The sequence below is a fragment of the Medicago sativa genome, chromosome 6, assembly GCF_051527215.1.
Source record: "Medicago sativa cultivar Bolivia chromosome 6, Bolivia_mono, whole genome shotgun sequence".
NCBI lineage: Eukaryota > Viridiplantae > Streptophyta > Magnoliopsida > Fabales > Fabaceae > Medicago > Medicago sativa.
The window spans coordinates 996,505-1,068,593 of NC_140754.1; the positions used below are offsets into that span (position 1 = coordinate 996,505).

Below are 72,089 nucleotides of genomic sequence, written 5' to 3' on the forward strand. Positions count from 1 at the left end.
ACCTTCGTACATGTATTGGAAGAGACAACTGATGTTGCAAACATAGAGCAAGTTTCCAATGCTGCAACGTCCGAGCATTCTGTACCACAAATTCAGCACACAACTCATAAAAATAATGCAGAGGTAAATTTACCCGTACAGCAACATGTTAGCAGGAACATTCAAAATGGTCATGATTTATGGGCCAGAATCCGTGAATATGATCAACGAATGGCTGATGAAGGCTTCACTCAAGTTCTTACTAAGGCGCAGAAGCAAAATCGTAAAAAGCAAATCATTGGCACGCCCTATCAAACCCGGGCAAAGGGTGGTCTTCCTCCAAATGATTCTGTTATTGGCGAATATGGGTCATGGGATTCAAAGTTCTATTTGGTTAGAAACTCTTCCGGCTGATTGTCAGTTGCATATGGATTTCTTCGTGATGGAGTTGGTTTGTTTAACTACAGATTTTCTTAGTCTGTAGTAGTTTATTTCAGCATTTTTTTTGTTCGTTTTTCTTCTGGGGGTTTTGGCCTAGTCCCCCCTCTTCTTGTATGTTTTCTTCCTTTTTTAATAAAATTTTAGAGTTTGGCGGCATAGGACGGAGGTTTCCCAGATGCCAACCTAGTTGATATGTCCACTACTACAGAAATCATTTTTCACATCAGTTGAAAATGATTTTTCACATCAGTTGGCAACTGATGTAAGGTGTCATGATGTGGTAAGTCCGCATCCTTTCACATCAGGTTTGAACTGATGTGAAATATTGATTTCTACATCAGGTCTCTATCCACTGATGTAATAGGCACCCTTTAAAATTTGACAATATGGTTTTCGCATCAGTTATAAGATAGACATTGAAGTTAAATGGGTATATTTCACATCAGCTCTCAAAACCACTGTTGTGAAATATATTTTTTTTAAAAAAAAAAACTGCTTTACAAATAAGCTTGACACCTGTTCTTTTCTTTCATATTAAAAATATAAAAACAAATATGGACAATTTTAATGCTTAAAAGGAAGTTATATTATCTAATTTTGATATTACATAATCAATCCTTAACTTTCTACATCAATATTCCATATATATACAATTTAGCTAGGCAGTTATATTAGAGCATGCAATATCGACATTCAGCCATACATTATCTTTGGGCAGAATCATCATTGTATATTCCGCCATAAAGCATAGCCACAACATCTCTGCCATAAGCACCGGCAATATCATCTCATCTCATGAGCCACATCATAATCAATTTTCGGCTGCAAAAAAGAAAAAAATCAATTAAAAAAGTTATCTCAAATGCAGAATTTGGCTTATAAACTATAATCAAACATAAGCACCAGCAATTTCAATAACAAGTTCATTCTTAATTAAGCAAAATAGATTATCTTCAAATAACACTCTAGTTTTCATGACACTTAACACAAAAAAAAAAACACTAACACATTCATGAGATATTTTTTTGGATTTATTAAGAGATATACATGACACTGCCAACACAAACACACAAAAGAAAATATTTCTTAGATTTATTAATCATTCGTGCGACTTTAGAAATAATCCTTCTGGAATTTGCAGAGAGGTCCCCGGATATGAACAGTGTACTTTTAGAAATATGTCGTTGTACAAGACTGCTCGCTTGGTGGGCATTCGCTCGCCTGGCGAGCCAACAATTGGGAGGTTCACTCGGCGAGCTAGCACCTCGCCACAGTGAGCTAAGTCAGAAGCTAACTCGTCCTACTCGCTCTGGCAAGCTCCAGCTCGCCTCGGCGAGCATGACAGTAAAACAACCTGCAAAAAACCTGTTTTGATTCAATCTGTTCATACCCAGGCACACCCATATGCATATAATGATTCCAAGAGACACATCAGTTCTACTAATCATTATGTAAGTGAGTATTGACATTAACACAAAGGGGTAACTAAATTCACATGAACAACATACAAAATATTGATTTTCTCACACAATCACATAAACCCCATAGGTGGGAGTAACTATCTAAGGAACTCACCATGACTTATTGGACCACTTTCAACAACTTGCTCCAACTTTTTCTTAAGCCTCCGCCAATGCTTTTGCTTCTATCTTCTCCAGTCCTCTAAATCCAATTACTAATAGTTCTTGACAGCCCAATATACATGAACATCATAGAGACCTTGCATGTACTAGCATATCTCCAAACTTTAAGTCTCAAGCTCCTACATTCTTGCTTAAACTTATGCTTATTCCTCAATTTCTTTCCAAGTTTCCTACATCAAACCAAATCTTAAAAAATCAGTTTCAACGCTGTTAAGCCTCCAAGGAATCAGAACAACATGAAAAGACGATCCTCATGTTCCGAACATCTCACTTACCAGTTCATATGGCTCACATATGCCAAACTCGTAGGGTCCACCCTGCAATTTCCAGCATCAGTACCTTGACTTTCACAATTTAATTAAAATACCAAACGATATCTGTTTTGAGCAAACGAACACTCGTTAGAAAGCTTAGAGTGTCAAGATTACATATATAATTTTTGTTTTGAGGGTTAACCATCCAATTGGTACAGTTTAACACAAGAGTGGGTATTGGTACACAAACACGACTGAAACTTTTCTCAAACTTGTAGGTAGCTTTTCTCCTACTATACTTAGTAGAATTTAACAATTCGTGTGTCTAAACATATATAGTTCACATAAGCATTCCTTTTTTTATATGAACTTGCAAACCAAACATATATAGTTCAATAACAGCCAAAACCAGACCATTTAACTTATAAAATCCCTTTATTTTCCATGTTCTTCTCAGTTTCTAACATAACCCATGATTTTTCATGTTCTTTCCCAAATCTCATTAAGCTCTTAATTAAATCCATGAAATTCATTCTCAATTCCTAAACCCTAAGCAAATCAACACTTAAATAAGAAACTCACATGCTTTTGAGTTGGTATCTGTCAAGAGCTCCAAGCTGCAATTCAACACCCCAAGCTTCTACTTCAATTAAAATTCCTTTCTCTTGCATCTAAGACCAAAACCGATTATGAATAGCTCCAATTAACACCCTTGCAATTTCCATTGTTGAGCTTAAAAGAACACTACCAAAACAGATTATGACTAGAGATCCTAATATTAACATAAATACATTTTTTAACTTTTAAAATTATTTAAAATATGTTTAGACTACATATCAAATGAATCAGCAACAAGCATAACTATAACTTTACCTTGAAAGCTAAGTGTAAATGTTATCTTAGCAACAAGCATAGCTAATTGTATTGTGATTCAATTACTTACTCTATAGTAAAAACAAGCCCATCCAATGCACTTGATTCTTAATATTGGTCAAGGATAGAGGTAGAACAAGATCTTAGTAGTGCAGAAAAAATACAAATATAAACAGAACACACATTTCAAAGAAAACAAAATGACTGGTGAGAACTAGATGAAAGCAAAGTCAGAAACCAAAAATAACAGAATACGAACAATCATTTTGATAAAAAATACACTTTAAAACTGAAACGAAACACATTGTGATTCCTAACATACACTTATTATTCATTTGGATTTGAATTGACATGTGAACATTGCATGTATCCATCACCAAAATCAATGTTGTTTTTATTAGCATCTAGTTTAATTGGATCATGCAATAAGAGACTAGCTAGCACTACGTAACATTAACAGTAAAAGATACAAATACAAAAGACCAATTCAATCAAAGGAGTTAAAATACAACTCAATAATTCAGAATCTAGCTAGCTCGTGTCACCCCTTCCCAACATAGTCATAAAACTTCATTTCACATTTGGGAGATTGAAGTTGATTTTCTTCCAGAAAATCTATTTGAAATTCTAAAGCTAGATTCAGTTTCACCAATACATTACACAAAAATGAAAATCCATGGTCACCATTTAAGTATAACAATAGGAATCTGTATATTTTCCAGATGCTTGTGGCTAAGTAAGTATTGCTCAATTAAGATGGAATAGAATATATGTCAATCCCGCCACCAAAGCTACCAAACTTTTAAAACGTTTTCTAAAACAAAACAGGTCTAAGCTTCTAAACAATTTAAGCTTTATGAATACAACTCATTTTGATACCTCTATTTTTTTTTAATTCAACTCATTTTTATGTCCAATCACTTCACTCAAAATCAATTTTTATCATCACAAAACCAAACACACTAAAAATCAATTCCCTTTAAATTATTAAACATAAAAAATCCTCTTTTTATAATCCCTAATAAACAGGCCTAGAATTAATCAAATAGAGTTTAGTAGTTTTATAATTATAGGACTCTGGATAAAGCAATGGTACTATATCCTTAATAAGATGCTAAATTAAGTATCAATTTGAAATACATATATAATCATTCTACAAATCGCGTACCTCTTCTTGATGATACTGATACTTTGTAGTTCTATATACAATGAACAACATTACTGTACACACAACTACCATAAAAGGCAATTGTTTCATCCTGAAACTTGATTTACCCTGCTGAAATAAAACCGATGTCAAAATAGTGAAGTTGCAAACAAATATTCAGAATAAAGATAAACTAGCTATATACAAATTCACCTAAAAAAACACTAAGACTAGAAGAAGAAGAAAGGACAGACCCCATCAGACAAGCCACTCTTTTTTCTCATCAGCCATCTCAACGATTTCATCGACGTCATTCAATCTTTTATTCAGTGTTCATCAAAAACTGCAACACAAAACATATTGGTAAATAAAATGACCATACCCTCAAAAACATACTATAGTTCTTAAAAGAAAAGGGTTGTCCTTTATCTAAATTAATGAACACTAACTAAGCTAAGGTCCAAAACATGACATTCTTTCATACAAATTCACATTCTAAGCTAAACCTAACCTTCATAACCCTACTATATAAAACTTTTTAGGAGGGACTAAGGTGATATTCATATACATGCAATGTGACAAGTGACAAAGAAACATGAATTTCACGCCCTAGATTGCTGAATCAACACATAAAATACAAAAAACCAATAAATAACCAACACACAAGCAAAACAAAACAAAACCAAATTCAAATTGCTTAAAACATAAGCACCTAGGAACACGGAAACAGAACTTCAAGCATTGGATTTTCCACTAAACAACATGAATCACGTGAATATTTCAAAATAAACACACACAAACGTTTTCTCACAGCTGTCCAAAACACTAAACTGCACCTGAAACTGAAATCAAAGACTCTTTCCTATATGTTTTTCAAACCAGAAAAATAAAATAAAATAAATAAGGAATAGAAAAAAAACTTGTATAGATAATAAAATAGGAAAAAAACAATAACCCTTCACTGACCGTTTCAATCAGATCTAAACCCTTTCGTGACACTCTTTCCTAACATTCAAAGAAGAGTAAAGTTTCATTTTCACACCAAAAACACAACTTCAAAAAAAAATTTAAAAGGTAGGAGGCGCTGATTGAATTTTGATAAAGCTAGCAATGAATCTTCTAGTTTCAACTTTGAGTACTCGATCTACACAATAACGTGTAAATTAGTAAACTCGCAATAAACCAAATCAAAATCAAAATATAACCTATTTTCCCAAAATTAGATTCAAATTTGACTAAATCAAAATCAACAAAAACAGATCTGTACACCATTGGAGGTAGAAGAACGTGAACAGTAGCGCGAACAGTACGAGGTAGAAGAAACGTGAACAGTAGCCGTGAACAGTAATGGAGGTAGAAGATTGATTCTGAAATCCATGAACCGTACGGTCGTGAAGAGTCGCGGTGTGCATCTCTTGAAACAGATGAGAGAAAAGTGAAAAGGGATCTCTATGTTATTGGAAGAGTCTAGGGTTTGTGAGAGAGGGAAAATGGGATACGCATTTTCGGAGAAGAGGAAAAGGAAAATGTTGTACAAAAGACTTTACTCTACAGGTACCATATAGCTAATGTTCTGAAATAGAATTTACCAAAATAACAAAATTGCCACCGCGTTTTTTTCTCTACAGATGTTATACCCACTGATGTGAAAACTCTTTATCAGTTATTTTTCCCCTCAGACATTCCTCTCCGCTGATGTGAAAACCATGCTATAAAGTTCAGAGTTGCCTTTGACATCTGGTATGTAATCGACTGATGTGAAACTCTTTTAACCCATGATGTAAAATGTATATTTTTTAGTAGTGGTCGGTGTTTCCTCCCGATGTCTGCCATTACTCCTTGCTTAGAAAAAAAAAAATATAATATGTGTATCTTACCGACAACAGATTCATCCAAGTGATAGAGAATTGGACTCTTTGCGCATGTGGGCGGGAATTCAATTAACATTTAGTTAATGGAGATGGAGATTAAATGAGTGAAGTATTTACTATTTAGAATTTACCTTACAAATAATAGAACTCTGATAAATTTACAAATATTTAAACACACAACATTTTGATCATGCACGTAACAATAAATTTCATGCGTGATAACCAACCCAAATTATGTATGTTATCTTGTGGAAACATAGAACAAAGTTATATGAAAATTTACGTGACTCGAATGCATTCCAAGTCCGAGTAAAAAGGGATTGATAATAATGCGGTGTGCAAGAATGGAACGTAACTCTAATTGAAGGTGCTACAAATTACTGAAAATTTAACATCAACTTCCTTTTGAACATTAACATCAACTTCATCATCGATCATCAACTCTCACACCTTCAAAGAAATATAACACTTCGTTTATGACGTCTCATCTCATATTTAAGAGTTTGATGGTCTAACCTTAAGAAACGAAGTTTAAATAATTTTATCCAGAACAATTTTAAAATGATTATTAATATCACTTTAATTAATAATTTTCTTCTCCCCAATTTATATTAAATAAATAAGGGAAATGCTAACCGGTGCCCCCGGGGCACTGGTTTATCGTACTAAAAAAGGAAATTATATAATAATTAATGAAGTGAAAATTGTATAATTAATCCATAAAAAGTTTAAAAAGTTTCCTTTTTTAGTATTGCTTTCCTTTTATGGTGTGCTTAAACAGTGACCCGGGGGCACCGGTTAGCATGACCCAATAAATAAAAATAAGATGATACTAGTTGATAATCAAACAAAAGTAAATAGTTTTTTGTTTAACCTTTGACAAAGATATCAATACGATCTAAAATGCACATTACGTTACCATTTTTTTATATGATACTTTCAAATAGTTCTCAATTAATCTGTCCTCAGTTAGATTAGAATTTGTTTTTGTATCTATATATCTAACTTAACATCATATTCAACTTCAATAGAGGTTAAACATAGACCTTGTTGATAACTAGTGTGTTGCCCGTGCGATGCACGGGTAGAATTAACGTTGGTTACAGACGGTGGGTGGAATTACAATCAGTCACAGATTACACGATGACGAACAGGTAGAATTACAGTTGGCCACATACGGATGGGTGGAATTACAATCGATCATTGACCACACGATGACGCACGAGTGGAATTACAGACGACACGACACCACCACAACACATGAACAAAAACTAAAGCTATAAAAGTTATAATTTTCTTCAATAAATTTCTGGAGTAATTCTTTTGGAATAACAATTACATTCTCTTAAATATATGAAAATTATCAACTTCTCTAATAATTTCTATTCCCTATTCTTATGGAAATAAATAACAATCGGTGGGGTGTAAATATCGTCTCTTTAATTAGTTTATTGTGGAAAATTATTTAATTATTATTTTAGAAAAATTATTTAATTATTTTTTTAGAAAAATCATTTGGCGCTCTAATTTTGTTGAAAATAAATTATACTATTCTTATTTAAAAATAATTTTTTTTGAAGAAGTTAAATTAGCTCACCTAAATTGACACCGAGGAGAATCGAACCAGAGACCTTAAAAATATAATATTATTTTGATTTTTGTCATGTAGCTTAGGGCTAGAATTTCACTTATTAAATGAATAGGTAAGGTTCTTTCAAAAAAAAATAAAATGAATAGGTAAGGTGTCAGAGGTTCGAATTTCAATTAATATAGATAGATGAAGAAAATTGATGTTGACACATTAGAGAAGGCTGGGACACACATGTAAAATACGTTTTTGCCCCCTCGGCAGTTAACTGCCGAGGAATTTAAAATCCGGCTGCAGTTAACTGCCGAGGAATTCCTTGGTAGTTAACTGCCGAGGTTTTCTGAACATAAACAGAACGAACAGAAGCAGTTTCCAGTTTCAATATTTTGTTTCAAACACATCCAAATTCTCTCCAAAATCACATTTTCACGAATTGCAAGCAAATCATCACCACATTATCACAAGTAAGTACCCTTAATCATTGCAATGTTAATGTTAGTTTGTTAGGTTTATTTTTTTTAAAAATTAGAGTAGTTTGCATGTGGTTAGGTTAATGATGATTTGATGATTAAAATAGACAATTTGATGATTGCATGTGTAGTTTTTGAATTGATAAATGAATGTAGATGTTGCATATGCTGTTTAAATGGTAATGTGGCTTTGAATGGTGGCAAATGAACACAATTTGAATATGTTTTATACTTTGCACACAAAGTGTTTGATCAAATGCCTCAATGAAAATTATTTTGATTATTTAGTTAGTTTAGGTTATGGAAATGATAGAAGTGATGTTAATTATACTTTGATTAAGTGTATATTGATTTTTTAGTGTATTTAGGTTATGATGTGAATGATTAAGTGTATAGAAATGATTAAGTTATGATGGAAATGATGGACATAATGATGATTGTATGAATGATTTTATTGTAAGTGTATAGAAATGATTAGTTTAGGTTATTGATTTTAGGGTTAATATGTGTTTACCCCCCTGTAATTTGGGCGAGTTTCGGTTTTCCCCCCTGTAAAAAATTTTGTTTGAATTGCACCCTTGTAAAAAAAAAATTTTCCGGAAAACACCCCTCCCCCCTCCAACTCAGCAGATTCGCTGACGTGGCGCTGACTTGGCTTTTTTTTCATTTTTTATTTTTTTTAAAATGCCACGTCATATTTTTGTTTTAAAAATATTTAAAAATAAATTTTAAAAAACAAAAAAATCCAAAAAATAAGAAAAAAATTTAAGTTTTTTTTCCAAAATTTTAAAAAATCGAAAAATAATTTTAGAAAAATCCAAAAAAACATAAAAATATTCAGTTTTTTTTCCAAAAAATTTTAAAAATCGAAAATTAATTTTGAAAAAATAAAAAAAATCATAAAAATATTCAGTTTTTTTTACAAAATTTTAAAAATCCAAAAAATTCAGAAAAAATATTAAGATTTTTTCCGAAATATAAAAAAGCAGAAAAATAGTGATATTTTTTTTCCAAAAAATTTAAAAATCGAAAAAAATTAGATTTTTTTTCAAAAATTTTAAAAATTAGAAAAATAGTCAGATTTTTTAGTCGAAAATTTTATACCACAATTTTAATAAAATATTGGGAAAAAAATCATTTCATTCCACAAATTTTTTTTGCCTAATGATTCTAACAAAAATCCGTTTTGGGGCTATAATAAGAATTTTTATTCTCAAATAATATCAGAGGGTTTTGTCATCGTCGTGGAAAGATTTTATAAGATTTATGATTTATGAATTCTACCTCCTCTAATGAAGAGCTTAATTATAGGAAAAATGGAATTTCCATGACTTTAATAAAAACCTCTAAATTTGTATTCAGATTTTTAAAAATTAATTTTTTTCCAGAATATTTTTTAAAAAATCTGACCTTTTTTTCTAATTTTGAAAATTTATTTTTTTTGTATTTTGAAAATTAAATTCCAGAATTTTTAAAAATCTTTTTAATTTTAAAAAAATCTGATTATATTTTCTGATTTTTTTCTAATTTTTTAAATTTCCAAAAAAATCTTAATAGTTTTTTTATAATTTTTAAATTATTTAAGAAAATTTAATTTTTTTTCGATTTGACGTGGAAATTTTTTTAAAATTATTTTTCAATTTTTAAATTTTTTGGGAAAAAAAACTGAATTTTTTTATTATTTTTTTATTTTTGAAAATTATTTTTCGATTTTTTACATTTTTGGAAAAAAACTGAATATTTTTATGTTTTTTTTTATTTTTCTAAAATTATTTTTCGATTTTTTAAATTTTTGGAAAAAAACTTAAATTTTTTTATTATTTTTTGGATTTTTTTGTTTTTTAAAATTTATTTTTAAATATTTTTAAAACAAAAATATGACGTGGCATTTTAAAAAAAATAAAAAATGAAAAAAAAAAGCCACGTCAGCGAATCTGCTGAGTTGGAGGGGGGAGGGGTGTTTTCCGGAAAAAATTTTTTTTTACAAGGGTGCAATTCAAACAAAATTTTTTACAGGGGGGAAAACCGAAACTCGCCCAAATTACAGGGGGGTAAACACATATTAACCCTTGATTTTATTGTAATGATGATTGTATGAATGATTTTAGGTTATGGAAATGATGTTGATTGTTGTTAATGTTAATGATTAAGTTATGACTAGTGTGTTTAATGTGTTTGATTATGTTATGGAAAATGATGTTAATTTATTAAAAATTTGTGTAGATATGGCCGATCAGGAGCCCATTGATCCATCTAAGATGATTGGTGGTAGGCGTGCTCAGACACAAAGCTACCGGAAGGAGAAGGAGAGGAGAAACGCACATATCCCAAAGAGGGGAAGAGGTCGGAGGGGGGGGATGGTTCAGGGACTTCTCAGCCTTCTGAGGCTTCTCAGGCACAGCCAGAAGAGTCGCAGGTGGTTGACCCGACCCAGGCGGTGGAGTACCTGAACTATCAGGATCACCATGATGTGACTTATGGTGGGTACGACGAGCCAGAGCAGCCGCATATGCCAGGGGAGCCAGACGATGATGACATTGCTATGGCGGCTGCCCCGGAGGTGTTGCCTACGGACGCTCCCTTTCCTGGAGGACCGCAGGACATATCTTTGCTTCACTCTTATGTCAATCATGTGGCATTGCCGCTTTGGTATAATAAGGATGACGTAAGTATTTTTTTTTTTAAATGTTCTTTCTTTATGTTTAATTACGTGTTTTTTATATGTGTTTTTTTATATGTGTTTTTATATGTGTTTTTTTATATGGATGACGTAAGTAAAAACAATTATGTGTTCTTTCTTTTAGTTAACTTTTATATATGTTTTTTTTAATTCCTTTCTTTATGTTTAATTATTTTCTTTATTTTTCCTTTCTTGATTTAAATTGTTTTATTTATATGTTTAGATTATATGTTTTATTTATATGTTTTATTGATATGTTTTATTTATATGTTTTATTTATATGTGACTTTCTTTAAATATGTTTTATTTATATGTTTTATTTATATGTGATTTTCTTTAAATTGTTTTATTTATATGTTTTCTTTATATGTTTTATTTATATGTTTTCTTTATATGTGATTTTCTTTATATGTTTTCTTTATTTTTATTTTAGCATTTGTTAAGTTTAATATTTATTAGTTAAATGTTTACATTGTTTAAACTATGTTTATTTTTCTATTTTTTCAGTGCCGCAAGAAGCGTTTTGTAAAACCAATTAATCATGGCCCCAAGATTTTGAGTCTCGGACGTCCAAACCCCAATCAGAGATGGTTTTGGGATCCGCTTATGCAGAGTGGCTTACATGATTTGGTATACTTGGGCTACGCCACTGTGCCTCACGCTTTGCTGATGACTCTATGCGAGAGGTGGCATTCCGAGACCAGCACTTTTCACATGCCTATGGGGGAGATGACTGTGACTTTGGATGATGTCGCATGTCTTATGCATGTCCCGATTGAAGGGCGGATGTTGGGCCACCGGAAGAAGATGCTGAGACATGAGGGAGAGGCATGAGGGAGAGGCACTACTGATGACTCACTTGGGTGCGTCGAGGAAAGAGGCAGAGAAAATCTGCAATACTGAGTATGGTGGATACATTAGTTATCCAAAGCTGAGGGAGTTTTATACGACGCACCTTGGTAGAGCCAACCTTTTGGCGGATACACAGGATCCAGAGGAGCTGGAGGAGTTGGAGAGGGTTAGGACTTATTGTGTGAAGTCCTACCTTCTATACTTGGTTGGATGCTTGTTGTTTGGGGATAGAAGCAACAAACGCATCCAGTTGATCTATTTGACGGCTATGGTGGACGGCTACGCGGGGATGCGTGCTTATTCATGGGGAGGGATGGCACTTGCATACCTGTACGATGAGTTAGCTCAGGCCTGTTTGCCCGGAGACAGGCAGCTTGGGGGAAGCGTGACACTGCTCACTGTAAGTAAAAATTTAAATTTAATTTTTTTGTTAACTATTATTATTTTGTTATATTTTGTTATATTTTTTGTTAATTGTAAATTTTATTTTTTTAGTTAACTTTAATTTATTTATATGTGATTTGTATGGTTTATGCAGGCATGGTTTTTGTCGCACTTCCCTAAGTTTTACACTGTTGATCCAAACCCGGACTACATTGAAAATTTACCGGTTGCGGCGAGGTGGACTCTTCAGAAGGGTCATGGAGAGGGGGCCACGTATCGGTCATTGTTTGATCGCATTACGTTTGATGACGTATGCTGGAGGCCGTACGAAGGGCACAGGGAGTTCCAGCCTTTCGAGGAGGTATTTTGGTATTCTAGCTAGATCATGTGCGGCGATCGTAGGGTGTACCGTCACCTGCCGGAGAGGGTATTGAGGCAGTACGGATACGTCCAGTCCGTACCTAGACCTCCGACGGATGTTCCAGCGCTGACACCGGCTGAGATTGTGCAGGCCTTCACGGACTTCCGCACTCACACGCTTAAGGAGGCTAATTGGGGTGAGCAGGCAGGAGAGCAACCATGGCGTATGGCAGAGGGCTATGTACGATGGTACACGGTTGTGTCTCACCCTCAGATTTTGCCACTTCTCCCGGGAGATGTTCCGAGGCCTCCAAACGAGGAGCAGATCGTTGCAGAGCAGTGGGAGCGGTACGAGGCGAGAAGCTCCCCTGACACCTATGACATGGTTAGCGGCGCTGTTGCCCATGCTGATCAGTTTTTGGGTCAGGAGGTGACGAGCATGACCCCTCAGGAGCTATATGCGGCCTTGCAGGATGTTAGGCAGCAGATCGCGCCGATCATTACCAGGAGGAGAGCCCAGAGACCGAGGAGGAGGCAGCAGCAGCATCAGCAGGACCAGGACCAGCAGTAGGATTAGGACTGCTAGTATTCTATGTTTAGGATATATTTTTAGGACTTGGTGTTTATTTTCATGACATTTGGCCGTTTTGTTAGTACTTTTAGTACATTTGTTGTTACTTTGTTTCGATGACATTTTTTTATGACTATTGTTCGTTTCCGTATTATATTTTCAATTTCAATTATGTTGCTAATTTTCTTTGATTAGGTTTTATGGTTTGGCATTCAAACAATGTGTTTACAATGTGCAAAAACACATGTAACAGGTTCTGCCTTCAACAGGTTCTGTCATTTTCTGGCTTCAGGACGACTCGGCAGTTAACTGCCAAGGAAATAATGAAACCGGCGGTAGTTAACTGCCGAGGTTTTCCTCGGTACTAAACTGCCGAGGTTTTCCTCGGTACTTAAGTGCCGAGGTTTTGTTTTATTATTTTTTTTTGAGGGAATGTTTTGTTTTATTTTGTTTAGAATAGAATTGTGTTAGAAAATGTTAGGAATTATTTAGAAATTATTTTATGTTATTTGAAATATTGCGATAGAGTGAATTCCAATAAATATTGCGATAGCGTGAATTCGAATAAATATTGCGATAGTGTGAATTTCAATAAATATTGCGATAGCATGAATTCGAATAAATATTGCGATAGAGGTTTCGTTACATTACATAAACTATCATTACATTACATTCGGAAATGTACCTTCCAACTACAACAATTATCTTACCTTTGAATGGGTTTAATTCAAACTAGCTAAACAGCAGGACTCCAGCATTCGTCCAGAAGTGCTTTTGTTCCATTCCAAATGTTAAATTCTTGTTGGTCTTGGTTTAAAATGATAGTATCTAAGTGCCAACGGAATGAGGTCCAGACCTTGACACTTCGATACCATCATTTAAACGAAGCCAACAAGAAATTAACACTTAAAATGGAACAAAAACACTCCCGGACGAATGCCGGTGTCCTGCCATTTAACTAGTTTGAATGACCCCATCCAAAGGAAGACAATTGTTGCAGTTGGAATGTGCATTCCAACTACAACAACTGTCTTACCTCTGAAATGGGGTAAATTCAAACTTGCCAAACAACAGGACTCAAGCATTTCGCCTCTCGTTCATGCTTTCCTTTGAAAAGAATAAATTTTTGTCAGATTTGATTTAGATGATGGTATTCAAGTGCCAACGAAATGAGGTCCATTCCTTGACACTTAATACCATCATCTAAATCAGTCTAACAAGAATTTAACCTTTTCAAAGGAAAAACATGAACGCGAGGCGAAATGCTTGAGTCCTAGCCGTTTGGCAAGTTTGAATCACCCCATTTCAGAGGTAAGACAATTGTTGTAGTTTGAATGCACCTTACCCTAACTAATGACGATCTTCTCGCGGAATCAAGCTATTGATGATATCTTCAGTTGATCTCAGCAACGTCACCCGCATATCGATCCACTGGAACTTGGTGTGCTCCCAAAACATACTCGTCACGTTTTCGTCGTTCTTTAACTCCACCCAAGTGAATGATATGCTCCCCTCGTCGAGCTTTGGATGTTTATACCGAACATTTTGCACCCTTCTTGTGTCTCTTGGGTTGACTCCTTGGTTGAATTCATTCAGTTGATCCTTGAGATCTCTTAACGTTACATCAAGGCACCGAACCTTCAACCTTTGAGGTTCTCCTCCGTTGAATGTTGCATGAACGTCGATCCATCCGGCCATTGTTTCAAATCTACGCACATAGAAATTTAAAATAATCAATGAAAAACTCATTCAAACATTTCATCAAACACTTAATGTGCAAATTATACATAGACTCTAAAAATCATAAAAATAACCCTAAAATGTAATTGTCTAAAAAAAAAATTAACGTAAAATATAGCAAAATTATTCAAATTATATTTACTCTTAAAATAAATCATATAGTCATACTAAAATAAAATAAAAAATATAAAACACCAAATTAAAAAATAACCCTAAAATTTTTAAATTATAACATAATCATCATGCAAACATTTTAACAAAATTAATCAACTAACATCTAATCTAAAAATGATTTATAACATGTAAATCTAATTAAAAACTAAAATAAAAAATTAATTTAAAACACCAAATTAAAATATAACCAATAAACTTTAAACTATAACATAAACATCATACAAACATTTTACTCTAAAAATGAATTATACTATGTAAATCTACTCAAAAACTAAAATAAAATAAATCTACTCAAAAACTAAAAAATAAAAACATTTATCACAACTAAAATTTAAGTTAATAGCATTATAATTACTTACTTGTGATTTTGTTGAATAAATTTGGTTGGATTTGGTTGGATTTTTTAGAGAGATTTGTGAGAGAGATTTGAGAAAAAAAATTTGAAGATGTGATGAATAATGGAGATGAGAGAGCTTCTGCCAGACTTGTAGCAGAAGATCCTCGGCAGTTAACTACCGAGGAATTCCTCGGCAGTTAACTGCAGCCGGATTTTAAATTCCTCGGCAGTTAACTGCCGAGGGGGCAAAAACGTATTTTACATGTGTGTCCCAGCCTTCTCTAATGTGTCAACAGCAATTTTCATAGATGAAAAGAAAAATAATCTTAGAAACTCACGCACACAAATGGAGCGACTGGATTTCTAACCTCAATAACAATGTCTAACCTTACAATTTTGGACACATGGACAACTCACCGGGACGTTTAAAAATAAATTATATATATTACTCTCTATGTCCCATATTAAGTGACACAGTTGACCCTATCACACATACCAATGTACAATGTATATTAAAGCTTTGGGCAGTCAGATGGTATTTATAAGAGTAATGATATTTTGACATCCATTTGATGACAACTTTGTTGACAACCTTGTTTTTCTCACTTCTTATTGGTCAAAAACAATGGAGAGAGAAAAAGGAAGAGAGAGGATAACAACATCATGTGAGTATGAGAGAGAAAGTTGTCCAAAAGTTGTCAAAAAGTGGTTGTCAAAATATCATTTCTCTATTTATAAACAAATCTGAGCAAATAAATTGTTTTAATAAGAAGATTGTTTCAAGGAGATATGTAGCTGTGTTGTAGATTGTAGATTTGATTTGAAGCTTGCATAATCTCATAGGCACGTATAGGATTTATATGGTGGGACATCCCCTGTGAAAATTATTTAAGAGAATATTATACTAGTTGATTTTAATTGTGGAAGGGATACTTTTTTAACTTTATTTCAGCTTAACCATTATGATAAAAAGTTTGTAGACCTGCAAAGCATGGGAAATGACAAAAGAGCTGCAACAGAAATGACATGACCTAATACTAAATGACAGGTAATTAACCGAGAATGGAGAAAGCCTAGCAAGCATACTTCTAATTGAATCATTTCTCTAATATTAAAATATTGAATGTCCACCAAAATTTACAAAAACGATTAAACAAAATAAAATAAACAATGAACAGTAGCTGCGGACATAAACAGTCTCTTCAGCATTAAATGTAAGCAATTGAAACGGTGGCATTTAGCATGCACAAGCAAAAGACTTGTGCACATTTAGTGGCCTGGAAATGAAGGACAGCTGGCGGTAAAAAAGCACTTTTTACCTGCTGGAATATTTTAATGAAAACATATTATATTATAAACTATTCCATTTATTGTTTCTGCTGCTCACACCCCCTAAAACACCATCAGTTATCAGCAATTACTTGTACACCCCCTGCTAAAATTGAAACATGGAGAGTAGTAATTCATATTTTCGTTATACACGTGAAACACCACCATAAATCTCATTTTGAGTTTTGTTTCCCTTCTCCTTCATGCTTAACATGTTTCTTCATCTCCATAGCCACCCATGCTCTTGATATTTCCAGATATGCTTTCTCCTTCATGCTTAAGTTAAAGTTCTTATCCATCAACAAAATTGTTCAACATTATTTCACTTTCCTATATTGATCTGGAGATTGCAGCTTAGTTTGGTTTATAGATCTAAATTCATTTTCAACTTAAAGGTATGAACATAACTTTGTTTATCATTTTAAATGTTTTATTATGCTATGTGGTTGTTGTATAGAAGTAGTGGGTTAGTGTTGTTGGCTAATATAAGATTCTGAGATACCATAACTGAAAGAATAAATAATGAATTTTTGAGTTAGTTTTTTGTCAATGAAAGAGGGTAAGAAGACAACAATGGCTGCAACACCAAGTTTATGAGATGGTGTTGTGCATGGTCGTGCTTAAGTTACACACGACCGTGCTCAAACTCACTGGAGATTGGATGCATTTTGTTTACTATCACCATGACCATCGTGCTCAATAATGACACGGTCGTGCTTGTGGTAATGGAAGTAAATATGGTTGGTTTATGCTAGGTTTTGTGAGAAAAATTCTGAACTGCAATCTAGCACGGTCGTGCGTTTTACTGACACGGTCGTGCCAAAATTCCATGCATGAAGTTATAATCTTGAATGTTTTGGAGCACGGTCGTGCTGATTATAGACACGGTCGTGCTGGACATCCTGGAAGTAATTGTTTTTGCTTTCTACTAGTATTGCTATGTAGTGTTGTATTTGTCTGGTTCCTGCAATTTTGTTCATGTAAAGGTAGTGTGTGTTTTGGCGAATTTGTGATTGTGATTATTTAAATCCATGTATGTATGATGAACAGGAAGATGGATATTCATGAAATTCTAGAAATTTTCGAAATTCCCAATGTAAGCGACATAACTGGGGGATGCAACCTTAATGCGGAAGGTTCAGAGGTAGAGGTATGTTGATGTGATTACATTATTGTGTAAATTATTTTTGAAGTTAGCGAAAATCGTAGTGTAATTCTGATCTGAGGATTGTCAATTACTAAGTTATTTTGCAATTTTTATTGTACAGGACATGGACAATAGCTCTTGTTCGGAGAGTGATGTATGTTCCTCGGATGAAGATGTCGAAGACATGTACAGTTCGTTGTATGGGTGCAACTTTGACGATGAAACGGCGGTTGATTGCATGGCTGACCTTGACAGAATTAATTTTAAGGAAATAGGGTCGGATGAAATCATGCGGTACCATTTTCAGGATCGTTTAGTTGCATTCAAGTTTTACAATTTGTACGGTTGTGTACGTGGATTTTCCGGTAGAAAAAGCCGTGTTGTTAAGAACAGGGATGGCGATGTTGTTCAACAAACCTTTGTTTGTCATAGAGAAGGTTACAGGGTTGGAAGTAATGCTGCCGATAGGAAAAGAGAGCAGAAGGCAACTAGTAGGTGTGGTTGCATGGCAAAAATTCAAGTACACGTTGACGCTGGTAGCGGTCGATGGTACATAAAATCTGTTGACGATATTCACAATCACACCTTTTTGGATGGGAAGTATGAGGGAATGCTACCTGCACATAGGAAGATGAGCGATTATGACAAATACCAAATGAAAATGATGAGGAAAGCTGGCATTCCTACGTCACGCATCTATGGTTTTTTTGCTTCACAGGCTGGTGGATTTAAAAATCTTGGATATACAAGAAGAGACATGTACAACGAGCAATTCAAGAACAGGGAGAGGAAGAGTACAGATGCAGAGGATGCAATTGATTTCCTTAAGGGTTTGTGTAGTACGGATGATATGATGTTTTGGAGGCACACAGTTAAAGAGGATGGAACACTTCGACATTTATTTTGGTGTGATGGGGTTAGCCGTATGGACTACTCGGTGTTTGGAGATGTTTTGGCATTTGATGCTACATATCGAAAAATTAAGTACAACACACCGTTAGTTATTTTTTCCGGTGTGAACCATCATAATCAAAGTGTCATATTTGGTAGTGCGATTGTTGGTGATGAAACTGAGGACACTTACGTGTGGCTGCTGCAACAATTTCTTGAGGCAATGGGCGGGAAGGCACCTGTGTCAGTTATAACTGACGGAGATCTATCAATGAGAAATGCAATTAGAAGAGTATTTCCACATGCTCATCACCGTTTGTGTGCCTGGCACTTGGCTAGAAATGCAACGAGCAATATAAAAAATCCAAAATTTGTCCCGAAGTTCAAACGGTGTATGTTCGGTGATTTTGATATTGAAGAGTTTGAAACTATGTGGGATTTGTTGGTTGCAGAGTTTGGGTTGGAAAATAATAAGTGGATTCGTGAGCTGTATGAGAAGCGGGAGCAATGGTCAACTGCCCATATCCGTGGTAGATTTTATGCTGGTTTCAGAACAACCTCAAGGTGTGAAGGACTTCATTCTGAATTTGGAAAATATGTTACCGTCTTGTCGAATTTGGTGGATTTTTTACAGCATTTTTTGCGGTGGCTGAATTATGTTAGATACAGAGAAATTGAGGCGGATTATGCATCTTCTTTTGGTGACCCCGTTTTGCAAACTCAACATAGAAAATTAGAGAAGTCAGCTTCAAGAATATATACAAGGTCAGTGTTTAAGCAGTTTAGGCCCGTATTGGAGAGATCTAGTCGGTGCAAAGTCGAAGGTGATGTGCGCAGTGGTTCCATTTTTACCTACAATGTTTTCAAATACCCTAGGGACGATATTCATTGGATCGTGACATTTTGCCAAGAACGGTTGACATTTAAATGTTCATGCAAAAGATTCGAGACATTTGGTATTCCTTGTGAACATATCTTACATGTTCTAGTGCATTTGAACATTGTTGTACTGCCAGAATGTCTTGTGATGGAACGATGGACCAAACGTGCTAAAGATGGAATCAATGCTCAAAATGCTAATAGTTCAAGTCACCGTGATCCTGCATTTGTAACTACGTATGTGATGTTCGTTGAGCGATGTAAGAGGATGGCCAATGCCGTGTTGAAGTGTGGAGATCCTGAATATATACACAAAACCATGGAAATGATTGAAAAACACACCGAAACATTGGAATCATTAAGCAGGGGTGAAGTTGATGAATTGCCCGTGGTCGGTTCAGTGACAGAAAAAAGTTTAGGTAATCCGCAACGGCTTAAGAAAAGAGGTGGAGCAGCAGCTGCGTCTTCATCTCGTAATGTAAGTGGAAATAAAAAGCGGAGTTCGCCGAAATGTGGCATATGTGGATGTAAGGGTCACAACCGGCAGTCTTGTCGTCTACGAGAAGACTTTAATGTACAGTCACAGAATCATTCATCACATATCAATGATGATCAAGGGTATGCTGAAGACTCGGAAGATTGGAACACACCCATGGTAAGTGTGAAGCCGTTATTATCTAATGTTTGAAGTTTCTACTGTTTAAAATTTAAACGGTGATATTAGCGTCAACATTGTAAGTAATTTATTATTGTTCGAACAACGTAGGATTTGAACTAAAATTGAAGATTGGAGGAGCACGATGAATTTTGAAGTTTGATGTTGCGTTGAAGATGTTCGCAACTGATGAACCGGAGAATGGTGTATGATGACCCTTCGACGAAGATGTTAGTGACCTGTTGTTTGTTTAAATTGATTGTTGTTTTGCGTGTATTTAGGAGTGAACTTATGCATTTTTATTAATCTGTGATATTATGATGTTGGAACCTTTCTAATTTGATGTGGATTGTTTAATATGTACACGATATCAAAGTATTTCGTGAATATTTGAAGGTTTGTGTAAAACGTTGTTCGTTGTGATGTGTCTAATTGCCTGCGCCACCTCTATTGTTAAGCAATTAGTAGTTAATATGTGTACTGGGTTATGAGCACGACCTTGGACACAAACAACACAGGCGTGCTGAAGGAAACATTTTACATTCGTACTTAGCACGGGCGTGTTTGAAAGTGACACGGTCGTGTCAATACACTATGTTCTAAGTTGATCCAGAATGGGAATAGAAGGCACGCCCGTGTGATATATTAGCACGGTCGTGCTTATGAGTACTGATGCTAATGAAATTTATAGCTGATAATCAAGCACGACCGTGTTTATATTTTGCACGGTCGTGTCATTACAATCTGGTCATTAGTTAGTAATGTGAATGTAATACACACGATCGTGTGTAAATTGGGCACGGTCGTGTCAACATACTATGTTCTAAGTTGAACCAGAATGGGAATAGAAGGCACGCCCGTGTGATAGTTTAGCACGGTCGTGCTTATGAGCACTGATGCTAATGAAATTTATAGCTGATAATCAAGCACGACCGTGTTAATTTTTGGCACGGTCGTGTCATTACAATCTGGTCATTAGTTAGTAATGTGAAAGGAATACACACGATCGTGTGTAAATTGGGCACGGTCGTGCTACATATTTTTTACAAAGTTGTCACCACAGCATGCTCAAATTGTATTTCCTTGCCACATACGTAAATAATACCACATACAATTTGGAATCATTTACAATACAACCTGAACAGAATTATAGATTATGACACCGACAAAGATTTACATATGAAGTTAAACAAACTTAACTTGAACACAATTAAGTTTTGAACAGAATTTTTGATAGTGCATGTTCAAAGAAACTTATACAAAATTCAAATAGAACCCAATATAACAGTACCAGTAGTTGATGAAAGATATGTAAACAAAAGTAGCGTTAGCAAGTTCAAAATAACCCAACATAACAGTTCCATAATAGAAGCAAGAAACTTAAATAAAAAACCAGTAGCAATCATCCAAGAAGCATAAGCAAGCAAAAAACCTATCCTCCCTACTCCGTAAGTCACGAACACAGATTCCCAACATTAGACTCCACCTGGAGGTTGGTATTCAATTTTTAGGTGCTGCATCATTAGGTTGAGCATATGTTGTTGCGTTTGGTTGTCCTGCCTCATCTGCTGCACCTCAGCCATCATCATTCCACGCCATTCCTGCTCCTCTTCATAATGCCTTTGATGCTCCATCCTCATCTGTTGAAGGTCGGCCCTTGTCCCTTGAACCTCAGCCTCTATCCTTGCACGCCAATCATGGTCATGTTGAACCTCCGGCAGCGGTTGGTCTTCCTCCTGGTCATCAGCATGTACGTCATCTCCATCATGCTGCTCTGCAGGAACTTCTGTACCTAAATCGGAATAAATCCAGTTTTCTACATTTGATGTGTCAGTCCTATCAGGATTTGGCAATAGAAATGAGTCATGGTTCGCAACCCTCAATTGAAATTGTTCTCTCTTCCCCCCACTCACATCCTTAATCATTTTCATTTGAATCAGTGTGTCAATATTGATTCCATTGCAACCATGAAGTGGATGTTCATCACGATACAATTTAATATTTAACGTCTTGGCCATGAACTCTATCGGTCCCCCCACCACAATCTTACCACTGTCCTGTGTCGCAACAGACGCCATATGGCTTAAAAGATAGTAACCTGTGTTTACTTGTTGCTTGTTGACCATAGCCCATAATATGAATAGTTCATCGGTCCTAACCGTCCCCGTTTCCTTTCGACCGAAGATGGAGCAAGCCATAACCCTGTGAATGTAGCGGAAAACAGGGTTGTGGATGGAACTAGCCTTAGCAGATTTAGGCACAAATTTCCTCATTCCAGTTATTTGATGCCAAAACTCATCAGGATCATAATTCTCAGGCCTATTGTTCGGGTTATGAGAATCGTGGATGAGTCCCGTGCTTGCGAACCCCATCCGTTCACAAAATTCAGTTAGTGACATGCTAAATTCACGGTTATCCAGGCTAAATGACACATTGTTGTGTTGTGGGTCATCAACATTATCTTTATCTTTTCTAAAACACAATGTACTAAGGAATTCTAGGGTAAGGTATACCTTTGTGGAGTATGAATGTCCTATAAATTTCCCCCATCCTATGTTACCAACCAGATCCCTAACATTTTCTCTCATACCTAAATCATCTAGAGTAGTTTTATCGGGATACCTGCTCATTAAGAGACCTCTTCCAGCAAGTATGTCGAACCTCTCCCTTTCCTCTGCTTTCTTTAGGATAATTCCAAGTGCATAAGGCTTACCCTTCTTTTCCTTGCCATCACCAGAGCCAGCATCAGTAGCAACTTCCTTTCCCTTGCCATCAGTAGCAACTTCCTTTCCCTTTTTCTTCTTAGCATGAGAAGTACCATCATCAGCAACCTTTTTCTTCTTGGCATGAGAAGAGCCATCATCAGCAACCTTTTTCTTCTTTACTTTAGATGAACCATGATCATCATCATATGAAGCATCATCAACAGCATCATCAACAACATCATCCTTTCTCTTTTTTGTCATTTTTGAATTTCACAAAAGGAAGAAAAATTGGGTTTTGGGATACAAGTTTGGTTTTTAAGATTGATTTTGGTAGGGAAAGGTTGAATTGATGTTGGGTTTATAGATTGGGTATGAGGATTTGTCTTTGATTGATGTTTAAACTTTAATTTGGTTGGTTTTAATTTAGGTTTGGAGGGTACACGAATTTGGACATTTGTTTGAAGATTGGATGATTTTTTATTGTGGTTTGGATTGAATGTGTTATACTTGTTGCTTGTTGTTGTTTTTGTTAAGATTTGGTGAAGTTAGCAGTTGTTTATATGGAGGTTGGGTTGGAAGAGAAGTTGATGGAGGTTAATGGAGGTTTAGGTTTTGGATGGAAGTTGAATGAGTGTGGTGAGAATGAGGAACGGTTACCAAAGACAATATTGATATATAAGTCTGCGAAACGCACACGACCGTGTTGTAAAATGACACGGTCGTGCGTATAGAATCTGGTAAGAACTAAAAAACCAAATAGATTTTCGAGCACGACCGTGCTGTATATTGACACGGTCGTGCGTACTTGTTCTGGTAAAACATAAAACCAGTCATTTCCAAGCACGACCGTGTGTAAAAATGACACGGTCGTGTTTACACGTATAAAATGGAAAAAAAAATGTTCATACAAATGGAAAAAGTGGTGGCTGGGAGTCGAACCCATACCCACCACCTCGTTACTTAGGCAAGGCACACTTATAGACTCATTCATAACCATTAAGCCACATGGGCGCGCTTTCGTTATGGTATCAACTTGGGATGTATATAAACATTCGTTTTTTTGTCAACATATGAATTGCACGGTCGTGCTGTATACTAACACGGTCGTGCTGCTTGAAAATGGATGCACACCCTTTAATCCTATGCCATTTCCAAGCACGACGGTGTGTAAAAATGACACGGTCGTGTTTACACGTATAAAATGGAAAAAAAAATGTTCATACAAATGGAAAAAGTGGTGGCTGGGAGTCGAACCCATACCCACCACCTCGTTACTTAGGCAAGGCACACTTATAGACTCATTCATAACCATTAAGCCACATGGGCGCGCTTTCGTTATGGTATCAACTTGGGATGTATATAAACATTCGTTTTTTTGTCAACATATGAATTGCACGGTCGTGCTGTATACTAACACGGTCGTGCTGCTTGAAAATGGATGCACACCCTTTAATCCTATGCCATTTCCAAGCACTATAATAGCTATATATATATTTATTTATTCTGGATTTGATTGCAATAGGTATAGATTACAGTCTATTAACGATTTGATGGCACATACCTTTGCTTTTGAATACTTTCCTACACCATGCATATGTCTGTCAACTGCCATGGCAGAGATTCCATAAAGTGGATGCTCCCTCACTCAATCTTTAATTGTTTTATACATGGTTTTGAACTAAATTTCAATTGTCTTACACTATAAATACATTCACATTGTTACACTTGAGTATACCACTACTCAACTCTTTCTTCATTTCCTTAAAAAAAATACAACTCTTCCACTATGGCTCTCACCCATACACACAATCATATACATGTTATGATTCCAGATTCCCCAGAGGCATTTTTTGGTGCTGTCAAATTATCGTTTATGGTCTATTTCTCTACCCCTATTTTATCAACATTGAAACATTTATTTCGGCTTCATCTATTACATTCTTCCTTATATTTTAGTATGTAATATTTTTGTTATATTACAATTTTTTCAGGCACGTGTTGAAGTTGATCCGGGTTTTGTCGAGGCATACACTAATGATTTTGATGACGCCTGGAACGTTGTCACACCTTATGGAAATATCGTAACACTTGAGTTAACAAAAAACTTCTTTAATCCAACTATAACCAATGGTTGGAACACACTGCAACAATACCACAATTTCCCAACCAACGTGGTTGTAAAGTTTGCTTACTATGGAATGAATATATTCAAAGTCCACGAATTTCGTCAAGTCAATATCTTCAACCAACTGCCTGCCTTTCACAGTAGAAGTTTGAAGCGAAATGAAATCAAGTTTTTTGATATTCAATTACGGGAGGGTCTAACAATGAGAAACAAGTTGGTAAAGTCAACTATACTTACTTTAAAATATTTATTATTGGTAATTATTATTACATATTCTTTTAATAATATATTAATGAGTTTATTTTTAATGTCCTTATGCAGAAGTTACCTTCGGACTTTAGTCAATACATCGAACATAATGTATGTCGAACTTTAATGTTATGTGGAGATAACGGAGATCATCAGCTTTTTAATATCGTTTCAAACAGTGACGGAAACTACACTCCAAACTGCATAGCAAAAATCGGACCAAAGTGGAATAGATTTTGCCGAAATAATAATTTTCAAAGTGGTACAACGATTAGATTTAAGTTTATCCAGAATAATTATGATGTATGCCATGTGTTTATTTTAGGCTAGTTTATAATTATCGTTTTATCATTTTCAATATGTAACAACCACCGTATAATTATGATGTATGAGACGTTTTTATTTTAAGGTAGTTTATAATTATCGTTTTATCATTTTCAATATGTAACAACCAATGAAACTAAAAAAATTAATGTTAATAAAAAAAAAAGGTGGAGGCTGGGACAATCATAACCCTTGAGCCACATGGGGCGCGTTCGTTAAGTTAACAACTTCATATGTATATAATTATTAGTTCTTTAAAACACTTGGACCGGCACGGTCGTGTTGTAAACAAACACGGTCGTGCTTCTTTAAACTGGATGCACCTTATAATATATGCCATTTTTCGAGCACGGCCGTGTGTAAATATGACACGGTCGTGTTTAAACGTACTGGAACTAAACAACTGAATGTTAATAAAAAAGAATGCTGTGAATGGCACGGTCGTGTTGTATACTAACACGGTCGTGCTTAAACGTTCTGTTCAACATTTAACAACCTACATATTCTTTAACACGGCCATGCGTTACAATTGCACGATCGTGCTAATGGTTCTGTATAGAATCAACTTTTCATACACAATTGCATGGACATTATAGCATAGCTAAAAGCGAAATAACATAATTAAGGTCTACCAAATTCATGATAAACCAAGGATAAAATGTGTTCATCAACAATCATTACAAGTAGATAGTCAACAGTCAGCGGTACGTACCAACAAAATATATGGGCTCCATAATCAAAACATATTAATAATATTCAAAGTTCGGATAAAACCATAAGCGATAATGATATTTCAGCTTCCGATCAAACCACTACTTCACTGCAATAATGGTTTGTTAGGAACCTAACGACAACACTAATCGTCGTCTATATGGATGGGTTTATTAGCCGGGCTATCTATGGTCTTCAAATATGCATCAGTCTTTTCCAAAACCTCAAGGCGTAAAATGTTGTGGTCCCCAATGAGCAAGTCAGCTGCAATCTTCATCCTTACCGCCTTCTCATTCAGCTACATATGATAAAATGGAGTAATTAATCAACAGTAAAAATGGAAAACGAACATTAACTTTACTGTAAACTAAAGGATGCCGTCAATGTATCAACCTATAATGTATTAGTACTTACCGGGTGAATCAAACAGTTCGGGTGGAATAGGTGTTCCATGTTCATCCAGTGAATCACCCATACCCCTGAATTGTCCCTGTATGGACAACAACTTAAGTTATCTCTACAATCATATGGCGACCCTATCCAAGATGATTCATAAATATATAACAATTATAGTTCATTACCAGCTGGGAGGATTGGGCATTCCTAGAGTAGCCTCAACAATTTTGTTGTACTGAAAACCAATGGACTTATTGCGAAAGACATTGCTATGTCCACTGATGACATTCTGTCATTACGTAATATTAGGGACTTATTGTGACATTTTGATAGAGTTCTTATGCAATTTCTACTGTTCTGGAGTGCAAAAAGCTTAAATGTTGAAGTCTGTTCGAAGGAAATCGCGCCACGCCAATTTCAAGCCGTGCTGCGATTTTAGAAGAAAAATTACATCCTCCCTGTTTGAGGGAAATCGCGGCACGCCAATTAACAAGGCGCGGCGCGATTTTGATGGGTCAGGCCCATGACTTCTATAAATACTGCACTCAATCTGAAGAACAGGGGTTACGATTTTGGAGAACGAAAGTGCGATTTTAACACCCAGAAGGCTGCAGCGGAGAGGATTTCATCATCTCTAACCCAGTTTATGTATGTTTTAATTCTTTCATTGATTATGCTATTTGTAAACTCAATTATGAGTAGCTAAATCTCTTAGAGATTAGGTCGGAGATGAACCTATGTAACCCTAATTGATCATATGTTGCTGTGAAACTCTATTACTTATTAATGATATTCTAGTTTTCATTCAATTCAATTGTTCTTACTGCTTTTTATATCCTGATCAAATATAAACATGATTTTGTGAGATCGAATGACTACTGACCATAGCTTTCGACTTAGACCTAATTGAATTGTTCTAATAAACATGGTTAGTCTAGGAATGGATAATCGTTTGTTAGTGATATTAGGTTAACGTGCTTAAACCTTTGATGATTATTAGACCACCTAAGGAATTAGGGGCTGTAGTTTAAAAAGAGGGTCCTAACTCAAGGGATTGATTAGGGCTAATTTGTTAACTATCGTGAAACTAGAGAATCATTAGTAATAATAGGTGCAGTAACCAATTAGGGGAAACATAGAGGATTCGAAGACCTGATCTCATCTCTCTCCTATTTTCTTAATCAAATCTTTACTATTTTATTTGATTTCTTAAAATCAAACCAAATCTACTGCCTAGTGGCAAAACAAAATAAACTTTTATACATCCTACTTTTATAACGAAATTGAATCATTGAAGTTAAAAACAGTCCTCGTGGGATCGATATTTTTACTACTTCGATAGTATTTGGTGCACTTGCCAGAGATCTATCAAGTTTTTGGCGCCGTTGCCGGGGACTGTTGAATTATTTCAACAAGGCAATTACGTTATAATTTAGGGTTTTTGCAATTTAATTTTCTGTTTTTTTTTATTTTTATTTTTCTGTTTTCATATTCACTTGATTACTTTGCGTTGTGCAGTGCTACTAAGGTATTTTGCTGTTTATGCGAGGTAAACAGAGCTCTGACGACTTAGAGTACGATCCGGAGATTGAAAGAACTGCTAGAGCACTTCGGAAAGCTGTCCGATCGCAAAGGTTAGCTCAATCCGTTCCACCGGGTGTTCGAGAACAAGTACCGGAGCAACTCTCAAGTGAATCTGAAACAATCTCTTCTCCTAAATCTGCAACGATGGAAGGAGAAGGAGTTGTACCACCAAGACCTAAGCTTGGAGACTACGGGTTAGCCACTCATCGCGGTCAACTGACCCACACTTTTCAACCAGCTAACCCCGTAGCGTTCGACATCAAGACAACTGTCCTCAATGGTTTGAGGGACAAGCAATTCGATGGGACTGAAGCTATGAGTCCTCATGAACACTTGAGCCGTTTTGCTGAAACCTGTGAGTTTTGTGTGCAACCAGCCACCGTGACTGAAGCACAAAAGAAGTTAAGGCTGTTTCCTTTCACCTTGACGGGAAGAGCAAAAGATTGGTTGCTAACAATTCCAAACGGGACTGTCCAAACATGGGAAGAGTTAGAGCTGAAGTTCTTGGAGAAATACTTCCCTATGTCTAAGTATTGGGACAAGAAGATGGAGATCTCTAACTTCAAGCAAGGAGAAGGTGAATCATTGTATGATGCTTGGGAGCGATTCAATTTGCTTCTCAAGAGATGCCCTAATCATGAGTTCACCGAGAAGCAATACCTCCAAATCTTCACTGAGGGGGTAACACCAAACACTCGAATGTTCTTAGATGCTTCCGCGGGAGGTAGTCTCAAAAGTAAAACTGATCATGAAGTTCAAGCTCTAATTGAAAACATGGCTGGCAATGAGTATCGTGATCAAGCTAAAAAGAAAGAAAGAGGAGTGTTTGGGGTGAGTGAACAAACTGCTATCCTTGCCAACCAAGCAGCAATGAACAAACAGATCGAAGCTCTAACTAAGGAGTTTCAAGGCTTCACTTTGGCTCAAAAGCAACAACAAGTAGCTGCAATCAAGTGTGACTTATGTGGTGAAGAACATCCCAACGGTGAATGTGTTCCGGAAGGATCAAGTGAAGAAGCTAACTTCATGGGAGGATATCAAAGGCAGAATCAATACTACAATTCAGGCATTAATAAGCATCCAAATCTAAGCTACTCAAATAACAATGCTTTGAACTCTCAGATGCTCACTCCTCCTCAACAACAACAAAGGAAGCCATCAGCTCTTGAGGAAACTATGATGAACTTCATGAAGATGACTCAAGGCAACTTTGAAGAGATGAAGAAGAGTCAAGAAGCTGAAAGAAAGAACAATGAAGCTTCTAGGAAGATGCTTGAAACTCAACTGGGGCAATTAGCTAAGCAGTTGGCTGAACAAAACAAAGGCGGATTCTCAGGTAACACTAAAGATAACCCTAAGAATGAGTCTTGTAATGCTATTGAATTGAGGAGCAAAAAGGTTTTGACACCTTTAGTTCCAAAAGCTCCAAAGAAGGTTGATGAAGTGGTTGAGGTGGAGGAGAATGATGTAGTTGAAAAAAATGATCATGGAGTAGTTGAAAACGAAAGGAAGAAAAAAATAGAGGGAGAAAAAAATGAGAAATTAATTGATGAAGATTCAATCTTGAGGAAGTCGAAGAGTCAAATTTTGAAAGATGGAGACAAACCACAAGTTATTCCATCATATGTGAAGCTTCCATACCCTCACCTTTCAAAGAAGAAAGAAAAGGATGAAGGTCAATTCAAGAAGTTCATGCAACTTTTCTCACAACTTCAGGTGAACATTCCTTTCGGCGATGCTCTTGATCAAATGCCGTTGTATGCTAAGTTCATGAAAGACTTGTTGACTAAACGAAGGAAGCCTAAGGATGATGAGAACATAGCACTTTCTGAGAATTGTAGTGCTATTCTTCAAAAGAAGCTGCCACCCAAGCTGAAGGATCCTGGTGCTTTTACTATCCCTTGTTCAATTGGACCGGTAGACATTGGAAGAGCTTTATGTGACTTGGGAGCAAGTATAAATCTGATGCCACTTTCAATGATGAAGAAGCTTAAGTGTGGGGAACCAAAACCAACAAGAATGACCATTACTTTAGCTGATCGGTCAATCTCTTACCCTTTCGGTATACTTGAAGATGTGCTAGTCAAGGTTAATGACTTGGTGTTCCCAGCAGACTTTGTGGTCCTAGACATGGCTGAAGATGAAGACATGCCACTCATTCTAGGAAGACCTTTCCTTGCAACTGGTCGTGCTTTGATTGATGTTGAACGTGGAGAGCTAATGTTGAGGTTCCATAAGGAGCAAGTAGTCTTCAATATCTTTGAGGCAATGAAGCACCAAGATGAGAATCCCAAGTGTTACCGGATTGACGTTGTGGAAGAAACAGTCGAAGATAAAACCCTTGAATCTCTACCTATTCAATCTAAGGAGGTGGAAAGTGTGGAATCTATAGACAGACAAGAAGTGATTGAAGATGTTGGAAAGATAGAGGGTGTTAAGCAACTGGAAGTAAGCAAAGAACAGATGCACCAACAATCATCAGGAGACATCCGTGACAACAAGTATGGGGGATTGGCAACTGGTAAAAATGAAATAAAGACTACTACCACTGGTCCAAGTGGTAAATTGGCTTATAGAAGGATTCCCTGTGGGATGCGTAATGGGCCGGCTGCTTTTCGATGGTGTATGCATTCAACTCTCTCTGATACTTTGGAAAGAATTAGGAGGTACTGTGACGAAGGGATGGCAAGAAACAAGCCTGTTGATGAAGCTATAGACATCAAGAAGTCTGGTGCACAAGGAACTTTCAAGGGTAAGGAACAAAAGCTGAAACGGTACCGTGAAGGAGGACTCCCAAACAATGAAGAGGGAGCCACATCAACTAATCCTTAGGGATGGTCATCAGTCAAGCTAGTGACGATAAAGAAGCGCTGAGTGGGAGGCAACCCACTAGATTTACTTTGTTTTTCAATACATTCAGTTTTTATTTTCTTTTTAATGTCAAAGTCCATTGAACTTATTTCCCTATTGTAATTACTCCTGCACTTGTTTATTATTAATGAATTTGTTTTGTTTCATGTGACCTATTCCAGTTTAGTAACAGTTGTTTGATGAAACGATATTCCAAAAAGTTCTAAAGGAGGGGTGACTTGATTCAAAGGCGAAGTGTACGGCGTTGCTAGGTAGTCACATACTCCCAGAAATCTCAGCCATAAGGTTCATTGCCAAATCTTGTTTTTCAATTTACTTATATTTAGATTAGTTTTCCATGCAACTACATTTCTAGAACTTGCATTGTTTCTCTATTATTGATTGGTCTTTGTCAATTACACACTGAGGCAAAAGTGCTTGGTCCTGTGAGCCTTTTTGAAGCCTACCCTGTTTTAATTTGTTGAATTTATCCTTTCTTAACCAATTGTGAGCCGGTAGGATTAGAACTTTTTGTTCGGTGACAAACTACATTACAAGCCTAGAGACTTTTAGGACTTGTCCCTTAATGAATTTCTGAGTTAAGGCATTGTAGAATGTTGCTAAAGATTAAGTTTGGGGTTGCTATTGGAATTTGCAACCAACTAAGTTTGGGGTGGGGGTACTAGAGAATAAGAGAACAAAAAAATGAAAGAAATATGAAATTGTCATGCAATATATACACAAAAATGGTGTATCAAAAAAAAAAAAAAAAAAAAAGAAATTGAATGATGAAAAAGGGACAAAACATTTAAAATCCGAGTAACTTCAAACTCGATTGTCCCTAAATGTTAAAAGTATTCTCTAGTACCTTTGCATTGATTGTATTCCCACAAGGTGAATGAATGAAGGAATGAATTTTGTGCTTTAACTTCCGTAGGAATGCCTAACTCAAATTTTGTGTAGCCTACTTATCCAAATATATCCCACCTTTCACCTAAGCCCCGTTATAACCCTAAAGACCTCAAAAGTGTGTAATGATATTGACTTTGATTGATGTTTAGAAACTTTTCAAGCATATGGTAATATGTAGACCTGCATGTCGACTGGTAGAACCCTATTTCAATTTGATGCGAGGAGTTGTGAATTGGTGGATGCGAACAAGTCAAACTAGCTCATCTTTAGCTAGAAGGAGAATGAACTTTTGGGTACTATCGTTTTGTCAGGTAACTGTTATTTTACTGTCGTTTGTCACTGTTGCAAGCAAATTCCTTGAGGACAAGGAATGGTTTAAGTTTGGGGTTGTGATGACATTCTGTCATTACGTAATATTAGGGACTTATTGTGACATTTTGATAGAGTTCTTATGCAATTTCTACTGTTCTGGAGTGCAAAAAGCTTAAATGTTGAAGTCTGTTCGAAGGAAATCGCGCCACGCCAATTTCAAGCCGTGCTGCGATTTTAGAAGAAAAATTACATCCTCCCTGTTTGAGGGAAATCGCGGCACGCCAATTAACAAGGCGCGGCGCGATTTTGATGGGTCAGGCCCATGACTTCTATAAATACTGCACTCAATCTGAAGAACAGGGGTTACGATTTTGGAGAACGAAAGTGCGATTTTAACACCCAGAAGGCTGCAGCGGAGAGGATTTCATCATCTCTAACCCAGTTTATGTATGTTTTAATTCTTTCATTGATTATGCTATTTGTAAACTCAATTATGAGTAGCTAAATCTCTTAGAGATTAGGTCGGAGATGAACCTATGTAACCCTAATTGATCATATGTTGCTGTGAAACTCTATTACTTATTAATGATATTCTAGTTTTCATTCAATTCAATTGTTCTTACTGCTTTTTATATCCTGATCAAATATAAACATGATTTTGTGAGATCGAATGACTACTGACCATAGCTTTCGACTTAGACCTAATTGAATTGTTCTAATAAACATGGTTAGTCTAGGAATGGATAATCGTTTGTTAGTGATATTAGGTTAACGTGCTTAAACCTTTGATGATTATTAGACCACCTAAGGAATTAGGGGCTGTAGTTTAAAAAGAGGGTCCTAACTCAAGGGATTGATTAGGGCTAATTTGTTAACTATCGTGAAACTAGAGAATCATTAGTAATAATAGGTGCAGTAACCAATTAGGGGAAACATAGAGGATTCGAAGACCTGATCTCATCTCTCTCCTATTTTCTTAATCAAATCTTTACTATTTTATTTGATTTCTTAAAATCAAACCAAATCTACTGCCTAGTGGCAAAACAAAATAAACTTTTATACATCCTACTTTTATAACGAAATTGAATCATTGAAGTTAAAAACAGTCCTCGTGGGATCGATATTTTTACTACTTCGATAGTATTTGGTGCACTTGCCAGAGATCTATCATCCACCAGCACGTACAATGTGATACAGCAACACCCCCTATAATGAAGTTTGCATCAGCTTTTAAAGTATAAAACTCGCGGGAAGTATATATCTAAATACTTTAATAACACACTCACAATTTGTTTCACTTTCATTTGTCTGGTTGAAGAACTTATAAGTGGACAATTTGAGTCAAGCCGGTAGGTGATCATGGCTTCAACATCTACAACCATCAGGTACCATTGAAAATCTGGGGCAACCCTCAATGGAATGTAAATCTGTACAAAAATATGGTGCAATTAAAATTAGAATTATAATCGACTCCGGTTTAAAATGTATAACATTGCCTACACAACATATGCATATAATCCAATAGTGTGTTGCAGACTTACAAACTTCAAATTTGGGAAAGGAGTCATCCAATCTTTGTACTTTTCTCTTATTTGTGTGACGCTGACTCTGTCCTCCAAGTCCAACTAATTGTAAACAAAATAAAATCAAATCTATTGCATCACTACATTTTTGATTACATAACTTGTACAAAATTTGAAAAGTTAACTATAGATTTGTAAGTTCACCGCAAACGAAGGGGGTAATGTCCACACAGATTGCCTATCAACTTGGTTACGTGTGATCCTTGCAGCAGCTAATGCAATTGCCTTCGATATAAATTTAATAACAGTAGTTAATGTCAATATAATCAAATAATGTAAATTTTAAGTTGAATTGGGTTCATACCACTTCATTAATTGATTCACCAGGCGTCAGGCATTTAAGCTCAGCTCTTGTTGCCGTCAACCCCATTGTCCACACTAGTCTCTCATTTCTCAAATTACTATCAGATGCATGATGAAAAAGATAGGTGCACACTTGTGCATCTCTAACAACAAGTCTTTTCATTTCTAATGAAGTTGGGTCAGCTGTCTCCTTTCCCTGAAATGTTACAAAAAAATAAAAATAAAAATAAAAAAAATGGTATATGCATGTAACCCATGTACCCCGTTATCATATTACATGTTTAAGATAAACTTAAGTTTAATAATAATAGTATTTGTTTACCTTTGACGTTTCCCCATCCGACTTCCTTGCCCTTTTTGGTGTAGCTTCCTCCAGTTTTACCGTGACCTTCTTCTCGGATTGAGACAGTTTGGTACTTGTTTTCAACGAACCACGCATCGTTGGATTTGGTGAAGGGGTTTCTTTAAACAATTTCTTGTTTACACCATCTCCAGAGAATGTTGGAGGTGTCTTACTATTTCGTGTGTGTCTTTTGAAGTCGCTACGACTTACCAGCAAAGTTTGTTTCTCAGAGTTATAGCTCTTGGCTGGTGTATCTTCCTTCAACCAGTAATCAGGAACGAATGGTCTCTCAACAGATTTTGAAACATTCCTCTGCATTACACTTAGATCAACACTACGATCATCCATACTTTCCACTCCAGCGAACACGCTGCTGCTACACCCAAACCTCCCTCCACCGAAGTAATCTTCGTCATTTCCAGATTTAGAACTCCAATCCATGTCAGCAAGTTCCTTATCGAAACGTTCTTGTTCAGTAAGCAAGTCCGGGTCATTAGTTGGTTGCTTTTCAAAGTTAGTGGAATCATCTTTCCCTTGTGAAACTGCAATCACTTCCAGAGCTTCAACAGTGGCTTGAATGGCAAATAGAGAACCCCGTAATCCTACCACCTGATCCGTAATTCCCTGTTATACAACATAAAAATTTAGTTTCAAGCAACATTGTCGAAATAGTACCATACATGAAGATAAAAGAGGTGTACCTTTTCAACTGTGTTTTGTTTATTAGCCACTTCATACACAATTAGTTTCAAGCCTTTGATCTCTTCCATCACATCTTCTAGAGTTAATCCTTTTGGGGTAGGTGCTGGCGAATCCTTATTCGCGGCCGATTCATCAAAGTCATCTATGCTATCCATTGTATGTTGTCTACAAAAACATATGTTTTCAGATGTGTTGTTATGATGTTCAAAACACAATATGATTATCATGAACTTCGTACACCACATAACCAAAAACACATGTACAACACAGTCTATGGCCAACACGACCGTGTCCATATCTTGCACGACCGTGCCATTTAAAAGGCAGACTAGCACACTACAAGTCCAGTAGCTACTGACACGGTCGTGTCGACCATACGCACGACCGTGTACATTATGCAGCACCAAATTATAGCTTATTTGTACATTTTTTTATTAATAACATCATGGTATACATCATTCACTACTAGGAAAAAAACACATTATGATCACACAAAAGGAATAAACCCTTTATGTTAGGTGTTTGCTATTTTCATAAAGAACTTTTGTTTTTTTCCTTTCAAGTTTTAAGAACATCAAGTAGAACATCAACAAAAAGGACACTAAAAAAGGATAATGTTAAGAACATCAAGTTTTTCCCTTTCATAAAAAGTGATTTTAAGGAAACTTTGTAAGAGCTTTATCAACACACAAAATAACTTAACAAAAAGTTTATTGTACACCTACCGTAATGAAGGAGGATGTTGAAGTTCTTCAAGTTGGAAATCATTTTCTTCAGCCATTGTGTTCAGATATTTTGTTTCTCTAAGATTTTCTGATATGTTAATGTTACAATGGATAGAGAATAAAGAGAAACTTTGCTTAAACATAGACATAACTCTATGCAAAAAGCCTACCATATGATGTGTCTCACTAGCATTGGTCCATTGGTTATTAAAAAACCAATATATGTCTTATGTTGATGTGTAAAGAAAAGTGTCATTTTGGCATTTCATTTACACTGTCACGTGCAATCTAATGGCCAAAGTATGGTACTAGGTTATCAATCTAATTAGTGGGCCCATGTAGTTACATGGAGTCACCATCAACTACTTTTATATAAAAAAAAAATATTAACTTAAATTGTATTGAATATTATATTTTCTTCCCTATAAATACACTCCCTTAGTTCTCAATTTCTTACACAATTACTCTCTTCCTAACATACTAAATTTTCATTCTCAACATGTCAACTCAACCATCGGCGCCTGGACCAGTAAAGTGCAACGTCAAGTTGGAAAATGATGGTTCTGTCCACGACGCTTGGTACTTGATACCAGTCGAGACGCTATCCGAACTATTTCGCTACTTCAACGAATATTTCATGAGGTACTATGAACCAACTCGTAGGGTGAAAAAAATTTATTGCATAACACCATACTACTCGTTGGAAACTGTCCATAACGACTGGAAATTAAGCTACGATGTCAAGCATCTTGAAACCGACCGTGAGGTTGAAAACATGTTTCGATGGAGGACAAACGTAGGGGACCATTTGTATTTGTATGTTACAAGTCAATTATCCAACTAGTAGATCCCACCAATTATTGTTATCCTACTCAATGTATCGTATTTTTTTTTATGTATTTTGGCATTTGTGATGTGAACCTCATGTAATCGTTTAATTATTGTTATATTATCATGTTGTCTTTGCAAGAAGTTTTACAGAATTCAATGTTGTTTTGTTAAGCTCCATCAACAAAAATAATATTGTTTTGTTAGGTACATTTAAATCAGTTGAGGTGCAGAAATTGATATACATAATTTGTGGTCAAACATTGATGTAAATCATCATAAATAATAAAAAACCAACAAGAGTTTTTGTAAAAAAAAACAAAAAAACCAACAGAAGTCTAAATGACATAAGTAAAAAAGTACATTTAGTTTTCATACCTTTTCTTCATGTCCATGGCCACATCCTGTTAGAATTGTTACATTCCTATTTTCCTTCTTTATAACCATTATCTTAATGAAACCTTTGCCCCAATAGATGATAAGAACATTGATTTTTTCCACTACAAATGAATAAAAAAAAAATATTATGCAATATACAATGTTCTGTAAATTCATTTTATCAGAACTAGTCTAACAAAATTATGAGATTGTGCATCTAAATATAGACTTTTGTATAAAATTATTGGTCTGTAAATTAAATGTTAGTATTTAATATCCAACCAACAAATGATAAATGTTAATGGTATGGTTACACCAACCAAAGTCTGTCAAAAATATTTGATTACTACAAACCAGAAAATAGAAGAATCTCCTTCTTATCTACAATGTACTTTTTTCCTTGTACTACTACACATGGGAGACAGCTTTTTCTATGTCCAAATCACAATCCAAAACAGCTTTTTCACTATAAGGTACCCATCAAAGCTGACTTTCTGTCAACACTGTTTTGTCCATTGGATAAACCAGTGTCTCATGTACTCACTCAATTCAAATCAAAATAATTTTGGTTCCCACTTGGATTTTGGCCAATTTTTCCCTCTTTGCTTTTGGCCAAATTTCGAAATGCTTAATGTAGGGTTTAGGTGGCAATATTTTGTAATTAATAACATAGTTAAATAGGTCACTAAATAAATAAGTCACTTAATTAACAACAACAATAATATAAAAATACATCTTAATGTAGGGTCTAGGTTTCTTTGCGCACGGTCGTGCTACAATACAGCACGGTCGTGCACTAACTGACTGAGTTATACTACTACATATGAGAACGGTCGTGCACAATTATGACACGGGCGTGTTACCAAACACTGGTAACAACCTTCTTTTCAATTAAAATATACACACGACCGTGCACGATTATTGCACGACCGTGCATGAGATAATTAACTTATAAACCTAAATGGAAAAATAGCCTAAATACAAATACCATAGTAAATTTGACCTGGAGATTAAGCACGACCGTGCGTAACATGGACACGATCGTGCATCACTTCACTGGTTATTAGACACGAGCGTACTTCACAACGACACGACCGTGCTTAACATCATTGTTAGCAATATAGCTGCTTGTTCTTTATTCTCAGTGAAGATGGTCTTCAGTTTGTGATGAATGCTAGAGAACCCAGAACCAACACCAGTACAACAATTAAACATTTGATCTTACACATTGAATATTTTGCCTTCCTCAAATCTTCCTTCAATATAGACAACTCATAACAATGGTTTTTTTTGACAAAAACAATATCATCCATTAATCTCTTGTGAACATGTAGTGATTCATTCCTAACTTCTCTTTTAATTTCCAACAGTTGCTGGTTACATTCTTCAAACTGTTTTTGGAGGAATAATAATTCAATCTCAGATTGAATCTTCACATGCTGAATATCCTCCTCAATTAAATGTTTCATATCCACCAATTTAGCATCCAATTCTTTATTCAAAGCATCAAACTTCATAGCTTGATCAACTAGTACACACTCCAATTCATGTTCTAAGGTAGAATTTTTAGAACCAAAATCCGTCAACTTACTTTCCAGAACTTGGGTTGAATCCTTTTCACATCCAATTGGTTCACACCACTTGAAAAATTCACACCTTTGTTTGCTTTTGTTTTTTTTGTTGTTGTTCTTGCAAACGTAAAACAGCCGGTTTGGATTTTCATTAGTCATTGAAACCTTTATCGCTGCTATTTTGTTACAATGGCATACCTTGTTGGCATATTTAATCCAGCTCTGTCTCTCTCCCATGTTGCTTGATGAGGCCTTTGAGACATTCATGGTTGCACTGTTACAATCAAATAATATTAATAATGAGTCAATCAATAAACCTAAAAATCAAACAATCAATTATAATAATATTTACATTTCATCAACTTCCAAAACAAAGTGACAGAATTTCTGCAACTTCTTCAACTACCTTTAAACTACAATTTAACAATATTATAAGACCACATATCAAATCAAAATGAAGCAACAAATTACAAAATTGAAGCAACAAATTACAACACACGAAATTGAAGCAAAGGATAAAGTTTAAGAACCATCATCAGCAAAGTGAAATTCAACAACACAACAACTTATCTGACATATTCAACATTGAAGCAACAAATTACAAAATCAAACTAGATATCTAATTCAAAAGTAAGTCCAAAAGGAATTGAATAACAAGAGGATGGGAAAAAGTTATTACAATGGAAAACTTACAATTGTGTGGAGTTAATGTTGTCAGGAGAAGAAGAATTCGGATCTGAATGATGAGAAGAAGATGGCTTCAGTTGCTCTTGCTCACTTCAAGAAATTGAGAACAAATTTGGAATTTGGTTTAAGTGTTTTTATGGATCTTAGTAGCTCAAGGTAATGAATGCAACATATGAAAGTAATTGGATCCCCAATTATTATTTCAACCATATACCCTAAATGTTTGTTTGGTTGGTGCTTAAAGGTAGATGGAAAAAGACTTATATGATATGTTTGTTTATGAAGAGTGTTTGGTTATATATAAATAGGATAGATGTGAATTTATTTAATAGCTAACATAATTAAAATAATTAAAATAAAGCCTAACTAAACAATTTATCTTGCAACCCTAAATCTATCTTTTAAATGTGTTTCTCAGCCAAGCCAAATGTGTCAAGAGCAATTTTCAAAACACAAATCATAAATAAATAGTTACTCTCTTGTTCTTTACTCAGCTACTCAAATAGGTATGAGTAGCTAGACTTTACTATGACTGAATAGGTATGAGTAGCTAGAAAAATGATGATTTTGAAAATGAATATCAAATAAAGTCCAACCCTATTAGAAGAAACAAAATTGTGAAAATTAAAAAAAAAATATCATGGATTTTACAAAGAAGATCAAATGATAAAAGGAATTGAGGACCTTCATAGTTTCAAAAGCTTCAAATGATAAAAGGAATTGAGGTGTCTAACCTGTTAGGATAGTAGGATAATCAACATGAAAATCAAAATCATATACAATGAACTGTCGTGAGGCAAGCCTATAAGAGAAGTCAATTTCAAAACATTTTTAAGCAGACCAATTAGACAAAATATATGCTAAAACCAACCACAAAACATTTTTAAGCAGACCAATTAGACAAAATATATGCTAAAACCAACCAATTTAGGGTTTTGAGGACTTGTATAAGCTTTATGTAAGTTATGAGGTTAACTTCCTTGGAACATTACACAGATAGACTGACTTGACATGTCTAATAAACGAATCTCACTTATAACTTACTGTGATGAATTTTAAAAAGAAGATCAAATAAAATCCAACCCAAATAGAAGAAAAATAATTGTGAAAATTAGAAAAATGATGAATTTGAAAATGAATATCAAATAAACTCCATTCCTAATAGAACAAACAAAATTGTGGAAATTTAAAAAAAATGATGAATTTGAAAAGGAAGATAAAATAAAGTCAAACCTTAGTAAAAGGAACAAAATTGTGAAAATTAGAAAAATTATGATTTTGAAAAGGAAGAACAAATAAATTCCAACCCTAGTAGAAAGACCACAAAACGAGTGATGAAACTCACAACTCTTACCCTAATGACAATATTCTTTGACCTAAAGTACTACAAAGACCTCAAAACGAGTGATGAAACTCAAGATTCTTACTCTAACTGAAAGAATCTTAGAGTCAAAGTAGTTGGATGAACGTTCAGGGACTAACCAAACTTTTTATCGACTAACCAATCTCACAACTCCAACCCTAATGACAATATTCTTTGATATACTACAACTTAACTTCAATTGCCTTGTACTATAAATACATTCACATTGTTACATTTGAGTATACCACTACTCAACTCTTTCTTCCTTTCCTTAAAAAAAAAAAAAAAACCAACTATTCCACTATGGCTCTCACCCATACACACAATCACATACAAGTTATGATTCCAGATTCCCCAGAGACATTTTTTGGTGCAGTCAAATTATCGTTTAAGGTACATTTCTCTACCCCTAATTTAACAACATCCAAAATTTATTTCGGCTTCAGCTGTTATCTTCTTCCTTATATTTTAGTATCTAAAATTTTTGTTATATTTTTATTTTTTCAGGCACGCGTTGAATGTAATTTTTGTTATATTTTTATTTTTATTTTTATTTTAATGCCACGTTTTAATGTAATTTTGATGTATGTCATGTTTTTATTTTAATATGTAACAGCCACCATCAATTTTACCATCAATTTTACCCAATATATCATAATCAAGCTTATATGATATGTTTGTTTATGAAGAGTGCTTGGTTATATATAAATAGGATAGATGTAAATTTATTTAATAGCTAAAATAATTAAAATAATTAAAATAAAGCCTAACTAAACAATTTATCTTGCAACCCTAAACCTGTCTTTTAAATGTGTTTATCAGCCAAGCCAAATGTGTCAATAGCAATTTTCAAAACACGAATCATAAATAAATAGTTGCTCTCTTGTTCTTTACTCAGCTACTCAAATAGGTATGAGTAGGTAGACTTTACTATGACTGAATAGGTATGAGTAGCTATACTTTACTATGACATAATATGTATGAGTAGCTAGACTTTACTATGAGATTTACTTTTCCCACCGTACTGCCTTATCGCATGCCTTGTATGTTTTACCAAAATACCATTTAACCGGACTAGTTCAAATATGTCATCAAAACCGATCAAACTAGAAACTCTTACCATAACTAGAAGAAACTTCGAGTCAAAGTACTTGGATGAAGAAACAAAATTGTGAAAATTAAAAAAAAAAATATGATGAATTTTAAAAAGAAGATCAAATAAAGTCCAACCCAAATAGAAGAAAAATAATTGTGAAAATTAGAAAAATGATGATTTTGAAAATGAATATCAAATAAAGTCCAACCCTAGTAGAAAGACCACAAAACGAGTGATGAAACTCACAACTCCAACCCTAATGACAATATTCTTTGACCTAAACTACTACAAAGACCTCAAAATGGGTGATGAATCTTGTAGTCAAAGTAGTTGGATGAATGTTCAACGGCTAATCAAACTATTTATCGACTAATCATGCTTACAACTCTAACCCTAATGACAAGATTCTTTGACCTAAACTACTACAAAGACTTCTTAACGACTAATCAAACTCAAGATTTTTAGGTTAACCTAAAATAATCTTGGAGTCAAAGTAATTGGATCAAAGTTCAATGACTAATCAAACACTTTATCGACTAGTCAAGCTTGTAACTCTCACCCTAATGACAATTTTCTTAGACCTACACTACTATAAAGATTACTTGGATAACTGTTCAATAACTAATCAAAATATTTACCGACTAATCAAGCTTGTAACTCTCATAGTAATGACAATTAACTTTTTCCTAAACTACGTCATCAATGTCTGAACGACTGATCAAACTCTCAACTCTTACCCCGACAAGTAGAATAATATACGATAAGTATTTTGATGAATGTTTAATGCCTAATCAAACTATTCACCAACCTATCTTGCCGACAACTCTAACCCTAACGACCATAGTGTTCGAATTAAACTCACGCCTTAACTGCATGATTCCTCTACCTAAACTAGTTCAAAGATGTCACCAAGACCGATCAAACTAGAAACTCTTACCCTAACTGGAAGAATCTTCGAGTCAAAATACTTGGATTTTTCTTCATTGACTACTCAAACTCTTGTTATCGATTACCCTAGCTTGCATCTGTAACACTGTTGACAGATGGTAATTAATCAATCAAGATATTTTATACACAACTATTTTTTATACACATTAAAATTTAAATAACATAATACTACATTATTTAATCATTAATAAGAAGATAGTTCACCGGCTAATGAAGCAACTTACAACTCTAACCGCAATGACGTAATTCTTTGACCTAAAGTACTTCAGAGAATACTAGACTATATTTATATGGACCAAAAACTTATTAAACCCTCGTATAATCATTAATAAGAAAACTTATTAAACCCTCATATAAATGATTTAATCATTTATGTTTTAATCATTTTATTTGTAATTAGGCTTTTTTAGGCTTTAATCTATAGATATTACAATAAAATCCATAAAAAAAACAAAAATTATATAGCTATTGTGTACTTTGAACACTGTAAGTCTCTTAAACTTACTATCATTGGAAGGGAACATGCCTGTATGAGACATTGTTGTTTTGCATTTTTAAAATAAGGTATTAAAAACTTTGATTAAAACATAACAATATACTCTTGCACGGTCGTGTTACGTATACACACGACCGTGCCTTTCAGTTTATATGTCAGCACGACCATGTCAATATACAACACGACCATTAATTCACGTTTTTCTTAGGCCACTTGAACTAAACACGACCGTGTAATTATTACAAACGGTCGTGCCCGAAACCACTTTTTTTTTCCCACTAATTCCCTTTTTTCTTAGGCCACTTGAACTAAACACGACCGTGTCATTATTACACACGGTCGTGCCCGAAACGTGTCATAATTAAAAGTGCATTCCTTTTTTTAATCATTTATGACACAGTATGACATGGAATTGAAACTGTTATTAGAGCTTCTGACATGTCCATAAGTTATAAACACAGTATGACAGAAAATTAAATTTTCGTTAACGTGTATAAGTGTCTCAAAGCATCGTTTTCCAAACTATTACTAGCATGTTTCTGAAACATTACACTGACTTGACATGTCTAATAAACGAATCTCACTTAAAACTTACTATGATGAATTTTAAAAAGAATATCAAATAAAATCCAACCCAAATAGAATAAAAATAATTGTGAAAATTAGAAAAATGATGAATTTGAAAATTAATATCAAATAAAGTCCAATCCTAATAGAACAAACAAAATTGTGGAAATTTAAAAAAATCTCAATTATATACAAGTGAACTTGTTTACTTGACGAAAGCGCGCCCATGTGGCTTAATGGTTACAGACTTGTCCTTGCAACTTTGAGGGTTTGGGTTCGAGTCCCTACAACCACTTTTTTTGTCCATTAATTCCCTTTTTTTTAGTCCAGTACAAATACACACGACCGTGTCATACTTACACACGGTCGTGTTCGGAACGTTTCATAATTAAATGTGCATCCCTTATTTTTAATCATTTACCAATTATGTTTTAATGATTTTCATACTAATGATTTGTTTTCATTTATGATAATCATTTTCATATTAATGATTATTAATGATTTGTCAACAACCCACAATTCCACCAACTCACCAAAACATTTAAAGGTGTCTCCTACCTCAATCTTCTTCTTTTACTTCCTTCTTATTATAATTCCTTCTTCTTCTTCCTCCTGCAGCGCCAGAAATCATCACCATCATCAACCTTAGGTTTTCCCCTTTCGAAATCTACACTCACTATTAGGTAATTAACCTCCATTTCTTTCTTTCCTTTTACTTAATTTCATGCAGTTGGTTGCTTTTTATTGAATGTTGAAGCACTACATTGATAGAGATTGTTAGGTTCTTTTTGCTTTCATTATTCTTATTAGGAATGAGTTTCTGATTGGTGGGTATTGTTACTCCTGTTTGTTTCTTATATGGGGCTTCTGATTAATTGTTATCAGGAAATGTTAAATACTACTATTTCATTTTTTTTCTGCTTATGAATCTTGTTGTTACTAGTACTGCCATATGTGGGTGTACAATTAATGTATGTAAATTGTTACTACTTTTTGTTTGCGACAGGAACAGAAATTTTGAAAAAATGGCTTCTAAAGGAAAGGGTGTTCATGTTGGCAGCACTTCTTCCGGAACGCAGAAACAGGGTAGACTCAATGAGAGGGGACTTATTCTTCACAAATCTGAAAAGGTGAGGTACAGTATGCTTGTGAAAAGAGACGTTGTACCCAATAGGTACCCCGATTCAGCCGCTCTACAGGCATTGGGTATAGAGGACAATGTCACGACATTGATTAGTAATGTAGGCTGGAAAGATTTCGTAGGCGAGACGCACTTTGCCTTCGAAACTAGTACACTAGAATTTTTAAGTACCATCTCTTTTGTTCATGATGCAGACAATTACAAAAACCCAAACCACACCGTTTCATTTAGTTTGGGCAACGTGGAATATAACATGTCCCTCACTCAATTTAATGACATAATGGGCTTCGAAAGCACGGGGATCATTCATGATAAAAAGCATCGACATTTTGACAAACAGGAGTTTTGGTTTAAAATAACTGGCCGGAACCGTTTTAATGGCAAAACTGCCAAGGCCAGCATGATACAAAACCCTGTTTTCAAATACTTGCATAGAGTTATGGCCTGCACCATTTTCGGTAGGCCGGAAACTGCAACTGTGAGGTCTGATGAGCTATTCCTTTTGTGGGCCATGATTAACAAATGTCCCGTAAACACTGGCTACTACCTATTAGACCATTTGGCATATGTGGCGGCACAACCAAAAGGTAAGATAGTGGCGGGGGGATTGGTAAGTTTCATTGCATGGAAGCTGGGAGCGAGAACTGCAACACAAGAAATTGGCATTGACGGGAACTATGCCATTGATATCGATTTCTGTAAAAATATACATATGGTAAGGGATCTAGATGGGGACAACAAGACTTTTATATTGCAGGTATTCAACGAAGATTCAATCTTGTTGCCAGATCCATCGAGAACTGACGTAACAAATCCAGCAAATTGGCTTTATATGGATTTAGATTCACGGGTACCTAAAGAGCAGGCTGGCAGAGATGAAGAGATGGGTGATTACCGGGAGGAGCAACAACCTGCGACTGGAATGAAAGACGACGATGATGATTGGCGTCGAAGAATGGAGGCGAAGGCTGACAGGACGTATGATGAGGTTGCATGCATCAAACGAATGCTTGCAGAAACGATGCAGCGACTCAACTTCCATTATCCTCCACCCGGTCCAGAATGATAAACTTTAATGCTTTGTGTGAACAATGATCCAAATATAATTATGTTGTAAATTATATTAGCTCTGAACTTGCTGAACTTGTTTGCATGTTAACAAAACACATGGCTCGTGCTAGTAATTGGCATGCTCTGGTATGTTGTGCACATTTTTATTTCACTAATGATTGTTGGTTCTACTGGATATGGCACCTGATACACACACGACCGTGTCTAATTCAAGCACGGTCGTGCAGCTATTGCAGACAGAACACCAGTCACTTTCTGTCTTTCTTACACGACCGTGTTATTACACGCACGGTCGTGCGTCTGTCCCAAAACAATTTCAAGGCAACAACCAGTGGTTTAAGGCACGACCGTGCCTATTTAAAGCACGGCCGTGCGAACCTTCCACTACTTTTTCAAATCCAACTCCAGTCACTTTAAGCACGACCGTGTCATTATAAAGCACGGTCGTGCTCACCTGTCATTGCTTTTTTTTTTTGGGGATTTTTTAGCTTTCTATTAACTCTTATAGTTTACTTTTTTTAGTATAAAAATTGTCAACTAATTTCCAAATAAAATAACATACAAAAATATTAATTTCCAAATAAAATAATATCTAATTATTTGTTAATTCAATGTTACATCTTAATATTATTAATATAGTTTACTTTCTACATAATTTCCTTCTATTAACTGTACAATTAATAATACTCCAATGTTTAATTTCTGATACCATAATTTCTCATAATTCAATCATTCATCATTGACTTACAATATTTTTTTGGTAGTGATTGACTCACAATATAAATAAACATTATTAATATTATGTTATACCAACAAAACATCTTATAATTTCTCCAATTTATTTTTCCAAAACATCATAATTCTTCATCTTGTAATTTTTCCACAACAATTTTACTACCCAAATATAACACCCAATTTATTCATCTTATAGTTTCTCCCATTTATTTTTCCCAAAAACTTCAAATCCAATTACAACCGTCCAATTTAATAAAACAACTTCTACTAATTTTCAGATTTTTCAATATTCAATTCAATTGAATTTGAATTGTCAACAAATAAATAAAATTATGCATGGAAAAAATATTTCCTATTTTCGGGCCAAGAATATTAAATTTGGCAGCCCATATATAAAATTTTACTCACAAATGTCAAGCCCAAGTCCAATACAAACCCCACCAAAAAAATTGCAATATAAAATTCAGATTTAATCAAAGGAGTGGGTCCCGCGTGGGACCCACATGCCATCTCTCCCTTTGTGGCAGCAGGTCACCCATTTCTCAATCCAAACAAATCTCAACCGTTGGCATTAAAATAATAATATATGAACGGTCCAGATTTGATTTGGGCCCACAAAATGCACAAGTTTGTGTTGTGCACAAGTCTTTTGCTTGTGCATTGTAAATCCCACCGGTTCTTCTAGCAATTGTGAACAGTGCTTGAAAGTTTTACTCAATATTGATGATATTGATTATAAAAGCATACACAAAATTGTACTCTGTCTCATTTTCTGCTGCATGCTATCCTTTTTCCATTTTTTTTGTATTCGCCTAGCTTGCTCTGCATGGTACCAATACAAGGGTAGGTCATCACTTCATCATCGATCATCAACTCTCAAGTGTATTTGTCAAGAAGGACTACACGTCACATATTGATGTGAAGTTTCAAAGGATCATTAGAAAAACATTAAAACCAAAAACATTCAAATATTCACAACTCAAAAAATATCTTTTTCTTAACAAACCTTGATTTTCAATCAAGTGACTTCTACATCTTTTTTTAAATCAAATTTCAATTAATTTTAATCATATTTAGACTTTATTTTCTACAATGAAAATCAATCAACTTCACCTTTTTTGCCACTTTGGCTCTTTTACCTTTAAAAACATTTTCAAACTTTAAAATCAATCTTAGCAAATCACTCGGCTTTTTACCCCGAACTACGTGATTTTGATCCCGCTCGGGTACATAGGCCAAAGACTTTGAATTTCCAAATCAACAAAAATACAAAAAACATTTTTTTTCTTTCTTTATTTACACTTAACCTTTTTTTTACAAGCAAGCAACATTTTAGTACAAGATAATTAAAAGCAAGAGGCTTCTATTGAGTACTATAGACGTTTAGGATGTTAATACCTTCCCTTAACGTAACCAACCCCGAACCTTTAATCTCTAAAATATAGGGTTTATTCGATCTTTTCCTCTTTTCCTTGGAAAAAATAAAAGCTCGGTGGTGAACTAAAAATTGCGAGTCAACTATAATCAATAGCCTGATATTGAAAAATAACCGCTACAGAAATAGAAACTTCACCGGGGACAATCCCCTAAGTGGGTTAAACCTATCTTGTTTTTCTTTATCTTTGTGCTTTATTTTACTTGTAAATTGTAAATATGTGCCTATGTGTTTATCTTTTCACGTGAGTGGTGAGATAAGTCCTACACCCGGACTTGAGCGAAACATAAGATAGGATGGTGGTATAATCAAAGTGTCATACCGAGAGTAAGTCTCGGCTCTTGGTACAAGTGATATAACCCCGCTCAGTTGAGGTCTCTTGAAAGTAATACTATGTCAGCATGAGTAGTCGTGTTTGGCATTATTATTTTCAAGTGACCCATGAAGTTGAGGACCTTTAGAGTTACCTTTAACCCATCTTAGCCTTTTTAGGGTGTAGTGCGATGGCTAATCAAGAGTAGTCTTGAGTTGGTTGATACGTGATGCTACACTCAAACGAGACTTTCCTACGAATGTTGTTGGACCGGGAGTAGTCCCATAATCCGATAATATTCGAAAGTGGTTAATGAATTTGGGAACTTGGTAGAACCTGAAATTCAGGCACATGTGAAACCATAGTCCCTACCATGCGGCGTGTTTACCCTTGACTCCAACATTATGGACTTAACCTCACACCATGTTTTCTCCGTTCTTTAGCAAAATCATGCATTCATTCATAAATTTTTTTCTCATCAATATCGTAGGGCTTAGATAAGTTTTTTGCAAACATCAAAGGTATGGACTTTGTAAGGAGGAACAGTAAGAAATACAACTTCAAAAGTCTTAACTAAATTTTAGCTTTTGTTAAGGACTTCTCCATTGGCTTATTCTTGCCTTTGAAAACAAAAACTGATTGCTATACTTTTACAATTTTCAAATAAAATCATGTTCCTCTGCAATGTTTACAATTCACTTCGACAAGCCCTTCGATAAAATAAAAATTGTTTATTTTTGCATAAACATCATGCATCATGCTGCATTCATAGTTTCAAGTCCGAGTCTCACACGTTGTTTTTCCATAAAAAGGTCAATCCACTTCAGTCAAAAAGTGGCCCGACGTCCAAAGTCAATTCGCAACTACAACACTCGTGCAAAACCTTGTTCAGACTAGAGCCCAGGGCAACTCTTGGATATCACATGGAGTGTTTCATATTTAATCAATGTATTTGACAAGTTCAACACCTCCAATTTAGGAACTTCAAAGTCCAATCCATGTAGGTTCACGGAATAACACCCACCTAAGTTCAAATGTGTAATCTTACAACATGTCTTTAAAACATATTAAATACTTTCCTCAGATATAAAAGTGCAATAAGTAAAATCAATTTGTTGCAAATTGGGGAAACAATGGGCGATGAGAAACAGGTCACTGCTATAGTCACAATCAATGTTGGAGCATATGAGAGAGGTTAAAATTGTAATCTTTTTGGAGAAAGCTTGTAACCCATTTGCAGGAATTTTTTTCGGAGAGCTTGAGCAATGTGAGTTTGAATCGGAAACAAGTGATTTTAGAGAGAAGTTTGTCCTTGTCACCGCGAAAGGACATCAGATTAAGGGATGTGAGGTATGTGAACCTTGTAAAGAGGCGGTGAAGAAAAAGGCATGTTTGTTTAATGACACGGAGTGAGAGTTTGTGGCGGTTGGTGAGGGAGAGAAGTTGTTTGGAGACAACAAAGAGAGACTTTATGTAGTGACGGCCGTCATCATCGTTGTTTATAAATTGCAAGACATGTTCCCAGCAATCATCAAGTAAATAAAAATAGGCAGCTTCAACCATTTTTGTGTTTTTGTTTTCTAATACAATCAACCTTCCTGTAAAAAAAAATAGTTACATGAGTGTAGGATAAAATAAACTATATATGTGTAAACAAAAAACTATATATAATTAAATATTTCCTAAGAAAAAAAAAACTTCAACATCTGTTATAAAAGTTCAGAAATTCCCTAAAAAAACCAAATTCATAATTTTTTATATTTTCTTCTAATTCATAAAAAATATCGAAATCATAATACTCTTTGGAGAAGGAAAAAAAATCAACTTAATAGAAGCCTAGACACATTACACTCTTTAAAGAATGAATTGTCTTTTTAAGTGATTACGTGAATCGTAAAATAACCTGAGTGTTGCAAAAATTAATAGAAGACATTATATAACAGAATTGAAAGGGCATGTTAATCTCTAAAAAAAATGCAATTGAATGGAAATTATGATATATATATATAAGAGAGTAGGCGCATAAGATATATAATTAAAAATATAATTTCCCTTCTTTTGATTAATTCAATTTTTCCATGAATCAATGATATGAATGTTATCTCTTGAATAGCAGAAATCATGTTGTCGAACAAACCTTTTTTATTGAGGAGAAATTTTTTCGTCGAACATACCTTCTCTAGGGACCGATGTTAGCCAAGCGGGAATCTTGTTGTCGAACAAACCTTCTCTAGTGAGCACAAATCTTGTTGTCGAACAAATTAAACCGTCTCTAAGGACCGATGTTAGCCAAATCAAAGAGATCTTCAGAGAGACCATATGGTTTCTTTTCAGCTTGGGTTTATTGGTTAGGGTTTATGAAAAAGTGATATGATATCCAGCACCACCTGAGTTCTATTTATACTCACTTATGAGAACCTAAGAAGGTATAAGACATTTTAGTCAAAAAAAAAAAAGTATAATTGCCTCGTTGAGCATGTCCTTGTTTCTTCAAGACAAAGTTTTCTCATTAAACTCCTTAACAAGTGTCATTAGGGCTAGGACATTTGTTCGCATTTACCATATTTTAATTATAGTATTTACAAAGATTTGTGGTATTTCTCGTCATTTAGTTGTTCTATAGTTTTAAGTCAGGGATTACAGTATTTGATATTCATAAACTATAGGCACGCTAAATGTAGTGAAACTTTACAGACAAAAAAAATATGTTGGAATTAGATTTCATTAGCTACACCTTTCAAGTATTCTCTTGATCGATTATATATTGTCAGGGTTAGTTGATTTGTATGATAGAATTATGATATGAAAGTGGGCATCTACAAATGAAATTATTTTAGATACTTTAGATAATGAGTTTTTGTCAAGCACTCTAAATGAAATAATCAATTGAGGAGTTTCATGTCGAAAACAAGAATAAAGAACATAAATAATTCACTAATATAATGAAACAAAGATTATATATAATCAATCAGATGAAGAGATTACAATAGAATCATACTTAAGTGCACATAATCCCAACAAAAAAGGAAATTTGCCCTTCTTAGATATCATTTTCCCATTGGTTCTTTCTCAACACTTTGTCCATGATGGCGTAACAAGTTATAGTTGTATTGCAAAGTTAAATAGTTGACTCGCTAATTCAATGATATTTTTAGTCTATGACGTCTTATCTCATACTTAAGAGTTTGATTATCTAACCTTAAGAAACAAAGTTCAAATTTTATCCGGAACAATTTTAAAATGATTATTAATATCACTTTAATTAATAATATTCTCTTCCTCAATTTATATTAAATAAATAAAAATAAGATGATTCTAGTTGATAATCACACAAAAGTAAATAGCTTTTTGTTTAACCTTTGACAAGGATATCAATACGATCTAAAATGCACATTACGTTACCTTTTTTATATGATACTTTCAATTAGTTCTCAATTAATTTGTCCTCAATTATCGAAGCATACACAAAATTGTACGTACCTTGTCTCATTTTCTGCTGCATGCTATCCCTTTTCCATTTTTTTGTATGGTACCAATACAAGGGTAGGTCATCACTGCATGGAGAAGCCAGCAGTAAGAGTGATACCAACCCAACACAAGCAATAAAGGTTCTGCTACCACTTGTCATTTATTGGTCACCTTTCACTGTTGTATCCATGATCATCATGATATGCATTATTTGAAACTAAAATTACCATGACTTGTGAATTTTGTTTCTAAAAATACTTGTGCCTCGTAGTTTCTGAAAGCCAAGATTCTTTTCTTCCATAATAATTTTAATTTAAATTACAAACGTTTAAACATTTTGATTACTTCAATTTTAATATATTGAATTATAAATAGTAAACACTTAATTTTTTTAATTGCAAACATAAGATGCTTTGATCTTTTCGGTTAAAAATGTTTGGGAGGGAAGAACTCATCTTATGTACCTCATAAATTCTCCGACCAAACAAGGCACTGCTAAGCAGCGTTGAAAACCAAGACCACTATCATTCATGGTAGCCTAAAAAAAATGTGTATCTTTTATGAACTATTTTAACTTTTGAAATATATTATTAGCCTAAGCTGACTTGATTTTCTTAGCCAAAACTTCCAGATCATAGTTTCAATTAAGATTTAGTTCATGGAGATTAAATTAATGAGAGAAGTATTTAGCATTTACCTTACAAATAATAGAACTCTAATAAATTTACAAATATTTAAACACACAACATTTTGATCATTCACGTAACAATAAATTTCATTTGTGATGACCAACCCAAATTATGTATGTTATATCTTGAATCTTTGGCAACATTGGATAAACCAAATGAACATTAATAAATTTAACTTAGGATAGGTAAGTTTAAGTTAATATAAAAATGAAATAAATTAAGAGAATTGATACCACAAGCAACTCATGGAGTGATAATATTGAAACTTTTTGATAGTGTACTGGTACTACTCCTTAATATAATGATGAAATTTTCTATAAATTGTATTTTCAGCAGAGGCAACTGTCAACTTCCATTTTCATGATTTAAATCTTTTTTCTGCTACTTCTAACCTTTTTCTATTTTCATTGTATTTTCATGATTCCAATACAATGGGTAGGTCATCAACTGTTGAAAACAACATGGAGAAGTGAAAACACACAACACAAAAGCAGAAAAATATTTGGTACCCCATGATCATTAAAGGTTCTACTACCATTTGTCATTTATTGAATTTAATGGTCACATTTCATTGTTGTATGTATCCATCCATGATCATCATGATATGCATTATTTGAAAGCAAAATTACCATGACTAGTGAATTTCGTTTCTAAAAATACTTGTGCCTCTCAAAGCCAAACGTTTCATCTGTTTTCTTTTCTTCCATAATAATTCAAATTTAAATTACAAACGTTTAAAGGAACATGTTGAACAAGGTATTCAATTGTATCTTGTCAAGAAGGACTACACATATTGATGTGAAGTTTCAAAAGATCATAAAAATATTTGCATTTGAACGAATATTACTTGAAAAAGTTCATACTTATAAGAATGCATCACACATTTTAGTCAAAAAAAAAAACAAGAAGAAGAAAAATGTATCAGACATGTTAATCAAGTTAGTCACCACTTATGCTTGAACTTGATACATGTTTCTATGTAACCACTATTGCTTGAATTTTTATTCTAATTTGACAAAAGTAGATCGAAAGCAAAATAAATTCTGTCCTCTTCCATAAATTCTCCTCTAAGAATACCCTTTGCAAGTTCATTTTCCACATTTTGTTGAATCACTGGCTTCACAAGTCTAGCACCATACATATATAGCTTGGATCATACCCTAAACTTCCAAGAAGTTGGATAGCAGGTTCTGTTACTTGGATTTTCATCTACAACTGTAATAATAAACATAAAAAGTCAATAGCATGAAAACAGTTTGCAGCAAATCTTGAAATCACAAAGATCAAAACAGTCCCCGAAATATAGTTTTTCCATTTTATATATAAGATACTAACTATAGTTACAATATCAGATTTTTCAACTCTATAAGATGAAGATAAAGATCAAATGGAAGAAAAACAACTTAACATAACAGTCATAAGTGCATTCTTAAGTGTCATAACAGTCATAAGTCCAACACAAAAATCATAAAAAAGACACAAGGGAGATGAAGATGTTACAAACGATGATGGATAATGGGGGTAGTTATAGGGTACAGGGTGTACACCATATAACTACCATCATCGGCCATCACCGAAAACCTTCTCCAAGATCACAACTGTTGAGAAAAGCAAGAACAGATAGAATGAGTTTATGTAGGAACTCTCACGGGGTAGAGTATATGTTTGTGTGGGAATGAGTTTATATAGAGAAGGTTTTGGTTTGTTGATGGGAGAAATATCATGTGAAATGGTGGGGTCCAATTGATTTTTATAATGAAAAGATTAAAGATATTTTTTATACTCTTAGAAGAGATGTGGATCCAAGAATGATGTCAATGTAGAAAAAAAAAATTAGAGATATAAAAGTGGGTTAAGAGGAGGTATAAGATTTTACTCTTGTTAATTAGTGGGGATGATGATGCCTTGAAAGAGACAAGAAAGCATATATGTAAATTTTATTTTAGAAGAAAAAGAAAAAAGTATAAGTTTAACCAAGAAAGCATATATATATATATATATATATATATATATATATATATATATATAATAGGTATCTATTATATAAGAAGAAGGATAATTTTGGTTCAAAAAAAAAAAAAAAAAAGAAGAAGAAGAAGAAGAAGAAGGATAACAATCAGTTAACCGAGAAGAAAGGTAACAAATATAATCACAAAAACTAGAAGAAGTTCAGCTAAGACTAGAAACTAAGAGGAGATGGGAACAATTGAAGTGGAACAATAATATATAAATAACAAATCACATAATAATTTTCAATAATATAAAGCGTATACAATGAGACAACTAAATTACTTGTGTTTTATTAAACACTACCGCTCTTTTTTTACTGTGGTAACGCGTGTAGATTATGAATAATATTTTATATAAAAAAAAAAATTGCGTGTAAATTATAAACGATATTTTTTGATATAGATTAAAATTATAAGTATGGATGTTTTTGACTGTCAAATGTAACAAACTCAACAAACCATATTTATCTTTTTAACAACAACAATAATATAATCAATCTAAAATAAATAATTTTATCTTTTTTAATAACGCCGATAATATAACAATATTAGAAAAATTTGATTAAGGGTATAATTGGAATAACAAAAAAGTCAGACCAAAATCTCACCAAAATCCCCTATTCTCTTTATATATAACTAGCAAAAAGACAGACACTCGTGTAATATCCCGCCTGTCAGTATCGGTATATTACCAGTCGACTGTGTCAGATGAATTTAATTCATGGAAAGTAAGTTAATGGAAATATTTTATGAGGTGTCAGCTTTTTACGGGAAAAGTCTCAGAGTCGTTTTAAGCACGCTTGAGGCAAGGGTATTATTGTAATTTCATGGAAATGATTATTTATATGTTTTGGGTGGGAAAATATCTCATTTCCCTTATCTCTTTCTCTCTCTAAGTTGGGAAAAACATTTCTCTCCCTTCTCTCTTCCCTTCTTCCACGCCCATCTCTTCCTCTTTCCACCAAATCTTCCAAATCTTCTTTCCTCCATGGCAACTGAATCAATCTTGTTCCCTCATGATCTCTTGTGCAAGTAGAAGCTTGATTAAGGTTTGATTTCTCTTTTCCACCTCTCATGAAGTTCATCCCATCTCTTTTCCTCTTCACAATCTTTCATGGAACTTCATCCTCTCATGGTAAGCTTTCAAATTTGTTCCCTTATGATCATTTAAGCTTAAGGAAGAATGGATTATGTTTGATTCTTCTATTTTTCTCCTCTTGAAGAAGTGATTGGAAAAACTAGGGTTTGGTGTATGGTGAAGATGGATTCTAAATTGGTACAAGGAATGGTCTCTACATGATCAAGGTAATAATATTAAGTTTGAATGGATTGATATCTTTATCCTTCCTCACAAAGAATTCCTCTTGATTTTAAGGTTTGATTATGTGTTTTGAGGGTGATGTTTGGAGCATGGTTTTGAGCTTGATAAGGTGTCTTGGTTTGCAAGAAAAGGATGACAAGTTTGTATGGTATGGGTTAAGATTGCAAGAGAAGAGTTAGGGTTTTGATGCTTGGGTTTGAAAGCTTGGAATGTCTCAAGAAACTTGGCTAGGTGAGTTCCATAGATAGTTTTTCCACCCCTTTGGAATCATGTTTATGCCATGCTAGAATATTATGAAATTATGAACAATTCTAGGTTTTTTTATCTAGTGTTATGTTACCCTTTCCTTTGTTGTGCTTTCTATGCTTGTGAATGCTTGCTTCCAGACTGTTTTTCAGGTTCTCTATGATCACTAGAGATGCTATATGCCTTGGGACACTTAGTGATGATGATTTTTGGTTTAAAACATCAAAAATGTAGGTGCTGAACTGCACCAACTCGCCACGGCGAGCAAGGAGCTCGCCTAGGCGAGTAAGAGCAGCAGGGAGTGGTGTTTGCTCGCCACCAAGCTCGCCTAGGCGAGTAGCTTGGCGAGTAAACATGGGTTGCTGCCCTGTTTGCTCTTTTCGTATTTTAGTCGTGCTCCGGTTCGGGTTTAGCTCATGCAATCTTTTATAAATGTAAACCCTTCATAACTAAACCCCAAGGCATAGGTTTTCCAAGTAAAACTCTTGTAAGATGAAGCAAGTATTTCATAAGGTAGCAAAGCATAACATAAAGAGAGAATCATGTCATGAATGGGGTAGTAACTTATCCATTAAACAAGGGGAAAACTAGAGCCTCTACATAGTTGTCGAGAACTAGCTAGTTAGCAAGATCCCTAGAATGATAAGACGCGAAGTATAAACGCTTCGCACATGTTTAAGAATAAGATAGCAAGCATGTTAAGTCGTGGTTTGATTAGTTGATCACTCCACCATGATTAGGAATGTACAAGCATGAACTAATATGTATTTACCATTAATCGGATCGATCAAGGATCCGAGGTAAACATGTATGTATGATTAGGTTTAACCTAAATCCATGACAAGACCATGACATGTATAAGTAGGTGGCATGTCTCTTGTTATCCACATCAGGGGGATGCAAGGGGTTCTCATTATGAGAACGATTCAAGCCGTAAGGGACCCGCATGTCACCGAAAACGCAAGAATAAGATTACAACCGCATGGCGGTGTTCGTGTCTCTTGTTATCCACGCCAGGGGGATACGGGAGGTTCTCGACCTAAGGGGAACGGTTTAAGCCGCAAGGGACCCGCACGACACCGAGGGAGTCCGATGTACGTACATCGGTCATGTATGGGATTGTACTCGGGGTTACTCCACCCGGGACTCTCCGTAAAATGAACCAAGATAATAATTGATTGTTCAACGCTAACATAATAATGAACTTATGCACGATCATGTAGATTATGTTTATGTTTATGCCAGCATGATTTCAAGTATGTTCAAGTTAAGAGCATTAGATGCTAAAAGACAAGTGCAAGGCATGTATAGAGCAAATAATGAACATGATACCGATGACGATCTTAGGTTTCCCCTAATCGTCCGGTTTAGAATCGTGCCATGATTATGTTATGTTTAGGCCTTGATACGTAAATTGTATTCTTGGCAATGCGGTTTTAGGGTCCCCTCGACCGCCATGACACGTATAGGAAGTGAAGCCTATAACAAGTGAGATAAGCCTAAAACGGGTTTAGCTTGCACTACCGTCTAGGAAACATGACCACACACGTATAATCAACCGTCAGGTTGTATTGTAGACACGTGGTGACCGTAGGTTTCCCCGGAGGTTACCTATAGCCTAGGATTTAGGGGAACTCACTGAGACATTATGTCTCATCCCAATCCTTATTTGTTTCAGATAAACAGGATGGATGGCAAGCTAGTAGCCGAATGGATGTTTCAACAAGTAATCGTTCGTACCCGCAGCAGGATGATATGGATTTTCAAGGATGTATTTATGATACTTAGAAAAGATGAGTAATATATCTTTGTACGAACGCATGTTGTTGTAAATTATATTCATTCGAAATTTTATTGTTGTATATTTTAATGTATCCAGTACTAAATTCAACGCACGTGCTAGACTTTCTAGATACGTCTAGTATGGGTGTTACAACTCGTGTGTCTATCTTTTGCTCATTTTATTGCGCTAACGTTTGAAAATTATGAACAACGTTTTTTTATAAAATTTTGATTTTTAGTAAAAAAAATATAAACACTTTTTGATTTCAAATTATAACAAATCAAACTAATCATAATTATCTATTTCAATGACACCAACAATCTAACAAAAAAAATATAATGTAAATTCTTATTTTTACACTGTTCATAACCAAACAAATTACATCAAGAATTGAATGAAAAGTAGGTTTGCAGAGCAAATGAAACACCAAAATAACGTAACTGGCATATTTGTTCACTTTTCTATAATATAAAACAATCATCTGGGAGATTACTCTAACTAACAACAAATTCATCATCATCACCATCCATTTGAACCTCACACCACCTTCCTTTTGAAGATTAAGATCAAAGTTCATCATCGATCATCTACTCTCACACCTTCAAATAGTATAATTTTGAGCTATTACATTTCCAACTTGTTGTATCACATCTCATTGAGCATGACTACAATTTCCATCCCATTGCATTTTTTTCACTAATATCCTAAAATTCGTAGTCTATAGTAAGGAAAAATCCCTATAAATCTTATTGGCAAAACTCAAGACCGTACTCGTTCCTATAATTCCTATAAAACTCACGCATGGGCATTTTGGTCTTTTCAGTTGGTAGCGAGTAATTTTTGTTGTGTAAAGAGCAGAATTCAAATTTGTACTCTATATGACGGGAGAAAATCTCTAGAGAATGTGTCAACGAAAATCTTAACCAATAGAGAATTTCGAGTGGTCTTTATTTTTTCTTTTTCGAAGGGCATGTATTTCAAACGAAACAAGGTGTGTTTGCAATGTTTTGGCTCATTCTATATTTTTCACCAAAATTCCAAAATTTGTAGTCTATAGCAAGAAAAAAGATCTCTAGAAACCATATTAACAAAAATATTTTAATCTCATTGCATATATCATGTCTTGAACTTTTGTGTCAACTAGACTTTTCACCCGTGCTGCCGCACAAGTCATATACAATGTAAATGTAATATTGAGACACAAAAATACATCTTATAGTTCAAACTTAATATTCAAATGTCATAACTTTATATTCAACGATAAGGAAAGTAATAAGTTTTTTACAAATTTTGGAAAATTCTTTTATACACTACATTTAAAGTACTATGAATGCACGCACCGTCTTCATCTGTTAGCATAATTTTCAAACCGTTTCTTGAGGTAACCCTTGATAATGCTACATAAAATTGACCATGCGAAAACAATGGCCGTTGAAGGTATATGTGACCTTGTTTAAGTGACTGTTTTTGACTTCTGTTAATTGTCATTGCAAAACACACAGATATATGGAACTATATACGTTGAAATTTAAAGGTAATCTAAAGAAATAGACTTTTCACTTGTGCGATGCCCGAATTTATTATAAACACAAATAACTTAATAGGAAAATAATATTATCATTAAAATCATCCTAATATGTCTTTTAAAAACATTTACAAAAAAAAAAAATTGTAAAATAAAAGGTGTGACATCTTGAACCCCAAATTATAATATTATATATAACTATAAATATTAAATATAATATTTTTGAGTTTGGTAGTGTGTCACAAAAGGTAGCAGTTCACAACTGATATACTCAACCTGCCTAAAAAAAAAATTGAAATACTGAAACTCGCTCTCTATATTTGAAAAAGGAATTGTATAATTGAGTCAAAATGCTCTTAGTTGTTACGGAAAATGATCTATAATTTTTTTAAGAAAACTAGTTACAAACCCGTGCTTCGCACGGGGTGGATTGCTTTTTTCGGTTAATTTTGTTGGCAAACACATATTTGTTAATACGCTTAAAAGTAAACTGATTTCAAATATAGATATTACATGCATATAAATATAATAAACCATGATCCATAACATATCAAATCCTAGATAGGTCTACCATAAACCATGATCCACCCCCTACTTTCAATATGTAATATTTTGTTCTCATGAATGATTGCTTATAATGTTTATGCTTTTGGGAAAAATATTATATTGGATGGATAAACTGCGAAATAACAGATATTTATAGACTATAATAGATGAAGACGACTTGTCACGAGTAATAAATGGAAAATGGGAAACTATCAACCATGTTAACATAAAATTGTCTAAGTCATTTAACTTTAAATTGTAACCGAAATAACAAAATATTGCTTTTGCAGCATGCATTCATGAGATTATAGCTAAAACAACTTCATAATCGGAAAATTTCATTTACAAAAAACTTGCTAGTGGATGCGTACATGCTCAACCCACATCTTTGTTGGTGGATTCTCCAAGTCAAAAATCAATTTGTCATCTTTTTTCAAACCCCTATCGATGACAAATTTATGCCATTCACCACACATAGACTTTTCAGTATTCCTTCTTCCGGCAGTCCTTATTTTACATTTGTAAATCTTGTGAGTTTCGACATCTTCGAGTTTCATGCGAAGATACTTTCTTTTCAATATGCTCTTTGAGATGTGATTAGGGAAATGCTACAGAATATAATAGAAAAATTATAAAATTTAACATCATGCATAATTTTTCTAATAACACAACCTATTCTAACTTTGAGAATATGATTTGATTTGCAATATGTTATACCTAATGACCCAATTGAATTCAGAAATAGATGCCAGCAATTATTCCAAATACTAAAAGTATGAAATCATATTCCAAAATAAAATAGATATAGATTTTTAAGACGGGAATGACTGAAGCAAAAACAGTAATTGTGTTAGACCTTTAGCACCACCCAAAACTCAATCACCAAAATAATGAATTTGTTCTTCTCAACTATAATAGCAGAAACCAAAACAACATCTGTGTTAGAGCTTTAGCATAAAACAAAATTCAACAATCTTAATATACAGTATATAAGTCTAGTTATCTTGGTGCACATTTTGTTCGTCATCTCTATATTTTAATCATACACACATTTTTGCACAAAAGAGATTGAAACAAATTAAGTGGAGCTTAATTTCCCTATAACTTGATTTGCTAACCCTTGGAACGTGTACTAAAGCATTTTAAAATGATTAGAATTAGAGCGTCCAATATTTTATGAACAGTATGCCAAGTTTCATGTTGTCAATTTTAAATTGCTTCTATAACATGCAAGTGTATTCTAGTTCATGTCACGACTACATATCATAGCTCCACAACTCAATGTCTCTTGTGTTTTCATTATGTTGTGTCACGAGAGGATTCCGAGGGACCACCCACATTAGATAAGAGCAACCAGACAAATGAGATAGACACACAGTTATCTAAAACCTTAAGACGATGGGTTTAATCGCACTTATAAAGTGTTCAACCTACACTTTTTAAACCGATGTAGGACTTCTAACTCACACTTGATATACAATTGATTAACTTATATTAACCAATTAAAAGATTTTTTGTGTTGAGAAAAACCTATTAAAAGGTTAGTAAGCCTATTCCAAAGTTGTGATTATATGTGATAATTCATTACTACTAACATTTAAAAAATAAATAAGATCAACTCAATGATTGTTGAGAAGGGCTGAAACTCTGAGACTGAAACTAATAAACAACAATTGAAGTGGAACATAACAAATCCATTTATAGAACTAAACGTCAATCAGACACACAGATGAGATCTACCAATTACCAAAGAATCCAAGTCCAATCAAATTCTCCTAGAATACAATCAAACATTACAAATCAAAGGGTAAACAAAGCCTTACTTGAATATAATGTAATGCCATTTGACGTCAAAATTTACACATTTCTTGGCATACATTATCATCTTTAGTTCAAAGTAGTGTATCCTATAATTCTCAGATTTTTCATCATCATCGTTTTCCATGCTATCACCTTTGGAAGAGTCATTGTATTGTTCTTGAGGCATCCATAAATCTCCAAGAACTACAACAGAGTGACCAGTACCACTTGCAGCTGGAACTCTCCGCGTATGAAGTCGGTATTTCTGGAATAATAATCAAGAATCATATGTCAAACATTTAGTTCAAACTTGAACCAAAGCATGATGTAAAATTCATTAAAATGATCCTTACTTATCGATATTTTCCTTCACAATAAGAGAAACTGTGAAATTGGAGTTTTGCTATTTAGTGTGTTTTAAAAACGTACAAACAGAACGTTGAAAATACAAAATATAAACCGAGTTTTTTTCCTCTCATCACAATGATATTGGCAAAAACAAAGTTATAATGTAAGGTAAACTTTCCCATTCTTCTTTTCAACCTGAACAATGGTGACATTTCGCTTCGGATCACGCAACATTACGTAGTCGTCAAGGGCAACACCATACTCTTTGGCAAAACATGTTGGAATGGAAGCCTTGCCTTGTCCTAGCAAATTAGCAAATAATGTCACACTTCTTGTCTACATTAGCAGTGAAAATATAGTTTGGAATAAAAAGAAGAATGAACAATGAGTGATAAATTGGATTACTGCCTTGGTATCCAGCATACAAAGCAAAGCTATGAAACTGTTATAAGGCCAACTTTTGATAAATTTAAACCGATGGTGTCTATACAAAGTGTTTACCTATAAGCAGGCGATGAAACTATATGTAAAAATAACCCTGGAGCATACTAAAAAGAAACTACATTGTAACAAAATTGCAACCAAATGTCCACTGGATGAAATATATGGATTACTTAGGTGTGAAGAAATCAATGACACGCATATATAAACAAAGCAGTTATCAGTTCTACATGTCACGCCAAACACACATATGACACACATAATTGCTTCATTGAAAAATACATGAAAACTTCACATTCATATATGCTTGATCAAAACAAAGAATGTTCAAGTATAGACATTTTACCAATGCGATTTCAAATTCAACCATAAACCTAATGTTAGATAAAAAGGATTGAGGTTCTCAGTGGCAAAACATATTAACTTATAGATGTGAATTCATATTCAACCATATATGTCTTCAAATTCCAGATGTCTTTTCCAACAAAAGCAATATCATCACCAATATGCTGAGATGGTGGAAACACAAAGAGCATAGACAGATGAGTGCATAATGTGAAAATATACAAAAATTGGATATTCTGCACACAACAATAAAAGAAGACTATTTTTAGGGAACAAAACGATGAATCTTGTGTTTAACTCTAAATAAAAGAACCAGCATATTGTAAACGGAATGAGCTGGTAAAATGAAGTTATATAGTATTGTAAAAAAACACCATTAAAGAGGCAAACCTAAGATCATCTACAAAGAAACAAAATGCAACGAAATAAACCAAAAAATAATAGAAGCTAACCTGGATATGTAAGTTGCCCTCATAACACAACCCACTCATATAATCTTGCAACCTGCAAAAATGAAATCAGGAAAATGAAGGAAGATAGCCAAAGCAAGACATTTTACAACCACATCTAAACTCATAAATATCACCTTTGAAATTTTACCATAGTTTCAACTTCTTCAGGTCATAATGTAGAGTCCACATCAGCACCAAAGGAAGATTCAACACTCTGTACACATGAACAATCAGACCTATTTGACTTGACAATAACTTCATGATTATTTTCACTCATGGCCTTTAAATGAGATTTGTTTCCCTTGATTCTTAATCCCTGAAAATTTGCAAGAGATCACTATTTAATGTAATAATAGACATTATAATTATTATATAAAAGATCTCCCTTCAATACAAACCTGAGTTTTTTTTCTTGGTGTAAGGCACTGCACTGTTTCCTGCAAAATACATAACCACTGAATTTCAAAATTTGTTCAATGGCATTGTTATGCAATAGCATTCCTACCTAAATACATAGGTGTATATCTATCTATTTTACTATACAAATAATACTATATATTTTTAAACATAAAGTGTTTTATTTTTCAGATTTTCAGTGTTAAATTTTCCCTCAAATTTGACAGAAAATGCCTTTTATGCACATAATACATAGTTTTCAGCAGTCTGACTCACATTCAAAATTGTCCCATGGTTTCACTTATTTAGTGGGATTGAAAGTGGAACAGCTGCATCTGAACTCGCATAGCTGGTCATACTAACTATGGCCTCTCTTTATAATGCTTCGGTTTCAGTTACTTCTTGCGCTTCAATGACATTGTGAATTTCGCCATAATCAGCTCCAAGGCATTTCAATATCATAAAACTCACAATCATGAAAAGTCCTTCAAAATGAAAAAGGTAAAAGTCACATAGATAAAAAAAAATGTAACGTAGGAAACAAAGTTTTCATAAAACAATAATAGTTTATTTTAAGGTACCTAATAGAATTATGCAGGAAAAAACACGAGCCATAAAAGAAATTTCAACAAACCATGCATCATTATCATCATCATTTCCCTGTAATCAATTCATAGGAACCATAATGAATATACATTGAAAAAAATATACAATAAGATGATATGAATTATAGCAATAATTACTTAATCATACATTTTTTGGTGCTGTTAGTATCTTCATTTAAAAACCATAAGAAATTTGGAAAGGTTAATTCACAACAGAGCCAAGTCGTTTCTAGCTATCAATAAGGGCATGGTTTGGAATCATATACATTATTAATATTCTGCATAAATGTAAAAGCTAAGCTACTTCTAATTTCTCGAAAAAGATTGCAATTATTCAAATCAAATTTTAAGCATACCACTGAGAACCCTGTATAAAAATTTACCAATTCATCATAAGACCAACTTGTAATACTTCAGTCATATATACCAATTCATAATCTAGCTACAGAATATGGAGAAAGTACTCCAAATATAATTTATAGAGTTTACATTAATTTTTCCACCTAATGCATATAGTTTTACATAAACCAAATGACATGCACACACTGCGGGAAGAGATCCTAGAAGCTCTACCCGGAACAGGACTAAATATCATTTTAAAAGGGGATCAACCATATAAAAGGAGGACATGTAACATAAAAAATAGTAAAAATTGAGATTGACATTCTAGGCAAGAGAAGTAACCTCAAGCTTATTTGTAGAAATCTCTGATGAAGATGTTATTCCACAGATAACTATCGTCAATAAACTCAACTTCTGAGTCCAATTCAAAGCCTTCCATGCTCTCTGATGCTACAAAACATATTATATAGACTCCATCATCCTAAGATCATACATAATACCTCAGCTGTTTCCAAAGAACATACATAATACTTCAGCTGTTTCCCATTGTTTCAAAATTTCACTAAGTGCAATACTCATTACAATCCCTTATTCCCCCACAAAAATATCGAGACGATAGAATACTACCACGTGAATGTCGAATCTCTTAGATGCAGCATGTAATTGAGGTGCTAAAAATATATCCGCCTACAAATGATAATGAACGTGTTAGGTTATATATAACTATGACAGACAAAAATTCAGCGCAAAACTTCAGTTTGGTTAAAAAAAATCAATGTATAATTACACATTTCCATTTATGAATATCATGAGAACTTACTGTGAATAAAAAATAATAAATAAGCGTAAAATTTCTGAATTCTTTACAAAGAATAGTTTCAATAGCAGCTTGTAAGAACCCTCTTTAATAAAGGGCCAACCTTTGGTTTCCTTCATAAACCTGAAAAACAAATAAAATCAAAACTTTTTTTCAATGTAAAGCAAAACAATGGAAAAATCAAAACTTTTTTATTCAAAGTATTTGAAGAAAAGAAAACTAACACCAAGAAGCTCCTCAACAGTTTCTTTAACCCTCTTCATACCTACACAATAAAAATCACAGAATTAAATCAAACTTTACATGGTTAAAAGAGTTTACTTTTTAGGTTGAAATGGTTCAAAAACTTCCCTAGAATGAGTTGTAAACAGGCATGAAAATTTAAACTAACTAATACTTCATCAATTCAAAAGTATCATAATTTTAAGTTGATTTTTTTTTTTAAATTCTATTTAAAAGGTAACTTGCTTTAAACTAAGTAATACTTTAAGGTAATTTCAAAAACTTAAGATTAAAAAGATTAAATTTTTTTGTATTTGAGCATATATTCAAATCAGAATTCATTTTTATAAGAACAAAAGTAACAATAACGGCATTATATTCATAAAGTTAGAAAATCAATCATTTTTGCAGGCAAAACCTGAAAAGATATTGTTAGACTTTGTAAAGCCCCAAGAAAAATCTCAAACCATAGGTTGTTGAATTGACAGACTCATCGGGAGCAGTAAACTCTGCCACTGAAATGGACGAATCAACAGTATAAGACAAAGCACTACTACAAATAGAACACCCTGCATTGTGTCAAAAATTGCCAAAATGAAAGCATCCCTAAAGCAATCAGAACTAATCCACATCAACAAAAAATGACCATTGATGTTGTCCATACTGATAATGAAAAGGCTTTCTCAGTAGCTGCCAACTTCGGATTGACCTCTTTACCAAGTAGAGTTGTAAAGAAAGCACATATTTATGGATAATAGTTGTGTTAAAAATGACTTAAGAATTACCTCAGTTGGTTCAGAACAATCTAAAAAGTTTTATTTGAAGCCAAGAGAATCAATTGAATGTCATATATATTGAATAACTTGTAAATCTTCAAGAGGGTGGAACATAAAGTCAGAATTTGGAAGTGATTTACCTCACTGAACATGAATTTTTATATATTAAAACTTAAGCGAGGTCTGCTCAAGAACATGAAATAAAGTCCATTGCACATATATTTTCAACCAAAATGAAAACCAAGTAACTTATTCTTTAAAAAATGTAAAATGAAGCAATAAAACAAAAACATGAGCACGCTGTTAAAATTGTTGAAGGGGTTTCTCAGTTTCTTACCACAACCTTGTGCTCAAAGTATAGTCCAGAATTTGAAACAATTAAATTCAACAATAAAACAAATAGCATGATATACCAGAATTTGAATCAACAAATGAATTCAACAATTTTTGACTAAATATAATCACGCAGATATATATAAGATAGAAGAGAGATAAAATACCTAATTGTGTCGAAACTGTCAGTTGCGTTTCAGAGGAAAGAGCAAGCACAGCCATAGTTGACAGTCACTAAAATGCAACCAGTCCCATATTGTTCTTCTCATGTTCTACGCAAAAAATATTAAAAACATACGTTGAAACTTAATCTCGTGTTCCTCTCATATGTTGAACGGAATGGAATGATTGTTATTTATAATACTATGATGTACTAATTAGTTGGAAACCATATCATTTTCTTCTCATACTGATTTGGACAAACATATATATTTCGTACTGAAACTTCAATAAATGCAGGAAATAACCCTTGAATCAAAATTACAGATTATGATGCTAAGTAGGGATAGAGATTGGGATGAGTTTTAAGAATCTATTTCAGTAAATTATAATTTTCTCTCATATATAGTTATAGGTGTATGACAGAAATAAAATATGAAAGCTTGGCAAAGAAGTTTCAAATGATCTGCAAACCTTAGAGAAAGCCAACCCTTTCAGCTTTTTACACCGACGATCAGCATTGTCCAAAGTGAGGATTTCATCAGGTTTAAAATTTTTGAGAAAATTCACAGTGATATCATCCTCAACATATCCTGAAATTGTCAAATTCACACACATCACAGCAATTACGGGAACTATTTTCCCCTGTGTCTGTTTTCTTTTCAGGCTGAAGCAAAGTTACAGAAAAAGGTTCTTCCAAAAAGAAAGTCTGGAACAGAGATTAACAAACATTTCAATCAGTTGAAACATCGACTGTTAAACTTAAGCGCTTAATTATATCTGGAAATTCAAACGGTAGAAAATGCCTATTAATTCCAAGTGCTTGGAAGTTGCAAACACAATTGCATTGAAAAATCACACATATCATGATATATCAACAGATGTAAATTAATTACAGTTCCTGATGCATAATTAGTACATCACAGAAAATTACCTTGCATAATGAAAATTTTCACGCAGCTTAAACACTTAATATTTCCTGAAATTCAAACCGCACAAAATGTCTTATATTTCAAAGTTTCATATATAGCACTTCATAAAAGACCATCCATTAGAGTTATCCTTCTAATCCAGAACTTGTAAAGGGTGAATCAGAAGTGAATTACCTTCTGCAGAATTTGGCAGATGCAGGGCTGTTGTATTTGGGTCACCTTCATATGGTTTCAGCTATCCGCCTGACCAGCTTATACGGACCATAAAAACGCTTGGCAAGCTTCTGGATCAGATGCCAAAATTAAATACGGCCGCAGCAAGACAAAAACTCCAATATAAAGAACAAATAACCATACCTACAACAACTTGTATTCCAACTTAAGCTTCTGCAAAACAAATTAATTGACAGCTTATTGCTTCTAAAGACTTCAATTTTAACCCAAACACTAAAACATCAATTCAAACATACCCCACAACAACTTAACTGCTACTTTCTAAACAATCTGATAACAATAGTTCAAAACTATACAAATTGAGAAATTTTATTTCACATATTGAGACATTACCTCAAACACTTGGTGAGCGCCTCTCCCAACCCATTTATTTTTTACATCAATTCACTTTTTACATCAAACAAAAGTCATAACTGATAACTTATAAAGCAAAAATCTGAAATAAATAATTTATTTAAATAAAATCACATGATTGAGAACATAACAATTACCAGCTTTGAACAATGCATTCCCTTCTTCCTTCTTCTTTCCATCTGCATCAATCTTCTCTTAAAATAAAACCCTTAAAATAATAAGAACAACTTTCTCAAAACATGCAACCAGAATCAATGTTGAATAAAAAAGAAAAAACAATTTCACAAATTCATCCCACAAACAGCTTATGGTTTCTAGCTTTTCATCCCAAACAGTACAACAACAATTTCACAAATTGATTTCAATAACAGGACCATAAAATGGGGAAGAAATCATAAAAGAAACAATAAATACAAAATCACTAAACAACAAACCCAGAAACTTCAATTTGGAACCCTAATCACCGTCTGACTGAATTTTTTTTTTCAAAAATCAAAACCTTTAACATACAATCTCATATCCAAAGCAAGAATAGAACAGAAAATAAAAAAAAATACAGTTGATCATGATTTTAGATTCATCAGAGATAAGGAAATTACCTTCAATGAAGAAGAACCAATGAGACAGAAATCAACAAACAATAAACCAAACCCACAAAATCAAACCCTTAAAATCATAAAAAAAAAACTTTTTGGAGACATGCATGCAATTAGACTGATGAAATTTGATGGAAAAGAAAGAAGAGAGGGTGAGGCCGTGTTTGAGAAGAGAGAAGGAGAAGGAGATGAAATTTGATGCAATTAGTCCACCCTTCTTTCTCTGTTCCTGTTTCCTCTCCCCTTCTTCCTCTCCCGTTCCCGTTTCTCTCGTCCCCCTTCTTTTGTTTTTTTTTTCTTTTCACATATATATAGGCAAGGGGAGTCCATTTACTAATTGACGAAAATGCCCTTATTAAGGGCAAAAGGGTAATTTCCACGGACATTGATTTTCATATTTGGTTTAGTAGATAGATTTTGCCGAAGACATTATATGCATCTCTAATCGACTGAATTTTGATATAAAATTCTTCACTTCATTGGAGGTAAATACTTTTCAATATCATGTTAGATTGTTGACCAAATTTTATAAACCCTGCAACCGGAATAATCCTATGCCATGAGTCATCATAATATAAGTTCATAACACTGGAATTTCTTACTTAGATCAAAAGCCAAAATATAGCTGTCAAATTAAAATTACAAACTCATTCCAATGAAAGGAGCATCTTTTATCGTAATTATAAGTTTTATTTTGGTCTGTTAAAAAAATATCTAACACAGACACAATCCTAGGCAATGTGGTCAACAAAACAATAAGAAGCTACTACACTACTATTCATATTAAATCTTTCACTACTTCCATGATAATATTCTTCAATTTAATCAATCTTCAAGTTTAGAATACTAAGGTAATACTTATCAATTCCAACATTCCTGCAATAAAAGTGAAATAAAATTAGCCAAGCAAAACCATGATATAAAAATTATACATGCAGAATTAAGTCAATAAATTATAAAATCTTTAAACAACATGAATACAATGAAATGCTACCGAGAGTGAGGAACAATATAATACCCCAAATTTTATAACAAATGACATCATAGTATACATGAGCTCAATCTAACAAAGTAAGTTGCTGAGAAAACACTCATTAGAATATGTGTAAGTTTGAACAATCATATTAGATTATGTGTTAAGCTCATTTTCACTGTATTTAGCAAAGGACATTATCTTTAAAAAAAAACAAAGGACATCATTTTGATCAACAAAAATTTTAGATCAAAAGACTTATCCAAACATGACCAAATTAAAACTGCCATCATGAAAATTTTAGATCGAAAGACTTATCCAAACATGACCAAATTAAAACCGCCATCATGAAGAAGATTATCATAACTCCTAAGAGAAAAATAAATAAAAAATATATGATAATCTTAACATCATCTAATAATTTGAAAATAAACATTGTTTTAATTTCAATATATTTTCATTTAGCTTTGAAAGTTAAACATTAGGTGGCAAAAATTACAATAAGTTTTCTTAAACAATTCCTACCTTTTATTTGAAACATTTTTCATTGTTCCACCAACAGTGTGACACCCTTCTTGATAGCTCTTCAAGAAATGCCAAGGTTTATTAATATTATAGACACGTAAAATATAAAAATAGAACAATGATCCTTGAAAAACAATGATCATTAAAAAAACAATGATTTTATGCATAATACAACTAACAAATTATACAAAAAAGTTGTGTGGTGAAGATTAATGAAAATTTCAAGATGGTGTTTGTTAAACCATACCTCTCAAACTTCAGATTATACTTTTTGTGGTTCATCCTTAAAATGTAAATCACTCTATCAAACAGATACAAAGTGAGAGAAAGAAACAACAACAAACCCTTACTTGGCCCCATCTCTAGCAAACCGCCTCCTTTAAATTTGGCACTGCAAGAGAAAGGGATGGGAAACCAAGTTAAATGCACATATAGTGTAGAGGAGAATACAAAACCAGCGACATGATCATCAAACAATTCATATATAGAGGAGAAATATGGTTAGTGTACTAAAAATGTGTTAATTGTACATTCACATGGTAGATGGTTTTGTGGGGAAGAGTGCTTTGTAAACTATAGAGAAAGCATAGAGCCCATCAAACATGAGTGCATCTTTGCTCCATTTCACTTTGCTCAATTTACCCCATTTGAAGACATGGATGTGTGACATGTGGAAAAAATAAAATCAATGAATGTGATTAAATGGCTTGGAAAAATCAATTCTTTAACTAGGAAAACGAAATACGCGCGCTCTGCTATCAAACTCTTTTTCTTCCTTTCTCAGACAACTTTCCACCTTCCTCCCCCATAATCATCGAAGCCACCTCTCCTTCCCACCGGCTCCGCCGTCACCTCTCCTTCTCTCTCGCCGCTGCACCTCTCTCTTGGTCTCCGTCAGCTTCATGAGCGAACCCCATCATCCCGCTACCAACACTAACGAACCCGCCGCCGCCGTCTCCGACCATCCCAGCGTCGTTGCCATTGTTGTTGATCAAGGTAATATAGTTTGCCTTCTCTATTTTATTATTTGTCGTCTCTTTATTACATGATGTTGTTTTACTGTGTTGATGAAAAATTAGTTTCTAGGTTCACTTACGTGATGCATTACTTACATGATATACATATATATAGCTT

At 34.1% G+C, this 72,089-nt stretch overlaps 4 protein-coding genes, 1 long non-coding RNA gene and 1 other non-coding gene across 42 annotated transcripts; 1 reads left to right on the forward strand and 5 right to left on the reverse strand.

Annotated features, from left to right (window-relative positions):
- Positions 1–982: 982 nt before the first annotated feature.
- On the reverse strand, positions 983–6,112 carry LOC146911873 (uncharacterized). 8 transcript variants are annotated; one of them, XM_085718538.1, is made up of 7 exons: positions 5,304–6,112; positions 4,592–4,680; positions 4,359–4,469; positions 2,900–2,988; positions 2,339–2,380; positions 1,996–2,233; positions 983–1,242 (listed from the first exon to the last, which is right to left on the reverse strand). In XM_085718538.1, exons 2-6 carry the CDS (start codon positions 4,649–4,651, stop codon positions 2,083–2,085), a joined length of 453 nt encoding a protein of 150 aa, XP_085574664.1. In that variant the 5' UTR covers positions 4,652–4,680; positions 5,304–6,112; the 3' UTR covers positions 983–1,242; positions 1,996–2,082. The 8 variants fall into 8 exon arrangements, 7 of the variants coding, with proteins under 7 accessions (XP_085574664.1, XP_085574668.1, XP_085574669.1 ...); XM_085718542.1 differs by having other exon boundaries at positions 4,359–4,466; positions 5,304–6,105; XM_085718543.1 differs by lacking the exon at positions 5,304–6,112 and adding an exon at positions 5,131–5,292 and having other exon boundaries at positions 4,359–4,466.
- Positions 6,113–17,968: 11,856 nt separating this feature from the next.
- Positions 17,969–20,688, forward strand: LOC146911874 (protein FAR1-RELATED SEQUENCE 5-like). Its single transcript, XM_085718241.1, has 2 exons — positions 17,969–20,265; positions 20,377–20,688. Exons 1-2 carry the CDS (start codon positions 18,025–18,027, stop codon positions 20,386–20,388), a joined length of 2,253 nt encoding a protein of 750 aa, XP_085574367.1. The 5' UTR covers positions 17,969–18,024; the 3' UTR covers positions 20,389–20,688.
- Positions 20,689–26,267: 5,579 nt separating this feature from the next.
- Positions 26,268–27,048, reverse strand: LOC146911875 (uncharacterized). Its single transcript, XR_015014646.1, has 3 exons — positions 26,961–27,048; positions 26,794–26,869; positions 26,268–26,677 (listed from the first exon to the last, which is right to left on the reverse strand). It is a non-coding gene; the product is annotated as an uncharacterized LOC146911875 (long non-coding RNA).
- A 1,848-nt stretch (positions 27,049–28,896) lies between these two features.
- Positions 28,897–29,003, reverse strand: LOC146911876 (small nucleolar RNA R71). Its single transcript, XR_015017178.1, has one exon. It is a non-coding gene; the product is annotated as a small nucleolar RNA R71 (small nucleolar RNA).
- A 4,597-nt stretch (positions 29,004–33,600) lies between these two features.
- LOC146911877 (uncharacterized) lies at positions 33,601–41,282 on the reverse strand. The gene is made up of 12 exons (XM_085717903.1): positions 40,288–41,282; positions 39,560–39,643; positions 38,299–39,140; positions 37,296–37,417; positions 36,090–36,167; positions 35,364–35,529; positions 34,642–35,286; positions 34,321–34,515; positions 34,161–34,241; positions 33,975–34,058; positions 33,720–33,860; positions 33,601–33,639 (listed from the first exon to the last, which is right to left on the reverse strand). The coding sequence occupies exons 4-12, from the start codon at positions 37,310–37,312 to the stop codon at positions 33,601–33,603; spliced, it is 1,446 nt and encodes a 481-aa protein (XP_085574029.1). The 5' UTR covers positions 37,313–37,417; positions 38,299–39,140; positions 39,560–39,643; positions 40,288–41,282.
- A 19,218-nt stretch (positions 41,283–60,500) lies between these two features.
- LOC146911878 (uncharacterized) lies at positions 60,501–69,739 on the reverse strand. Of its 30 annotated transcripts, XM_085718123.1 has the most exons (20): positions 69,461–69,597; positions 68,999–69,069; positions 68,631–68,660; positions 68,448–68,557; positions 68,276–68,320; positions 67,816–67,934; positions 67,350–67,454; positions 66,492–66,588; positions 66,076–66,116; positions 65,855–65,974; positions 65,665–65,721; positions 65,377–65,539; positions 64,669–64,747; positions 64,364–64,572; positions 64,090–64,128; positions 63,840–64,007; positions 63,692–63,743; positions 62,649–62,755; positions 62,129–62,370; positions 60,501–60,913 (listed from the first exon to the last, which is right to left on the reverse strand). In XM_085718123.1, exons 18-20 carry the CDS (start codon positions 62,685–62,687, stop codon positions 60,880–60,882), a joined length of 315 nt encoding a protein of 104 aa, XP_085574249.1. In that variant the 5' UTR covers positions 62,688–62,755; positions 63,692–63,743; positions 63,840–64,007; positions 64,090–64,128; positions 64,364–64,572; positions 64,669–64,747; positions 65,377–65,539; positions 65,665–65,721; positions 65,855–65,974; positions 66,076–66,116; positions 66,492–66,588; positions 67,350–67,454; positions 67,816–67,934; positions 68,276–68,320; positions 68,448–68,557; positions 68,631–68,660; positions 68,999–69,069; positions 69,461–69,597; the 3' UTR covers positions 60,501–60,879. The 30 variants fall into 30 exon arrangements, 20 of the variants coding, with proteins under 20 accessions (XP_085574249.1, XP_085574246.1, XP_085574245.1 ...); XM_085718120.1 differs by having other exon boundaries at positions 65,377–65,721; XR_015014783.1 differs by lacking the exon at positions 60,501–60,913 and having other exon boundaries at positions 61,979–62,370; positions 63,826–64,007; positions 65,377–65,484.
- Positions 69,740–72,089: the final 2,350 nt, after the last annotated feature.

Excerpts from the sequence above, each read along its gene's own strand:
- LOC146911878 (XM_085718110.1), bottom strand. The coding sequence starts at position 63,952 with ATGAAGTTATTGTCAAGTCAAATAGGTCTGATTGTTCATGTGTACAGA. Across the intron at positions 63,744-63,839 it reads CTGAAGAAGTTGAAACTATG|GTTGCAAGATTATATGAGTG; the intron begins GTAAAATTTCAA and ends TCATTTTTGCAG. Across the intron at positions 60,914-63,691 it reads AGGGCAACTTACATATCCAG|CATTTCCCTAATCACATCTC; the intron begins GTTAGCTTCTAT and ends TATATTCTGTAG.
- LOC146911873 (XM_085718538.1), bottom strand. The coding sequence starts at position 4,651 with ATGACGTCGATGAAATCGTTGAGATGGCTGATGAGAAAAAAGAGTGGC. Across the intron at positions 2,989-4,358 it reads ATCAGTATCATCAAGAAGAG|ATGCAAGAGAAAGGAATTTT; the intron begins GTACGCGATTTG and ends TTTTGGTCTTAG. Across the intron at positions 2,381-2,899 it reads AGATACCAACTCAAAAGCAT|GGTGGACCCTACGAGTTTGG; the intron begins GTGAGTTTCTTA and ends TGGAAATTGCAG.
- LOC146911877 (XM_085717903.1), bottom strand. Across the intron at positions 35,530-36,089 it reads CAACATCCTCCTTCATTACG|ACAACATACAATGGATAGCA; the intron begins GTAGGTGTACAA and ends ATGTTTTTGTAG. Across the intron at positions 34,059-34,160 it reads CATTACCCCCTTCGTTTGCG|TTGGACTTGGAGGACAGAGT; the intron begins GTGAACTTACAA and ends GTTTACAATTAG.
- LOC146911874 (XM_085718241.1), top strand. The coding sequence starts at position 18,025 with ATGTACAGTTCGTTGTATGGGTGCAACTTTGACGATGAAACGGCGGTT.